The sequence below is a fragment of the Leptodactylus fuscus genome, chromosome 1 (genome assembly GCF_031893055.1).
Source record: "Leptodactylus fuscus isolate aLepFus1 chromosome 1, aLepFus1.hap2, whole genome shotgun sequence".
NCBI lineage: Eukaryota > Metazoa > Chordata > Amphibia > Anura > Leptodactylidae > Leptodactylus > Leptodactylus fuscus.
The window spans coordinates 200,645,903-200,717,991 of record NC_134265.1 but is presented as its reverse complement, the minus strand read 5'-3'; the positions used below and the strand labels follow the sequence as shown (position 1 = coordinate 200,717,991).

Here is a 72,089-nt window from a genome sequence, read left to right as displayed (position 1 = left end):
ACCCAACATGAAGTCAGCCATGTGTGCCAGAGTGTTACTTGGCATGACTTCGCTGCCCCAAACTGGAAGGGTCACTCTCCATTTCCTCCATTTTCCACTCCCGTTCACACCATCCGTGCTGAAGCAATGGGATGCACTGAACTTGCCGTCAAGCCTCCTGTGGGACATTGACATCAAATGCCACTTCATCCCCCTCGTCTTCCTCTGTTATCCAATGGTGCGAATATGACAGGAGTGTGCTCTGAATGTTTTCAGCCTAGCAGAGGCTACTTTTCACTTACGAAAGTGGCCGCACTTTCACCAGTATATCAGGCACAATGGTGTAGGTTTCAAAGAAACTTTGCACCAACAAGTTAAAAACATGGGCCATGTGTGGACCGTGTTTGAGTCTGGCAAGCTCCAGATCTGCTACCAGGTTCCAGCCATTATCACATACGCCAACATGCCTGGGCCCAGGTGCAGCGGGGAAAACCACATTGCCGTCGCATCGAGGATGATGAGCTTCAGCACGGCCTGCTGATGTCTCCCCACGCCAGTGCTGCAGCATTTCCAGCTCGCAGCTGGGGTCGATGTTACGGCGGAGGAGGATGGTTTGTGACAGGGTCCCAGCCTTGACTACATTCACCCAGCGTGCCGTGAGTGAAATGTAGCGTCCCTGTCCGCATGCGCTTGTCCATGCGTCGGTGGTCAAGTGTACCTTAGAGCAAAGCTCGGAACTCAGGGCCCGACTGATGTTATGGGACACGTGCTGTCGCAAGTCGGGGACGGCACACCAAGAGAAGTAGTGATGGCTAGGGCCAGCATAGTGAGGCGCCGCAGCTGCCATCAGGTCACAGAAGGCCTGAGTCTCCACTAGCATAAACGCCAACATCTCCAGGGCCAGCAGTTTTGAGATGAGGCCATTGAAGGCTTGAGCATGTGGGTGGGTTGCGCTGTACTTCTGCCTGCAATGAAACGCCTTGGAGATGAGAAGTTGCTGGGAAGAGGCGCATGATGGTGCAGGCAAAAGGAGCAGAGGCAGGAAAAGGGGCAGATGAGGATGAACTCCCCAAAGTGTCAGAGGCAGATGTGGAGGTGTCCAGGCTGATGGTCTGTACTGCAACATCAGCTCTGGAAACAGTGGAAGAGGCAGTGTCGGCAACGCCGACCGACGATCGTCCTGCGTTTGTTCTCTCCCACTGAGCCCAGTGCTTGCCTTACAAATGATGGCGCATGGTTGAGGTGCTCAGGTTGCTTTTCTCAGAGACCCTATTCAGTTTTGAGTTTCACAGTGTGCAAAACGCACTCCGTTTGTCCTCCACGCATACGCTGCAAAATCTACACAACATCGAGGGAGGTGGCCAACATGATTTGTATCTTGGCATACCTAACATTTAGATGGTCACACAGCTGGGTACAGATGTCAGATAAGTCTAACTGAACCACAGTGGCCCAAAATGCTTCGGAATGCTAATGCATAGATCCTAGCTACCAGGTCATTGAGACGTGACATGCACTTTCTCTTGACCCTCAATGCAAGAGCTATTAGCTCACCTTGAATGAAAGCATTATGTGCTCCTCATGTGAGGTGTCAGTGACAGAGTTTTCCACAAAAGAAACGTTGAAGTTTAGTAGTCAAAGCAGGTTATCTCGAAGAGTTTCATTAACTCTCCATGACCAATTTTTTGCCGGCAAGGCATGGAGGGTCAACTAAACGGACACTGGTCTGTGGTCTGAAATAGTAAAGGACCCAATGTGGACTGATTTCAGAGCACACACATGAGATTTAAATAGGAAAATATAATCCAACCTATGTAAGGAGTGATGTACAGCTGATATGTACGTGTAATCCTTAGAGGACAGGTTATCATATGTTGATGTCAATGGAAAAATAAAAAAGTTATGGCTCTTGAGTGACAGGGATTAAAAAGCAAAAAAAAAAAAAAAAGATATCTTGTCTAGAGATGAGCAAGTAGTATTCGATCAAATACCTCCCCGCCATAGGTTTCCGTGTAAGCGGCCGAACACCAAGGGGTTAAATGCATCAAATATTTGATGCGCTTAACCCCTTGGTGTTCGGCTGCTTACACGGAAACCTATGGCGGGGAGGTATTCGATCGAATACTACTTGCTCATCTCTAATCCTGTCCATAAGGGCAAAATAGGCTGTGTCATTAAGGGATTAAAAATTAGTTTGTCAAACCCCCCTCTCCCAGCATACAGTCCTATGAAAAAGTTTGGGCACCCCTATTAATCTTAATCATTTTTTGTTCTAAATATTTTGGTGTTTGCAACAGCCATTTCAGTTTGATATATCTAATAACTGATGGACACAGTAATATTTCAGGATTGAAATGAGGTTTATTGTACTAACAGAAAATGTGCAATATGCATTAAACCAAAATTTGACCGGTGCAAAAGTATGGGCACCCTTATCATTTTATTGATTTGAATTCCCCTAACTACTTTTTACTGACTTACTGAAGCACAAAATTGGTTTTGTAACCTCAGTGAGCTTTGAACTTCATAGCCAGATGTATCCAATCATAAGAAAAGGTATTTAAGGTGGCCAATTGCAAGTTGATCTCCTATTTGAATCTCCTCTGAAGAGTGGCATCATGGGCTACTCAAAACAACTCTCAAATGATCTGAAAACAAAGATTGTTCAACATAGTTGTTCAGGGGAAGGATACAAAAAGTTGTCTCAGAGATTTAACCTGTCAGTTTCCACTGTGAGGAACATAGTAAGGAAATGGAAGACCACAGGGACAGTTCTTGTTAAGCCCAGAAGTGGCAGGCCAAGAAAAATATCAGAAAGGCAGAGAAGAAGAATGGTGAGAACAGTCAAGGACAATCCACAGACCACCTCCAAAGAGCTTCAGCATCATCTTGCTGCAGATGGTGTCACTGTGCATCGGTCAACTATACAGCGCACTTTGCACAAATAGAAGCTGTATGGGAGAGTGATGAGAAAGAAGCCGTTTCTGCACGTACGCCACAAATAGAGTTGCCTGAGGTATGAAAAAGCACATTTGGACAAGGCAGCTTCATTTTGGAAACAAAAATTGAGTTGTTTGGTTATAAAAAAAGGCGTTATGCATGGCGTCCAAAAAGAAACAGCATTCCAAGAAAAACACATGCTACCCACTGAAAAATTTGGTGGAGGTTCCATCATGCTTTGGGGCTGTGTGGCCAATGCCGGCATCGGGAATCTTGTTAAAGTTGAGAGTCGCATGGATTCCACTCAGTATCAGCAGATTCTTGAGAATAATGTTCAAGAATCAGTGACGAAGTTGAAGTTACGCCGGGGATGGATATTTCAGCAAGACAATGATCCAAAACACCGCTCCAAATCCTCAGGCATTCATGCAGAGGAACAATTACAATGTTCTGGAATGGCCATCCCAGTCCCCAGACCTGAATATCATTGAACATCTGTGGGATGATTTGAAGCGGGCTGTCCATGCTCGGCGACCATCTAACTTAACTGAACTTGAATTGTTTGTCCAAAATACCTTTATCCAGGATCCAGGAACTGATTAAAAGCTACAGGAAGCGACTAGAGGCTGTTATCTTTGCAAAAGGAGGATCTACTAAATATTAATGTCACTTTTCTGTTGAGGTGCCCATACTTTTGCACCGGTCAAATTTTGGTTTAATGCATATTGCACATTTTCTGTTAGTACAATAAACCTCATTTCAATCCTGAAATATTACTGTGTCCATCAGTTATTAGATATATCAAACTGAAATGGCTGTTATAAACACCAAAATATTTAGAACTAAAAATGATTACGATTAATAGGGGTGCCCAAACTTTTTCATAGGACTGTATGTACGTGGATGTAGTTATACCTGCACTAAGTTCTGAGATCACAGGTGTTTCCCCTTATAAGTGACACACTGATTAATTCCAGGCTATTTCTCATTAATGAGGGAGTATATCAAAACATACAGAGGCCAATAATACATAATAAGGTATAAGATATATATAGAACAAACTCAAAGCAACAACCACACCCGCATTTCAATAAAACTTTAGAAGTTTATTTTGTATCCAAAGTTAAAAATATAAGGACACATGAAGACAAAATCATACACATAAATAACAGGGAAACCGTTATTTCCATGGACAGTTGGACAGTTCATAATGATACATTGGTAAGGTATTATACACATTGGTATTACTCCACATTGCGATTTGGATATTTTGCTTTGGATCTTATTGGCTGGTGTGCCATAGGGCATTCAGGGAGGTGGTTAGCACTTTATAGGCTTAATCTTATATCCTTCCCTTACCTTCTTGGTAACCTATGACATTATGTATGTTTATACCCTATTGTGGGCAATGTTTACATTGAAAAGTACTATAATACTGCACCTTTACCTGTATCATTTTGGTGTTGCTGGCACTAACCTCACGGTTTCCCTGTTATTTATGTGTATGGTTTTGTATTCATGTGTCCTTATATTTTTAACTTTGGATACAAAATAAACTTTTAAAGTTTTATTGAAATGCGGGTGTGGTTGTTGCTTTGAGTTTGTTCATTAAGGAGGGGTTGACACACCATTTACCTGGATCAGTGGCGTAACTATCGGAGTAGCTGCAGTAGCGGCTGCCACAGGGCCCAGGACATTAGGGCACCCGGCTTCAGAAACAGAGATTAATAAGTGAGGCCACCGACCCACAAACCCCAACAAACACTGCTATCATTATTCTTTGGGGGTCTTTTCAGACCCTGGAGTATAATGACCGGAGGCCCAGGGGAGATGAAATAACTAAAAAAAAAAAACTGTGCTACTTACCTCTCCTGCGCTCCGGCAGTGTTTCGGCCTATTTGATGACGTCCCAGACGTTACATGGGCCAGGCTGGTGTCATTACGCTGTGTGCAGGGGCCACTATGGGGCATAATATTGTGTGTAGAAGCCACTATGGGGCAAAATAATTTGGTTTACTTTGCTCAAGAGAATTTGTGCCATATTCATTCTTTATTGTTTCATGAAAGTGTTGTAAAGTTAGATTCTTTAAGACCCCATTCTGGAGGCACATTTTTCAATGTGACAAGCTAGTTGTATTTTGTTGTTCTTTCTGGCAACACTGTTCATAAATATGACATAAATACGATGCACCATAAATTTTGGCATAAATGTAGACAGCAAAATGTCAGACTTCTGCTGATTAATATTCCTCACTGATTCATTCAAGGCTTTTCTCATTACTGAAGGGATGAAACACTATGTACCTGGATGTAGTCAAAACTGCACCTAATTCTGGGGATGCAAGTGTTTGCCTTTATAAGTAAGTTATACATCATGTGTCACCCCCTCCCCTTTAATCATTGTAGATTAGACTTTCCAGTGCTGACTGCTCCTACATCCTTGTATTTCCTCTCACCTCTTGGTCCTACAGTATGTCCAGGCTCTGCAAAGATTTTTCACCTGAAATTATTGTGCTGCTACACAAGAGGACGTTTGTATGGTGAGTTGTGCTTGTTTCATGTTACTTACTTTTTCTCTCTCTGTAATCTTCATTATATACTGTATTTACTATACATAACTTCACATTTAATTTGTCAGGTTTCCACAACAACAAAGCCACAAATAGACTGTACCTATACTGGATGTCAGCATTCGTATAAATTGAAACGTATTTAAACTACACACAAACAACATACAAAATAGACCAGTGGCAATTCTTATGGGGCCACAACACAAACAAAAAATGAAAAAAAACCCAAGTGAAGCTGGGTCCTTCTGTTAGTGTACTATGTCTGTATATACATTTATGTAAATATAAGTGTGTGCATATATATTTACCTATATTTACTTATGTATGTGTATATATAGTATAGCACTGTTGAATATTATTACTGTATACAAGTAAGAGAAATAAAAACTAATAATATGTGCTTATATAAATCCTCCAAAAAACAGACTGTCCCTAATATCTCAACCAATACAAATTGCTACAGACACACACTGTTAGGATTCTCAGTATATGTTATCCTACTTGAAACCATCATACTTTTTAGTGCAGAATTGCTCACAGTGGTCACTTTTAGGTTGCTATGCCTACAAGTGAAGCTTTGGCTGGGTTTACAGCCAGTCAGAGTCAAAGTCTTGATTTCTTGTGACAAGGTATTTAAACTTTGCTTGAGGTTACTCAAGTACCTGCTATTGATTGTAGTTAGGTTTGTGAACTCCGAAATGACCTTTTTATCTATGGATTCCCTAGTTATTGACTTTGGCTTAAAGGGGTTTTATGGGCAAAATTTTTTTTATTAAAAAATGTCTGTTAGTGCTACTAATGGATTAACAAATGCACCCATATACCTATATCCATGTTTTGAGTGAATTCTGGGTGTCTCTGTGGGCTGCTGATATCTCTGCTTTTGTTTACTTGCTGCAGCTTCCTGTTATGTAGCTTCCTCACTAACCCTCTGTTATGGTCAGCAGGTTACCTTAAAAAAAAATAACTAAACAAACACTAACCTGCAGAGCCCAACTGGGCTCTGAGCCGCAGAGTCACCCTTGTGTGAACTAAGCCCATCAGTTAGCGTCACTGCTGGACTACACCACCATCTGGGTAAACTCCGTTAGCAGCACAGAGACAGCCTCTGCAGCTCAGAGCAGCTGTTAAAGAAATAGGAAGTCTAGTCAGAACTCCTGAGCTAGACTGTGGCCAACTTAAAGTGTGTGCTATCAATTCCAACCAGAAACACAAGGCAGCTTGCTGACAAACAACTAATAGTGCGATTCTATCTGAGGGGAAATTATCTGGCTATGGCCAACTAGAGAACCCCACAGGAACCCATACAAACATATTTTGCAAATGAGGCTAGAGTGTCCAAACCAGCCTCCTTAAATGGAGGGAAGGCAGGACTGAACAACTAGCCCAGGTGCCCAAGGCAGGTACTCATAGGCTAACACCCCTGTCAGTCAGCAGACTCACCTCGCCCAAAGGCTGCAAAGGAATTAATCTCTACTATACTGGACTGAGCAGTAACAGCGGAACAGGCTGTGACCCTGATCCCTTGGCTGCACAGTCCTAACACCTTCTCACCTTTCTCCCCCTCTTTCCTTATTCCCTCCTCCTTTCTCTCTCCCCTCCTATCTCTCTAACTATCCCACCCTTTCCTACCTACTCAGCGCAACTCTAAACCCATAATATATACTTACCCCTCATGACTTTTTTTTCTACTCACCTAAGGACAGGCCATCAATATTAGAAACATGGATAAATCCTTTTAAGATGTTGTCCAAGAATTGGATCAACCCATGTGGCGAGCAGGACGTGTAACATTAAAAAAAAATTAAAATTAAGAAAATTAAAAAGCATACTCACCTGTCCATGGTGCTCCTTTGTCCACCACCAATGTCCATTCAGTCTCGTACCAGCGCCTTCCTGCTGGGAGTTCTAAACCTCATGTGACCGCTATGACCAATTAGGTACAGGATTTCCAGAAATTAAGTCCTGCCATGAGACCGAACAGACACAGGTGGGGATAGGTGAATGTCATTTTTTATTTTATTTTAATCCATGGCTGCCACTGGGGTCGCTCTAATTTATAGACAACGTCTTTGAAGGAGTTATTTGGGCCTATTTTTTTATGGCCACTTCACTGGTCCCCTGTAATGGGAAACATTATATTGTGGAGGGGGGCAGTCATGGGGGCTAACATCCTATGGTGGGGCATAAATGCCTAATAAGTCGGGGGCTGACACACAGCCCCATGAGCTGTACATAATCACTTCTGGTGCCAGAAAGCTCCATCTGCTCAAACATGCTCAATTTTCTGTCGCATTCAAACAAAGACTCATGAATGACTAAAGTCACTCACAGTTTTACAAGAGATATTGCACCTTAAACATGGAAGTTCATTTCATTTTTATGTTCTTATTAAATGTAGATTGGCTTTCTTTCTCATCTTTACTTTGAGACTTAAGTGCCACGTTGTGAAAACGTTGCATTTTACATTACCTGCAAAGTGAATGAGATTCTGGATAATCTCTTCCACACATTGAAGAAAGAAACCTGTGTTTTCAAAAATGTTTGCGTTTTTTAAAATTACAGCATGTCAATTATACCTGTGGAAACACTGGTGGTATAATAAAGCTGAAGCCCCATATTGTATAAATGCCACCACGGCAACACTGTAGCAAAAAACTGCAGCGTTTTACATTAAAGGGGTTTTCCAGGGAAATTTTTTATTTATTTATTAATTTTTTCTTTAGAAAGTTCTGTCAGTGCTAGTAATGGAACATAAGTACACCCGTATACCTTTAGCAGTGTTTGGAGTGATTTCTTGGTGACTCTGGTTGCTGCTGCATCCTCTGCCTTTGTTTACTTGCTGTAGCTTCCTGCTGTGCAGCTTCCGGTGTAGCTGCTGCACTAGCTCCATTTCATCAGCCCCCCCCCCTCACTCCATTACACTCCTACATTTCCTCCATGGCCTAGCCTGCCCATTATTAGCTCCTCCCACCCACCCCGTCTATCTAGTGTAGCGATCCTGCCTATTACTAGCAACATCCCAAGGTCTCCCTAGCCTAGCGATCATGCCCATTAGTAGCCCCATCCATCCTTCCCCCGTCTCCCTAGCTTACCTATCCTGCCCACTACTAGCAGAGAGGAAAAGGGGAGGAGCCATTCCCAGACACAGAAAGTATTAATGGTGATGGAGAGGGCGGAAGAGTAATGGTGACGTTCTGTTTAGGAAACAGCGAAACGGAACGTCACCATTATCAAAAAGTGTCCCTGGGATATGGGCAATTATAGATTTTGTTTTAATTGAAGTAAATTAGAAGTTATGCGAGGGAGGGGGTTTAGTTTAGGGGTTAATTCTTAGTTTATCTAGGACAACCCCTTTAACTGCAAAGGTATGTACCTGCCTCCTGACAAAGCAACAAGTGAAACGGGCCTAGGAGTAGACTACATGGGTTAAAAACCTCCGTGGCTACACCTTTCAGTAAGTTCTCCTTTAGTAATAATTTATATACCATATATACTCGAGTATAAGCCAAGGTTTTCAGCACAGTTTTTGTGCTGAAATAGCCCCCCTTGGCTTATACTCGAGTCAAGCAAAAAAAAAAAAAAAAATTATTTATTTATTTATTTTAAAAAATAATTTGGGGGGGGGGGAGGGGGGGTCTATGACCAGCTGCAATAGTAATGTATAGAATCTCCCATAAAATAGTGAAAAAAAAGGAAGCTTTAAAAAATATAATAAAAAATAAAATAAAAGTTCTACATCATTCCTTTCCCTAGAATACATAAGTAGAAAATGACTGTGAAACACATACACATTAGGTATCCCTGTGTCTGAAAGTGCCCAGTCTACTGAATATAGGGGATCTGCAGTGCTCCTGGTCCGTCGGGAAGGGGTTAATAGGAGCACTACAGATACCCTATAATTCTAAGTGGGAGGAAAAAACCCAGTCCTCAAGCTCAGGGAAGGCAAACAGACAACCCACTCCCCTTTCCCAGTACCTACTGCACCCAAAAACTCCGACTATTTTCATTTTTGAAATTTTCCAGTAGCTGCTGCATTTTTATCCTGTGTTGATCTTTTTCATAAAAATTGTACTGGGATGCAGCTATGAATTGTTGTATAAATTTTAAATAAAAGTATTTGTGAATTTTAACTATTTGCCTGACTCCATTGTTGTTTCTGTTGCTGTTTTTCTACATGGGGCCCCAGCCTTAATCAGCGCATGACTAAGTCTTCATTCCTCATGCAGTGTTTCTTAGCAGAAGGAACTTGGATCATTCTGTTGTACAAAAGAAGGTGTATCAAATAATACAAGACGCACTAATGGCATAAACTTTACAACCATCCTTTAAAAACTGACTGACAGAAATTGCAATAAAGTAAACAAGTTTAAGGGGTTGTATGGTATAAATATAAATCCCTACACTAATCTGAACACCCTCCCTCCGCCTACTTTCTAAATTACATAATTAATCAAAAATGTATACTTACCCATATCATGTGACTGCTCCGGGGCCATTTTCTTATTATCCGGTGACGATCCATTTCCCCGTTTCAGGAAATGGATCGGCACTACTACTCCCCCCTTTGACTCCATCATACTTATCTATCTTCTTCCTGTCTAGGCTTCCTTCTGTGGAGAACGGCTCCTGCTTCTTCCTTGATGTCAGCGTGCGCAAACATAAACACTGCTAAAGGTTTATGGGGGCACTTATTAACCTATTAATAATAGCACTAACACACCTTTTATTAAAAAAAATAATAATTTTTGTCCAGAAAGCCCTTTTAAGGGACTACTTCTTGACTTTATTCTAGCCAAATATAATTTTTTTCTCTTATGGAATTAGTAGGGAAGTAATGTAACAAATGTAAATGTATTATCACGCTCCAAGTACGTATAAAATGGATAACACAAAGTCATGGTTTTGAATAGAAAATAGACATTTGGACAATGGCATCCAAGCTGAATAAGACAGTCTATGGAATTCTTCCTTGTGAGTCTATCCCACTACCCATAACGTTAGTCTCTCTTTTTACTGTATTCTTCTTGATCTATATGATTATGATTTAATTATTCTTTTTATTTTGCAGCATAGATTGGGGGTTCACATGGTATCAGAACAGGACCAGTGTCATTTATTTTTAAGTTTTCTACAGAGCAAAATTGAACACTCAGAAGGTATGTAGATGTCCATAAATATCAACCAAAACGCATAGAAATAGACAATAAGACTTTATTGAAGCACAGTTGCTACAGAATCAACAGAAATTAGAAAGCACCATGTGCCTATTTAGTATCTAGCCACTATGTTATGTCTATACACCATGGTATGCAACCACACATTAAATAAGTCTGATATCTGGTTCAAAGAACAATATATCATCATTATACTAAATTCAAGTACACATTGGAAGTAACAATAACTTGCCACATCAAAAGAAAATGCATACCATGAACAAGGGAGGGAAGGGGAACCAGTCCACATGTATCGCCAAAGACTGGCATCCTTAGGAGTCAAGTTTTCAATAGAGAAAAACTGGAAAAATGTATACAGAAAACTGAAGGTGGGTTGCTATTGTGGAAGTTATCTTGCAGTTAAAAATGCTACCAAATTTAGCTGCATGTAACAGCATTCTCGCAGTGTGTGATCCTAGACAAAGAATGAATTTCCTGTGCTGTTTCCACCCAAAAGGAACTTGGATTATTTCCTCACAAAAGCAAAAAAGTACTGTGGGAGAATCCACAGATTTTCCTGCAGCGACTTTTTGCTCACATTATACTTATAGGGCTGTGTTGGCAAACCTACGGTATGTAGCCAGAGGGGGCACTCAGAGCTCTCTCTGCTGGCAAGCGCACCGTCACCTGGATTGCTCTCTAATGAGGAATCTAGTAAAGGATGCCCATTAGTGAGTGATCACTTCTTTCAGCTGCATGTGCAAATACAGCTGAAAACTGTCATTGTAGGCCACGGGTCCACGGCTTACACTGACTGCAGAGCGTGACCTCTTCCCTGATGCAGGCGCAATGACGTAAGTCATCGGTGCCTGCAGTGAGAAGGACACTATTCGTGGAACTGCATACTGAGTATGTAGCATATACTACTGTGTGTGGACCTACTGTGGAGCATATAATACTGTGTGGGAGCCTACTGTGGAGCATATAAGACTGTGTGGGGTCCCAAAGTGGAGAATATAATTTTGTTTGTGTGTTGGGGGTATTCTGTGGCGCTTATAATACTGTTCGGGGGGCACACTGTGGAGCATATAGTACTCTGTGGGGGCCTATATTGGATCATATAATACTATGTGGAGGCCACTGTGGGCATATAATAATGTGTGTGGGGTCCTACTGTGGAGCATACAATACTGTGTGTGGGCCACTGAGCAGTATATAATACTGAGGAACATATAATACTGTGTGTGGTTGAACTGTGGAACATATATTACTGTGGGGGGGGGCCCACTGTGGACCATATAATACTGTGTGGTGAGCCCATTGTGGAGCATATAATACTCTTTGGGGGCCCATTGTGGAGCGTATAAAACTGTGTCGGAGCTACAGTGGAGCATATAATACTGTCTGGGGGCCACTATGGCGCATATAATACTGTTTGTGGGCCACAGTGGAGCATACAAAGCTGAGTGGGGGCCACTGTCGAGCACATTGTACAGCCTGGGGACCACCATGGAACAGATTGTTCTGTGTGGGGGCCCCTTCACTATTTATATCACAAAGTATCTGTTTTATAGCAGACGTGATATTAGTACAAGCTGTACGTTCACTGTAAAATAGATCCAGTGCAATGTAAGTTGAAAGCTTGGTAAAGCCCCAGTGTCTGTAAAACACAGCATTTTTTTTTCTATGGTGTTTATGCCACGTGTGGCCCCGGCTTTAACGTAACTCAGCTATTTGTTGGTCCACAGAAATTGCCAATCAAATGTAAATCAGTTTCAAGGACTAACTCTTGACCCTTTATTCTAGTGCCATATCAGTTATTGTATTAAAGAATTAGTAAGCATAAAGAATATACAACTAGTTTGTCACGCATTATATCAATATAATGGGTAACAAGTCATGGTTTTTGATTTATTTATTTTTTCTACGAAACTTGTGTTTTGCAGGTTTTATAAAATGACGTCCAAGATGAATGAGACTTCGTCCATGCAATTCCTCCTTGTAGGCTTGTCCCACTATCCATATCTCCAGCCTCTCTTCTTTACAATATTCTTCATGATCTATTTGATGGCATTTACTGGAAATATCCTGATAACTGTAGTTATTAGCGTCGATCCTCGACTTCATACTCCAATGTATTTCTTTCTTGTTAATCTTTCAGTCTTAGATATTTGTTGCACAACTGCCGCTATCCCTAAGATGCTCCAGATACTTATTGTAGATAAGAAGGAGATCTCTTACTCTGCCTGCATTTCCCAGTTATATCTTTTTGCTGCTGCTCTGAGTACTGAACTGATTCTTCTGACAGTCATGGCTTATGACAGATATGTGGCAATCTGTTTTCCTTTACGTTACAAGACAATAATGAACAGAACAGCCTGCGCATGCTTGGCTGGCACTGCCTGGATCCTGGGTTCGGTGAACTCAATGACACACACATGTCTTATATTGAAACTCTCTTTTAAGGAAACCAATATCATTGATCACTTTTTCTGTGAGATTCCACCAGTACTCAAATTGTCAATTTCTGACACATACGTGAATAACGTTGTCATCGTGGCTGCTGATGTACTCCTAGGAATGATGTGCTTCTTATTAATTATTATTTCATATATTTATATTATTTCCACAATTATGAAAATTAAATCTGCAGAGAAGAAAAAGAAGGCCTTCTCCACCTGTGCATCTCATCTCACAGTAGTGACTATTTTCTATGGTGGTGTGATCTATACATACGTACGACCTGCATTCAGCAAACACTTGGAGGCTGACAAAATTGTATCTGCTCTTTATGCCATAGCATCTCCAGTGTTAAACCCTGTTATATATAGCTTGAGAAACAAAGAGGTGATCAATGCTATCAATAAAACATTTGCCAGAAAATCATAATAATATAAGTGAAAGATTACTTGCTAATATCCACATCAGTGCAGGAGAATTTAAGGGAGTATTCCCATCTCAAGGATCCTATCTATACTGGTAGCTTATGTATATTGAAGACTTTTTCTAAATATATTGCTTTAGAAATACTGCTTTGTTTTCCTGCTATGTGAACTTATTCTACCCATTGTTTACACAGTGGTACCACAACCATGGACCTGCGAGCTAGGGCATGTGACCTCACTTACACAGCAGGACAATCAGTTCAGCTAATTGCAGTTTGCTGATAAAGCCTCTCCCTATGTAAACACACAGATAACATTGTTCTGTACAAGCATGTGCATATTATCTGATCTGCATAAGTATTGTGATCCTGCAGTGTCCAGTTCAGGGGGTGGGGGGAGAAATACAGGAAGTGAGAAGAAGAGATAGAATGCAAACTGCTGAAACAAGGAGATGGGAAAACCTCTTTAAGGTGTCATTACACAGTGTAGTTTGGCCTCAATAATTGCATTAGTATTGCTTCTAAGTACTTGCCCTTTTCATGTGTGCTGTGCATTCAGCACTGTAGTTAAATATTGCACAGTTATAAGAAGTGACGCTATTTACAGACTTGACTAGCGTATACTTCCATAGCTGTTTCTGTTTAAAAAAGGTGAAATAAATATAAAGCATATCTGGAAAAAAAAAAGCAATTCTACTTTTGATCATTTGGTTTTTTGTTTACAATATTAGATGTGAGCTATAAATGAAAGTCATTTTTCTGCAGGTCACAACTACAGTGATACCTTTTTTTAGGCTAAGGCCCAACATTTCAGAAATGCAGCTTTTTTTATGGCACATTTTCTTGTTTTTTTAAAGTAGTTTTTAAAAAGTAGTTTTCCCATCTCTTTGTTTCAGCAGTCTGTCTCTTCTTCTCACGTCCTGTATTTCTCTCCCCCCTACCTCACAGCTTGCTCAACAGGCCACTATGAAGTGTCACAATACTTATGCAGATCAGATAATATGCAAATGCTTGTAGAAAATGGACTCAATGTTATCTGTGTGTTCACAGAGTGAGATAACAGACTTGGCTTTATCAACAAAACTGCAATCAACTGAACTGATTGTCCTGCAGAGCAGTGAGTGAGGTCACTTGTCCTTTCTCACCGTTCCATGGTTCTAGTAACGCTATGTAAACAACGGGAGGAATAAGTTCACACAGCAGGCAAACAAAGCAGTATTTCTAAAGTAATATATTTAGGAAAAGTCTTCAATTTACATAAGCAACCAGTACAGATAGGAGCCTTAAGGCTCTTTTCACACGGGGCACAGAATGGCGGATTTTGGTCCTGATTCTGACGCGGGAAGCGTGTCAGAATAGGGCCAAAATGTGCCTGCCACGACTGTCGCGGCTTCCTGCTCCAGAGTAGACTCAAATGAATGGGCCTAGTCCGGAGGGTGCTGCCACGAGGTGGACGCCCGAGCTGAATCAGCCACGGAATCCGCCTGAAGAAAGGGCAGCTCGTTTTTTTTTTTCCTGCAACATGCCGCTCAAGGAAAAGAGTAAGCTAGCGGTCTACATAGACCGCTATTGTGAGGGGGCGGATTATGACGTGGATTCAGCGACAAAATCAGCCCACTCTTGCCCTGTGTGAACGATCCCTAAGATGGGAATACACCTTTCAGTTTTAATAATATTTCAAAATAGAAACACTTTAGTAGAGATGAGCGAACAGTGTTCTATCGAACACATGTTCGATCGGATATCAGGGTGTTCGCCATGTTCGAATCGAATCGAACACCGCGTGGTAAAGTGCGCCAAAATTCGATTCCCCTCCCACCTTCCCTGGCGCCTTTTTTGCACCAATAACAGCGCAGGGGAGGTGGGACAGGAACTACGACACCAGGGGCATTGAAAAAAATTGGAAAAAGTCATTGGCTGCCGAAATCAGGTGACCTCCATTTTAGACGAATAGTGGATTTCAAATCCGGGTCATATGAGAATGTGAACTTTGTGACTATGAGACAGGGATAGCTGTACAGGCAGGGATAGCTAGGGATAACCTTTATTTAGGGGGGAATGTTATTAAAAATAACTTTTTGGGGCTCTATCGGGTGTGTAATTGTGATTTTTGTGAGATAAACTTTTTCCCATAGGGATGCATTGGCCAGCGCTGATTGGCCGAATTCCGTACTCTGGCCAATCAGTGCTGGCCAATGCATTCTATTAGCTTGATGAAGCAGAGTGTGCACAAGGGTTCAAGCGCACCCTCGGCTCTGATGTAGCAGAGCCGAGGCTGCACAAGGGTTCAAGCGCACCCTCGGCTCTGATGTAGGAGAGCCGAGGGTGCACTTGAACCCTTGTGCACCCTCGGCTCTGCTACATCAGAGCCGAGGGTGCGCTTGAACCCTTGTGCACACTCTGCTTCATCAAGCTAATAGAATGCATTGGCCAGCGCTGATTGGCCAATGCATTCTATTAGCCCGATGAAGTAGAGCTGAATGTGTGTGCTAAGCGCACACACATTCAGCTCTACTTCATCGGGCTAATAGAATGCATTGGCCAGCGCTGATTGGCCAGAGTACGGAATTCGGCCAATCAGCGCTGGCTCTGCTGGAGGAGGCGGAGTCTAAGATCGCTCCACACCAGTCTCCATTCAGGTCCGACCTTAGACTCTGCCTCCTCCAGCAGAGCCAGCGCTGATTGGCCGAATTCCGTACTCTGGCCAATCAGCACTGGCTAATGCATTGTATTGGCGTGATGAAGCAGTGCTGAATGTGTGTGCTTAGCACACACATTCAGCTCTACTTCATCGGGCTAATAGAATGCATTGGCCAATCAGCGCTGGCCAATGCATTCTATTAGCGTGAACTGAGATTGCACAGGGGTTCTAGTGCACCCTCGGCTCTGCTACATCAGATTGCTACATCTGATGTAGCAGTGCCGAGTGTGCATCAGATGTGTAGTTGAGCAAAACTGACTCAGCACTGCTAAGTCTCTGCATTCGCATAGGAATGCATAGGCCAGCCTTCGGCCAATCAGCGCTGGCTCTGCGGGAGGAGGCGGAGTCTAAGGTCGGACCTGAATGGAGACTGGTGTGGAGCGATCTTAGACTCCGCCTCCTCCAGCAGAGCCAGCGCTGATTGGTCGAGTTCCGTACTCTGGCCAATCAGCACTGGCCAATGCATTTCTATGGGGAAAAGTTAGCTTGCGAAAATCGCAAACTGACAGGGATTTCCATGAAATAAAGTGACTTTTATGCCCCCAGACATGCTTCCCCTGCTGTCCCAGTGTCATTCCAGGGTGTTGGTATCATTTCCTGGGGTGTCATAGTGGACTTGGTGACCCTCCAGACACGAATTTGGGTTTCCCCCTTAACGAGTTTATGTTCCCCATAGACTATAATGGGGTTCGAAACCCATTCGAACACTCGAACAGTGAGCGGCTGTTCGAATCGAATTTCGAACCTCGAACATTTTAGTGTTCGCTCATCTCTACACTTTAGTTCACAGTTGTTCTTTGCAGCACATTCCAAGACCACTAACTTTAATATTTTACTCTCAATGAAGCTAAGTGAAGGGGTTTTCTTGCAGGATGACACGTAGTTTTCATTAGTACTATTTGGTGTACATATAGTACACTTTTTTATCACTTTTACTGTTGGTATAAAATGGTTATGTCTCTACACTGTAGAATGGTATACCCCAGGCAGTATATGTTTATGTGTGACATACACATTGACCCTCATGTGACCCTTGGCATGTATGAAGCAGCAGTATTACCTCTCATCCATTAACCCCTTTTAGATGCAGTCCAAAAGTACCTTAATAACCAGTCCCCATTTTTCAAAACTGACGTCACTTTATATGGCAATAATTTTGAGATGCTATAACTTTTGTAACACAAGTGATTTTGAGAATGTTTTTGTCATGATAAATTGTGCTTCAAGTTAATGGTAAACATTGATCAATATTTTTGTATTTATTTATTGTAAAAAATAGGAAATTTGGAAAAAAAATTGCAAATAATAAATATTGTCTACTATATCTCTTGTGAGAAAGTGAGAGGCAGAGTACTGAAGTTCCGATATATCATCGCCCCAGGTTTTGGGAGACCGTACTGTGCTATTTGTGCTTTGCTTTTGTTTGTTCGTGTGGTTGGTAGTAAGCCACATGTATAGTTAGCTTCATATTGTTTAGTTAGTGCTCAAAAGAGTAAGGTTTTGTTTGAAGTTTCGCCTGAAGTTGAGGCCTGGTTCACATCTGCGTCGGTAATCCGTACAGGGGAGTCCGCATGGGGACCCCCCAAACGGACTAACGATCGTATTGGCAACCCCATTATAGTCTATAGGGTCTGTGTGCTTTCACTGCACACCGCTTGCCAATGTGCTCAGTAGTCTGTTCGGGGGGTGTCCACATGCGAACTCTCCTGAACGGATTACTGACACAGATGTGAACCAGGCCTGAGACTTTATTTTATCTTTCTTATTCTGTGCCTGACGTGAAGGTTTATTTATTTTGCTGTCTTTTCCAAATAAACCTGCTTACACCAGATATTGTGTCCATATGTGTCCAAACCTTAGTGTTGATGACCTTGCCACTTATTTCCATGATAAAATTGATAAGATCCGTCAGGAAATTACTGCCCAAGCCCCAGGTTACATTGATCTCCTCACCAACCACACTTCAGACTGTCCATTCTCATCTTTTGAACCTGTTACAGAAGAGGAAGTCTCCCAACTACTTTCTTCATCTTGCCCTACAACCTGCAGTAGTGACCCCTTACCCTCACATCTTCTCCAATCTCTGTCACCTGCTGTCACTACTTACCTTACTAAAATATTTAACTTCTCTCTCTCTTCTGGAATCTTCCCATCCTCCTTAAAGCATGCTGTTATAACTCCGCTATTAAAAAAACCCTCCCTGGACCCATCCTGTGCTGCTAACTATCGACCCGTCTCTAACCTCCCCTTCATCTCTAAACTCTTAGAACGCCTGATCTATTCTCGTTTAATCTGCTATCTCTCTGCTAACTCTGCTTGACCCCTTACAATCTGGTTTCCGCACTCTGCACTGTACTGAAACGGCTCTCACAAAAGTCTCCAATGATCTCCTAATGGCTAAATCCAATGGTGACTTCTCTCTTCTTATTCTTCTGGACCTCTCTGCAGCTTTTGACACTGTTGACCATCATCTCCTCCTCACTATGCTCCGCTCAGTCGGCCTCATGGACACTGCGCTCTCCTGGTTCTCTTCTTATCTCTCAGACCGCACTTTCAGTGTATCATTTGCGGGCTCTGTTTCTTCGCCTCTTTCTCTTGCTGTTGGGGTTCCTCGGGGCTTGGTCCTAGGCCCCCTGCTCTTTTCTCTCTACACAGCCCCCATTGGACAAACCATAGCCAGATTTGGCTTCAGGTACCATCTTTATGCTGATGACACCCAATTATACACATCTTCCCGTGACATCACCCCCGCACTCATACAGAACACCAGTGACTGTCTCTCTGCTGTCTCAAATATCATGTCCTCACTCTATCTGAAACTAAATCTCTCTTAGGGGGCGTTCACACTACCGTTGGTGTCCGATTGCAGTGTCCGTTGCTACTGTCCGTTCAAGATTTTAGCAACGGACACTAGCTGTGTCCGTTACAATTTCCATTCATTTCAATGGGATTTCATCTGTTGTCAGTTTGTGTCCGTTTGTGTCCTTAAGGGTCCGTTAACAACCATGTCCGTTTTTTCAAGCGGACAGAGAAATCACACATGCAGGATTTTTTTGTCCGTTTGAAAAAACGGACAGAAAGTGTCCGGTTTTTTTTTAACATTGAGGTCTATGGACAACGGCCATATAACGGACAGTAACTGATGGCCATCAGTTACAGTCCGTTTTTTTCTGTCCGTTTATTTTCTGCACATGCTCAGAAAGCATAAACAGCAAAAAAGAAAAAACGGACAGTATAAAAAACGGACACCAACTGATGCTAACTGATACTAATGTGTCCGTTTTTTTTAACTGATCCATTAAATGGATCAGTTAAAAAAACGGACACATTAACATCAGTTAGCATCAGTTAGTGTCCGTTTTGATAGGTGTCCGTTTTTTTTCTTTTAAACGGACACCTTCATAACGGACACCAACGGTAGTGTGAACGCCCCCTAAGACTGAACTACTACTGTTTCCACCATCTAACAGATCTGTCCCTGATATATCCATTGCAGTCTCTGGCCGTACTATAACTCCTAGGCAGCAGGCTCGCTGTCTTGGGGTCATGTTTGACACAGACCTTTCCTTAACCCCTCATATTGAATCACTCGCACGTTCATGTCACCTCCACCTCAAAAACATCTCCAGAATACGCCCTTTCCTTACTAGAGATACATTAAAGACACTTATTGTCTCTCTGATTCATTCTCGCCTTGACTACTGTAACTCCTTATTAATCGGTCTTCCCCTCACTAAACTCTCCCCTCTACAATATATTCTGAATGCAGTGGCCAGGCTGGTCTGTGCCAGTCATTACATTGGCTGCCTATTCATTATAGAAGGCTCTCCATAATGGCGCACCTCCCTACATTTCCTCCCTCATCTCCGTCTATTGCCCAACCTGTGTACTCCGTTCACTTAATGACCTAACACTTACATCCTCTATTTTCAGAACCTCCCACGCTCGTATACAAGACTTCTCCCGAGCTGCACCATTCCTCTAGAATGCTCTACCCCGGACAATCAGATTAACTCCCAATTTCTACAGTTTCAAACGCAAACTAAAGACGCATCTTTTCAGACAAGCCTATCACAATTTCTAACGTAAACCCTTAACCCTCCTCTGTCCCCGCTCCCACATTACCCCACATGATATGATGTCATCTCATGCTAACTTTATAGGTCCAAGCTCCATCCACATGTTAAAGGACACGACTGTCGACGGCTCATAAAGTCTTATGTTTATGTAATGACAGTCACCTCTATAACAAAAGTGTCTGACCTCTGTATAAGCAATGCCGCCCTTGCTACCTCTTGTGTCACCCCCTCTACCTCATAGATTGCAAGCTCTTGCGAGCAGGGCCCTCAGTCCCATTGTGTGAAATGACTTTCTTTGTAATGTATCTTTCTGTCTGTATTTAAACCCTACAAATTGTACAGCACTGCGGAATATGTTGCCGCTATATAAATAAAATTTATTATTATTATACCATTACTGCTACCTTCCCCACACTCAGCTTTATCTTGGCATCATCTTTTAATCGCCTTTAATTTATTTCAGGCATTAGAAGGCTTTCAAGTGTAACAGCGATTTTGCAGATGTACAAGAAATTTTCCCAAACAAGCTTTTTAAGGACCATTTTAGTTCTGAAGGACATTATAAAGGCCTATTTATTAGAAATCCTATAAATCACCCAATTTTCAAAACGGAATCCCTGAAATAATTCAAAACAGCATTTGGGAAGTTTGTTAACCCTTTAAGCATTCCATAGAAATTAAAACTATATGGAAGTGAAATTTAGAGATTCCATGTTTTTCAATAATTCATTCATTTAAGTGCTAAAATTAACACATTCACAAAGGGTTAAAGGAGAAAATGCATCTAACAGTATAAGGAAAATGTTTGTTTCTGTACCGTGTTAGCCAGTGGTAATGAATTATAAAAAACAAAAAACTTGCAAGTCTTCAGTAGGTGATACCTTTTTTAATGGCTAACTCATAATGATGACAGAATATGACGTTTCGAAGCTTTCTCTGAAGATATATCTAAAAACACTTTCTGCAGGCTGCATATATATATATATATATATATATCTGGATACAGGGATAGGATTTCAGGAGGGAGGGGGGGAAGAGGCTTATTACTATATACATATAAAAACAAATAATCAATCCCCAGTTCCCAGAGTCTTTATCTTTATGGCTGTCTTAGTTCAAAGATTTGTATAAAAAGACATAAATCCACATAATGTATTAAAACCACTATCTACAGACTTGAATAGGGTCATGCACTTGTACTCATAAATCAGTCGCTGTTTTCTTGATTTAAAGTTCCCTCTTGAAATCAAAATTTTCATGTCACTGGTGATATTATGATCTTCCTGGCAGAAATGTTTTGGCACGGGAAGGTCTATTCTCTGTTGTTTAATTGTATGGCGATGGGAATTGATTCTCATTCTGAGTTTCTGTCCGGTCTCTCCAACATATAGATTTTCAGTGGAACATTTGGTGCACATTATCAAATACACTACATTAGGTGTGTTACAGGTGAATGTACCTTGGATTTTATATTCCCTGTTATAGTTTGGTATCTCTATCCTGTCAGTGGTCAGTATGTGGGGGCAGGTTTTGCACCTTTTCTGTCCACATGGGAATGTTCCTGTGTTAGTTGGAGGTGACAGTGAGCTGCTAACAACCATATTCCTGAGGTTTGGTGGCTGTCTATAGCACAGGAGAGGGGGGTCTGGAAATATGGATTTTAGATGGTGGTCTTTTTGCAGTAGTGGATGTCATTTGCGTGTGATTCTTCTTAGCGTCTCCAGGTGTGGGTTATAAGTGACAACCAGGGGCACTCGATTGTTTTCCTGTTTGGTATCGTATTTTAATAAATCCGATCTTGGTATTCTGGTGGCCCTGGTGATTTGGTTATCAATTGTTCTTGGATGGTAACCCTGCCTCAAGAATGTGTTTTTGAGGCCTCCAAGGTATTCGTCTCTATCCACAGGGTCTGAACATATACGATAATATCTAATGGCCTGGCTATATAAAATGGAGTTCTTTATGTGTTTCGGATGAAAGCTATCCCATCTTAGGTAGGTTGGTCGGTCAATTGGTTTCCAATACAGTGATGTCTCAATTTTGTTGTCCTGTATCTTGATGACTGCGTCCAGGAAGTTTATTTCAGAGAAGGAGTGATTGAGCGTCAGGTTGATGTTGGGATGGAACTGGTTGAATTGTTCATGGAAGGTTTTCAGCTGTTGCTCAGACCCAGTCCAAATGATTAGGATATTGTCAATGAAACAGTAGTAGGCCAGAGGCCTGGTGGTGCAGGTGGATAGGAAGTCACTCTGAAGCTTGGCCATGAAGAGATTAGCATACTGTAGCGCTATAGACAGCCACCAAACCTCAGGAATATGGTTGTGAGCAGCTCACTGTCACCTCCAACCAACACAGGAACATTTCCATGTGGACAGAAAAGGTGCAAAACCTGCCCCCACATACTGACCACTGACACGCTAGAGATACCAAACTCTAACAGAGAATACAAAATCCCAGGTATGTTCACCTGTAACACACCTAATATAGTGTATTTGATCATGTGCACCAAATGCTCCACTCAAAATCTATATGTTAGAGAGAGACCAGCCAGAAACTCAGAATGAGAATCAATTCCCATCGCCATACAATTAAACAACAGAGAATAGACCTTCCCGTGCCAAAACATTTCTGCCAGGAAGATCATAATATCACCAGTGACATGAAAATTTTGATTTTAAGAGGGAATTTTAAATCAAGAAAACAGCGACTGATTTATGAGTACAAGTGCATAACCTTATTCAAGTCTCCAGATAGTGGTTTGAATACATCACGTGGATTTATGTCTTTTTATACAAATCTTTGAGCTAAGACAGGCATAAAGATAAAGAATCTGGGAACTGGGGATTGATTATTTGTTTTTATATGTATATAGTAATAAGCCTCTTCCCCCCTCCCTCCTGAAATCCTATCCCTGTATCCAGTTATATATATGCAGAAAGTGTTTTTAGATATATCTGGAGAAGGAGCTCAGAGGAAGCTTCAAAACGTCATATTCTGTCATCATTATCAGCCATTAAAAAAGGTATCACCTACTGAAGACTTGCAAGTTTTTGTTTTTTTATTTTCTAACAGTTTATGCAATTTCTCCCAAGCCCAGAAATAGCCCACATGTGGGTGTAAAGTGATACCAATAGAACGGAAACCCACAAAAGTGACCCCATTTTGGAAACTACTCCCTTGACAGAATTCATCCAGGGGTATACTGAGCATTTTGACCCTACAGCTGTTATTAATACTGGGATGTGTAAATGAAAAATGACTAAAATGTCACTTTATCCCCAAAGTTTTCATTTTCACAAGGGGTGAAAGGAGAAAAAGCTCGCCATTGCTCATGAACATGGGTATAACCCATATATAATTTTAATCTGCTATATGGGTACATTTCCCTGAATGGAAAGAGCGCTATTTGGTTTTGAGGGCAGATTTTGCTGAAATAGATTTCAGGTGCCATGTTGCATTTACAGAGCCCCTAGAGTACTAATACAATGGAAACCCCCAAAAGTGACCCCCATTTTGGAAACTACACTCTTCACAGAACATATCTAGGGGTAGAGTGAGCATTTTGACCTCACAGCTGTTTCACAGATTTTATTAACATTGGGACATGAAAAATTACTTCTTTTTTTTCCCAATAAACCAACAACTTGACTTCCGTCCATCCCAGCAGGATCAACTATGTACTGAAGACTCCTAGCAGTCTGGGGTCACTGGCCAGATCTCGGGCTGTAGAAAATATTCAATGGCACCACCCCACCCCCAATTTCGCAGAGGGGGTGCCAATTGGGGTCATTAACATGGCAGAGCTCCTTGGATGCCGCTGTCTCATTTGACTGCGGAATCCAAGGGTTTAAAACCCACAGTTGCAGCTAAGCTTATGGAGAAAGGTGTTAGCTGTCAGTTACAGCTAACACCCGCTCAAATAGTGTGATGGAGAAAAGCCAAGGGCGTAATAGTAAGGCCACTTGTGTTAAAGGGATTGTCCGGAAGAAACTCATATTTCTAAAATTAAGCTAAACACCCTCCCCCTGCCTAAAATCTAACTTACTTTACCAAAAATGTATAAATTACCCATATCGCCAGAACCACAACGTGTTGATGCATGGTTTATCCCACAGCGCTTTTCTTTTGCTGAGAAACGCAATGTGGGGCCTTATCCTTAAAGAGATTGTCCAGGTTTTTTTTTGTTAACTATGCCAGGAGAGTTGAAAAAAATAATACCCATCACTGGTACTACAGTTTATTACTGTCCCTGCCTGCTGTATACACAGTGCTCAAGGAGCGCTGTATACACAGCTGAGTGCCGTCATGATGTGGCACGCCTCTGACCCCAGCAGTCATGTGATTTGTTGACATCAGAGTCTGTTAGAGCTGCTGAGTCCTACAGGACCAAGATCAGCTCTATGCTAACATGCAGGAGGCTTTATTCACCCTGCAATTAGGGCTAAATGTACCAGCCCGTTACAGTGGAAATTGGCCTCTCCTCTCCCCCCCAAAAAAAGTGATCAGATGTCCCTAAAGGTGTATTATGACCTTATGGGGACACAATGTAAAAAAAATTTAATCAAAATAAAAAATGAAAAACAAAATTTAAATAAATTTTTAAAAAATACATAAAGTTACATGCCAATAAAACGCCCTTTTTACAGGTTCTTGCCCCACCCCAGACGACCGCAAGCAAATTAAAAATTACCATAAACAGAGAGGAAAAACTATTTTATTAAGTTTTTTAGTAGCACTTTGGGCTATTAAATAAAGAAAAAAAAAACGAAAAGTGAAAAACAGAAACGTTTTCCCTCCTCTTTTATTTATATTTTCCCGGATATAAAAAATGAAATAAAAACACATGCATAAATAAAAACATAAAAATAAAGCCCTATGTGTCACTGAAAAAAAGACGCAGAAATTAGTTGAATAATCTAAATAATAAAAATGTTACAGCCCTCAAAACTGAACCCGAAAACGAGCCTGGTCCCGAACTACAAATTGGCCTGGTACTTAAAGGGGTATTCCCATAACTCTTGTTCTGCAGCCTCCAGGCTCTGTGCTCTCTTCACTTCCTGGATTTCTCGGCACATTAGTGGGTGGCGTTTCACTTGCTCTGCTATGTTTGAAGTCAGTAATGAGGGATTGGTTGTAAATGCATTACCACAGTATAAAGCTGATGTGGAAACTGATGTAGCAGAGCTGGATCTGAGTCAGTTTGCATTACATACAGAGGTAACGGACCCCTTATCTCAGCCCTTATCAGCCAAATTTAATTAAACCGGCTGATAAGTGGAAAAGCTGAAGATAGCACAGAAATCCCGGAGCGCTCACCTCCCCCCTCCACTATCTGAGGAGCTCCTTTGCTTGTCCGTCCCTCCCTCCCCCACTGAGAGCAGGCAGCTAAGTAACTTGGGAAATGAGCAGATAAACCCAGTGGCCATAGAAATGCAGTGTCAACAATGAAGTGAATAAATTAAGATAGCGGACAAACAAAGCAGTTTTCATAAAGCAATGTACAGGGTGGCCATAATATAACCTCAGGTGTTTGGAATCGTGTGCAGGCTGACCCAATGGATGGAATCGCCTGAAAATTTGTACATGTGCTAATCAAGGCATGGGGAAACGGACGGCATGAAAAAAAATAAAATATAACCCTAAAAATCATCACCAACTGCTTCCTCGTGACAATGACACCCGCATCACATTTGCATTAAGGTTTCTGGCCAGAGTGGAAGTGGATACCAATTGGCCATGGAATATCCTGTGGAGCGACGAAGCGCATTTTCACCTGAATGGAACGGTCAACACACAGAACTGTCACATATGGGCCACCGAAAACCCGCGTGAGCTCGAGGGGGTTCCGCTGCATTCACCCAAGGTGACCGTTTGGTGTGGGTTCACCTCATCGTTCATGATCGGACCGTTCTTTTTCGAAGATTTGGGCCCAACTGGGGTTGCCACCTGTTCCGTAACAGTAGCGAGGTACCGGACAATGCTGGAAACAGTGGTCGTTCTCCAACTCCAACAGCGGCAGTGTCTGCAGACAATCACCTTAATCCAGGATGGAGCCCCTCCTCACATCGCAAATCCTGTGAAGAACGTTCTTCATGCACATTTTCCCAATGACAGGATTTTGAGCCGCTCATTCCCTACAGCGTGGCCACTGCGCTCTCCGGATCTCACTCCTTGTGATTTCTGGTTGTGGAGACACTTGAAGGAGCGTGTTTATCGGGGGAATGTCGAAACCCTCCCTGACCTCAAAGACCGCATCACGTTGGCAGTGCGCAGCATCTCACCGGAGACGCAAGCGTCGAGCACATTCTGAATAGGATGACCATGCTCACCATGATGGCGGCCACATTGAACAGTCATGCTAGTCGGTAGTCCAAATGGGACATCCCCAAGTATCGACAGACGGGTTTTGCGCCGCGCACTCACTGTACAGCGCCACATTATCCCCTGGTGGGGAGTTTTCGTATTAAATTTTTTTCATGCCATCCGTTTCCACATGCCTTGATTAGCACACATACAAATTTTCAGGCAATTCCGTCCATGACTCCAAACACCTGAGGTTATATTATGGCCACCCTGTAGTTAGGAAAAGTCTTAAATCCACACAAACTAGCAGTATAGATAGGATGCTTTTCATGGGACAACCCCTTTAAGTGGTTAAAGTACTTTTAGGCTGTCTTGAAGGGGTTAATATGGGGGCACAAATCCAGGAACACCGTACCCTATGCAATTCACCGCCCACTCACCCTTATACCATAGGACAAGTACCCTGCCCCGATTACACATGTTCAGGAAACACTGATATACACCAAACGGTCCGATAACTCAGTACATGCAGCAGTCACTATGGCATTGAGGACGAGCTATGGACACGTCGTGGCGCCCACACACTTCAGACCGAGGCCGTGCTCCTCTCTGCTGCTCACTACTACACAACTCCACTGGAGGAGGCGGCGCTGTACGGTTCCGTGCGTCAGCCTCGTGACCACAGCTCCGCTACATCATTGCCTTAGGTTTTCAGAGTAAGCCGTTTGGCGCCGTCGTGTGTGTTACGTCATCTATGTAGCATGGTCCACGCACCGCTCATTGGTGACTTCCCATGTGCGGCCGCGCTCACGGTTCCTCGCTTCTCTCTAGTTTAACTATAATAAACCCCCATGAGTTTGTGTTGTATAGAGCGGCGCTTTCAGGACGATTTTAGGAAAGTTCTTGTAACCTACACAAACTGGGAGGGGACGTACGTTTGCGTGCGCGTTTACGTCACCTTTTCGCGCAGGCGCACACCTTTCCTGTGCGGCGGCGTGTGACGTCAATTGCGGCGGAGAGTGCTGGAGCTCAGGCAGTTGGTTGTAGTGCCCGCGTTCGGTGACGGTTAAACGTGAGCCGGTAGAGGTCGAATAGCGAAACCTTTCCCTTTACAGAGTTCCCGTAAAGATCCCGAGGTCGCTAACGCCGCTCTTCAGTCGGTACATCATGAGCGTGGAGGCGTACGGGCCCAGCTCGCAGACTCTCACCTTCCTGGACACGGAGGAGGCCGAGCTTCTCGGGGCCGATACTCAAGGATCGGAGTTCGAGTTCACCGACTTCACTTTGCCCAGCCAGACCCAGACTCAGGGGCAAACGCAAAGCCAGCTGGACGGGCAGGTATGTCCGGTCGCTTCCGGGATGCAGTGGAGAGAGCGCGGCCTTCTCTGCACCTGCGCGCTCGCGTGAAGTGCCCCGGTATCCTGGGCGCTCTGCCCTGCCTGCCACCGAGGCTGCTGCACGTGCTCAGAGATCTCTTCAACTTTCCTCACTGCACCATTTCATTCGTGTTAGTTTTCTACACTGTCCTGTAGGGAAGTGCCTGTAAGGAGCAGTTCACATTGAGGTTTTGGAGATAGTTTCCGCTCCTAAAACTTCATTCCCAAACTCCCCCACTTAGGGGTTCAGTGACAGATGTCTGTTCGTTTTCTCCGCATGTTGGAGAGAGATGGGGAAATTCATTGCTAGAATCTTGTTGGGTGATCAGTTACTTAAACACCATATGGATAACATCACACCATAATGGGGGAAATCCCCACAAGGTTTTTAACACGTTTCCTGCTTCCAAAAAACCCAAGTACAGGTTAGAAGATATAACATACGCTGCTGTTCACATTTAAGGAGAGATTGTGTTAGTATCCATTGGCACTGCTTAGCCCTGCTGCAGAGGCGTTCTCTCCTGACTTGTATACCTTATGTAATCTTATTTACTTTTCTTGTAGTTCGCTGCCCGTTTTATAAGGAGAATATGGTTGTTTTATTCTTAATCATCTTGGAGGAATTCTAATGCACTAAGAACCTGCCTCTGTGGTGACATGAGTACATTATCTCTAAAGAGCAGCCACATTAGATGTTCTCTAAGATAGGAAGTGTTTATATCATTGCAAAGCAGATCTCTGGAACCAGGGCATAGACGTGTCATTAATTTGTCTACTGATATCGCTGCAGAGGGGCCGACCTCATAGCTCAGTGTCATCGCTGGGTGATGAGGAACATCCCCATTTGCAAGACAAGTTTATAGAAGTTTACTGCCCATGTGGCTGACCCTGCTAGCAGTGCAGGGATGTTGGCAGCTGACACTAACTACAGATAATGGTAAAACTGAATTCAGCACTCTGCCAACTTTACATTGGTATATAACACTCCCTCTCGAAGACCCTGTTCACATCTGCGCATGGGTTTCTGTTTATGGAGCCTGCTTGGGGACCCCCTAAAGGGAAACCTAATCTACGGTCTTTAGGAAACCAGCGGCTTCTCATAGACTAAATGGGGTCTGTGTGATTTTCGCTCAGTTTTCACACAAAAAATGCGGAGAGAAAAGTCTTGCTTATAGCGCTTTTCTCACCACATTTTTCATGCGGGGGGTTGTGAATGGAACACAGGTGTGAACTGGCCCTTAGAGGACATGAAAGGTCCTCTTTAAGGGGAATCTGTCAAAGTACCTGCAATTAGGTTTATAATGAGGCAATTCTTCAGTTTTTACTGAGTTTGCTATCCAGACTTCTTAAGTTTCTCAAAATTCTGTCATCCCCCTTCTCAGCATAAACTTCCCATTCTGGTCTGATAAGGCTGGTCTTACACGACCGTAGTTAAAGACCGCAAATGGTCCGCTATTGAGGGTTTTCAATTGCGGACACATTATAGTCAATGCGGTCTCTTACACCACCAGATATTTTATCCGTGGTATGCCAGGCCGCAACCGAGGTCCGCACTTTATAGAACATGTCCGTAATTCACGGCACTGCACGGACTCGCCCATAGAACTCTATGGGTGAGTGCGGCAGTTTACGGGCATCTGCGGAGTCTATGTTGCTGATCAGCAACTTGCGGACCGTAAAAGCATTACGGTCGTGTAAGACCAGCCTAACTTTCAACCTTCTGCTACGCATAGTCCAGAGTTTGTTGTGTTGACTATTGCCTCTGAATGTCGTGTCCAATGAAAAGTCCTAAAGGTATTGCTATAGTAATTGCCCCCATAAAACAAAAAATATACATATTTGCCTCAACAATTTTAAGTGTTAAAGGGAGTCTTATCATTTCCTAGTTTTATATTTTTTAAATAAGCATATCTTTACATAGCCTTTAGAAAGGTAATTCTAGGCATTCCTGGATCCTCACAGCCGTTTTTGAATTAAACCAGTTTTCTTCATATGCATATTAATCTTCAAGGAGCATCAGAGCCGTTATCCCTGTGCCCTGAGCACCCCTGTGTCATCAGCTGCCTCTGTTTCTCACCGCCCTCTTCTTGAAAGATGATCCTTCCTTCTACACCTCTTCACTACTTCCAGAGCAGCTAGTCATGTACAGCACAATTATCTCACACATGCGGATGACATCCGGATAGCACCCCCGATGCTCCTTGAAGATTAATTTGCGTATGAGAAAACCGGTATAATCCAAAAATGGCTCAGAGGAAAGACAGGTATGCCTAGAATAGCCTTCCTAAAGGCTATGTAAAGATATGCTTAGTTCAAAAATGATCTAGGCAATGATGGACTCTCTTTAAATGTTCAGATAACCCCAGAATGGTGCTGTTGACTAAAACCTATCCCATAATAAAGCAACCCATTGTATGTATGTAATAAAGTTCCCATCACTATCATTGGCTGCATCCTTTAGAGGGTAAATGGGTTTTTCCTCATTGGGCTCTTGCTAAATAAGAACCTTGACCTGGCATAGTTACATTTTCACCGTCTCACCATATAAGTCCTTCACTAAAGTGAATTGCATTGAGACTCCGTGGGTGCTACAGCTGCATCTTGTAGACACAAAAATATTGAGATCAGCTAGATTTTTTTTGAAACTTGAAGTCACAGTAACCGTAGAGTTGTTGTGCAATTGTATTCGCTTACCTTAGGGAAAGAGTTGCAGGTCAACACAACTAGCTTTATTGGTGAGGTGAGAATGTACCCTTAGACTCTCACCCAAGAAAGATTCAATGATAGTAGTGTCCTAAAATATTAGTTATAACTTGCAAATCGCCTGTTGAAAAAATAAGCCCTCATACGACGCTGTTCATGGAAAGATAAAGAAGATGAGCCTCTTGCATGTGAAAATGGTGGAAAAATTGTTCGGACTTTTAGGTCTGCAGAAGACGGTCTGGTTCCTAAAGAGGTTAATTCCTTGTCCTAGGACACTTAACTGTCGTAAGGTTAAGTTCACACAGGACAGATTTGCTACTCAGCAAAATCTGCATTATAGAAGTTGAAATCCTGTGCCTTCTGCGGAAATATCAAGCATGCTAAGGGCTAGTTCACACGTGAACAAAGGGGCGGATTTTGACAGCGAATTTCGCTTCAAAATCCGCCCCTTTACAACAATGGTCTATGTAGATAGCATTTTTTTTTTTTTTTCTGCTAGCAGAAAAAAAGAAGCAAGATAACATTTTTTTCAGGCGGAAGCCGCGGCGCGCTGAGCTGCGGCTTCCGCCTTTCAGCAGCGCCCTCCGATGTCGTCTCATTCATTTGAGCCGGCTACGGAGGGGAAAACCGTGATGGTTGTGGCAGGCGGGTTTTGACCAGAGAGTGACGCAGCTTCCACGTCACTCTCTGTATCAAAATCCGCCCCCATGTGAACGAGCCCTAAGAATATGAAATCTGCAGTAAATCCTAAAATACTTGGTGGATTTATTTTTTTAATCATTGAAGTGTGTACAAAATACCTTTGTACAGAACAACCAATCACAAGGCAGTTTATTTTTCAAGACTTCTATAAAAAATGAAAGCTGCAATGTGAATGGTTGCTGTAGGAAACGGTTTTCATAACTTTTTTGACAGGGTTAGTACTAGATCATGAAGAGAAGAGAAGAATAGTATGGTAGGGTCTCTTTCCTTCAGGCTGGAGTCACGCTTAAAATTTTGGTGCAGGATTGGATTCAAGAGGGAAAGAAGAAATCCTTCCTTTTGGATTCACTTACTGTGACTGTAGCATACTATAACTGCGGTCTATTTTTTGTATTTCTATGAACTGGCTATGACGGGAGCTGTATGTTTGTACCTGCTACAAGCTGAGTTGGTTTTAGGGCGATTAATCGAAAAATAAATGAAACTGGACATCAACCAGGTTGACAGACGTGATTTTGTTCACCTAGGTTATTTCGGTTTAGCTATTACATTATTTGCAAGGTTCTACCTGCGTAATAGGATCTGCTATTATTCTCTGGGGTCTTCTCTACAGTATACACTTACAGATGTCAGTTCTGGGAGCAAGTATAAGTTTTTGGGGGGGGTTTGTTTTGTTTTTCCTCTCTCTCACCAAACCTGTATAATATACACTTACTGTGCACGTTATTTGATCTGAATTTACGTTAGATTTTTAGTAATGATGATCAATAATCTTTCATGGGAAAAGTAATGTCTATATCTACTGAGGTACTTCATAGTATCCTGTCCATCACTCAGAGCCTACCTACCAACTTGTTGAAGAATACTGGAAGCAGGAAGAGACAGTACACAAGGTTGCTGAGAGAGGGAGATGGTGAAACCTTTAATACTACTGCCTATGGGGCCATGACAATCTTTTATTTGTCTCTACCCAGGCCTACATTTCCACTAACTGCAGCTCTGGTGATCTTTGTACAGGTCCCAATGTGACGTCAGCAGTGACTTTCCATTTGTGCTGGGTGACCGCTGCTGCAATTGCTTGGCCTCAGCCGTGACCTCTTCACAAATGGAAAGTGAGAGGGATGAGTTAAAAAAAAAAAAATTATCGCAGCTTCAGCAGCCCTATTAAACATTTAAAGTGTCAGCAACTCATTTCAGAAAAAACAATGAAGTTAAATTTGAAATAAGTTTCAGCTTTTTCTCCTGATGTTTCGTGTGGAAAGCACACGGACCCCATTATAGTCTATGGGGTCAGCGGGTTTCCTGAAGGTAACTGCTATTTAATGCGTATAGGTTTCCATTCGGGAGGGTCCCTATGCGGGCTCCCCGAACACTGATGTGAACTGGGCCTTAGGCTGCTTTCACACTACCTTAGAAGTATGTGCCAGCACAGCTTATGCTACTTTATTCCAAGCCTTTGGATAGGTCATCATTGTCAGATCGGTGGGGTTCTTTTACACCGCACCTCTGTCAATCAGCTGTTTGGAACATGGTTATGGAATTGGATGCAGACAATGCCATAAATTGTGTAGTGACAAATCGGCTCTCATTCACATGAAGCTGCAACAGCCCAGCCAGAACGTAGTGTGAGTAGGACTCCGGATGACATCTAGAAGGGTCACCAATGAGACTAAGAATTTGCAATTTGTGCCAAGACTTTTAAGACTTTTTTTTTTTTCCGCAATGCAGAAGAGATAAGATGTCAACAAAGTGTTATTTGTTGTGTTTTGCCCCTTGTGACTTTTCTTCATCAAAATAGTCTTGATTGGCAGATCTGCATAGCCACCTAAGGAGGTAGCTATGATTCTGTTATGTGACCATTTGGCCTGGTGGTAGCTACGGGTTGGTTCACACTAGCGCTTGTATTCCGTCCGGAAAGAGTCTGCATGGACAACCCCGGATGGAATACAATCGCAATTGGAAGCGATGTACTGTCAAAGCACACGGACCCCATAGACTATAATGGGCTCTGTGTGCTTGCTGCACATTGACCACACAATACAAGTGCTAGTGTGAACCAACCCTTAGGCTGGCTGTTTTATCAGTAGGTCTGTTGTCTAACCCCTCACAGTTTGTCTTCTGATGAATTGCACAGCCACAGATCCCCAGTAGCCTAATATACAGCACAGTGGTTCCCTATTGTTTGCCAACCTCATGCGTCATAATGTGACTTTCCTGCATTTCTTCCGATATTGCTTGGTTCACCAAAAGTTTTAAAACAATTGTAATTTTTTATAGTAACTGTAGCCGTCAAGAAACCACATATATACCGTACCTAGCTCATTTTCTGTTAGGAAAAAAAAACAGGCTGTGCCAGTTCAGACAGATCCAATTGTCAATAATTTCATTAGTTGATCTATTAGCATGTTGTGCTTTTTTTTTTTTTTTTCTTTTTCTTCCCCCCCTTCCAAGGTGGAATAGAGCAATAAACATAAATGTGAACATGGATCTGAACTCTTGTCATGGTAGAAATGACTGGAGGTTCTGAGCTGTAATTCTAAGCTGCAAGTTAAGTAGCTTTATGGAGAGTCTTGTGTACATATTACTATAGTTGTTTAACTAGTTCTGTGACCAGGATGTGTTGGTATAAATTGGTACCTGTCATGTAATAATACATAAATCCTTTGTTCTTTCAGAGATGGGATTCTGGTATGTGGCAAGTGCAGCATATTCTTTATCACAAAATCATTTGCTCTCACAGTGGAAACCTATACTGTGTCTGCGATGGTGCATGCAGCTTTTTACACATTTGAGTTCCAGACTGTACATTTTGGCGGCTACGTATTTGCATCTAATATTATGACTACAAAACAAAATAGTTAGGTCATAAATGCCCAAAATAGGCTGATCCGTAGAGAGGAGCTTTCGTGTCCTCGTGCACATGCGGTTATATATACCACTAGAAAGTCGACAGTCCACTGAATTCAGCGCACTGTTGGCTTTCCCATTATGTGCCCCAGAGCTGGAGAAGTCAGTGCCGTTAGCTTCGGCATAGACTTGTACTGGGGGAGCGTTCCTCACAGCTCAGTGTAATTCCCGAGTGGTATGCCCCCTCTGACAGTACAGGGCTATGGACAAGTACTATTGGGGGGCGTTCCTCACAGCCCAGCTAGACTGTCAGGTGGTTTTAGTCCCCAGTTCTCCTGATCAGTCATGCCTCCAGTGATCAGACACTTATCCCCTTTCCACAGGATAAATTTACCAGTTTAAATTGTATTTATGGTATAAAATACTGCACTATTACGAGCCATTAAATAATTTCTGTGTGCGTATGCTGCCAGGGTTTAGCATCCCAAACCAGTCTCCGTCATCATGTTTGTTTCTTAAAGACTCCCAACTGAGATGTGAATAAAAGATTCCTTGCCTTGACTAAGTTGTTGCCAAATTTGTGGACTTGGTATTTGCTGTACTATTATGGCAGATGTCTGGTTGAGGGTAATAAAGACCAAGTGCCCCCATAATTAATACTGCCCAACTTTCCCCTTATATAAATACTTGTCCGCCTTATAAATGGTTCCTCATATAAAATGCCACTTTTGACCACTAAAGTGTGCATGAAAAACTAAGTTATACTCGCCTGCCTTGAATCCCTTGATGCATGGAGACTTGATGTCTTACTAACGGCTCAGTTTTATAAGCCACAAGAAGGGTCATTTTCACAGAAGAGGTACAGCAAAGAACAAGGGGCAGGATGTTGTCAGGTCATGTGGTAGATCCTAATAGTATCTGCAGCAGCAAAAAGACCTTCTGTTTAAACTGTTCACACTGACCATGTGACTTATTGCAGAAGATAAAGCACAGGATGGTAATAATAGTAGTGTGTACGTATCCTTACAAAAATCAAAGTAGCCAATTTACTGATTTGTTTTGTATTGGATGTTCATCCCATTCCCGTCTTCAAGAATTTTTTCAAGCTGCACCAGTGCAATCCGATTATTCCCCAACTACAGAAGCTTCAAAACTGCCCTAAAATCACGTGTTTGGTCAGGCTTATCACATGACCTGATCATAGTGTAGAGTGCGGAAGTATAGAATAACACTTTTTATCCTTCCTTCTCTATTCCTCAGATCCTGTCCTCTCCATCTAGAAGTTACCCTGCGCTCCTTGCACTTAGTATCTGTTTATTCACAGATACCGGCTGGTGACGGCTCATACAGCTTCAGCTACATAGCCTTTTCTATTAAAAGGTGGCCAGACCATTGTACCAAACAAGCCCTCCGACCTCTAGTGTCCCCCTATCTCCTCATGTAAGCTTTAGCGAGCAGGGTCCTTAACTCCTATTGTTTGATTTGTGTATTTCTTTCACATTGTAATGTCGTGTCACTTATTGTCTGTTCGTGTGTTCTCTGATTTGTAAAGTGCTACGGAATATATTGGCGCTATATAAATAGTTGTCTTCCCCAAAATGGTATAAAAACTACTACTTGGACCACATAATAGGTGTCCTCTAAAATCCAAAACGTCTAAAAATACAATTTTGGACATTTTTCAAAGATTCAAAAACTTGACAAACTTTATAAACTTGGTTTCGCTGGGATCGTGTCAATCCAAAGAATATAAGGAACCATTCATTTTAACTGCACCGTAACCACAGTAAAAACAAAAACCCTAAATTTGCCATTTATCTATATTATAGTAAAGTTATATAGTAACACGTTTCCTGCTTAAATAGTGACTTCTCAGGGTTAATATGCCTACGTTCTTTTATTATTGCCAACTTCGTATTCTGTCATGACTAAAAGTACTCCTTAAAAATGAGTATTTTTACTCTTAGGGGAAGGGGTGGCTTAGAGCGACCTCTGCCTTAAAGGGGTTGTCCTGCCCAAAATGGACTAAAAAAAAAAAAATCATTGTTTTAATGGAGGGGGGGGGGGGAAATCATACTCTCCTTTCGCTCATACTCCGGTGCCTCCCTGTGTGGTCTGGTCTTCTCTGTCCACTGATAACTTGTGGCCTCAGTGAAGTACATGCAGTGTCTCTAATGTGACATCTCGGGTCTCGTCCTGAGGCCGCTGATTTGGCTTCAGTGGATAGGTGACTGTTGAGGCCCATCGGAGAACCATGGGAAGACGCCAGAGCAATATGACAGGACCGCGCCTGGAGAACACCGGCGCACCAGACAATTGAGTGTGATTTTTTTTTTTTTTTTTTTTTTTTTTTTTTTTTTCCTTGCTCAGCATACTTAAAATGCCATGAGTAAGGGAGGGTTACTCCCGAAACATGTAGGCTGTTTTTCTTCTTTTTTTGTGGACACATGATGTGTTTTTAATTCTCTATTAAAAGTTATGTCTTAATTTATAAGAAGGGTCTCATCTTGATTTGGTGCTGCAACCATATTTAAAATTTGCCTGGACAACCTCTTTATAGTTTTTTTTTTTATATTTTTGTACGTATATTTACAGTGTATACTTGTTTGATATATTCATAGATTTATCTTTATCTCTTGTAGGTTAATGGCCCAGATGGTATCCTACAGAATGGCACAGTGGATGATAGTGTGGGTAAAACAAGTCAATTGCTGGGTGAGCTGAATTTTGAGGAGGATGAAGAAGATACATACTATACGAAGGATCTTCCAGTGCATGCCTGCAGGTTGGTGTCATGTTCTCTGTTGTAGTGAATATACTGAACAGAAGAGATTGATTTAGGCGTATAAGGGTTAAATCTAGTGCTGATTTATATAATAAAAAAAATGAGACCGGCTCTATCTTGCTGCAGTTTAACTACATCACAAACTGTAACAAATTTGTGACACTTGCCTATGAATTCATAGGCATTGATGTTGCCTCTGAATCCACCCTATTCACTTTAGGGTTTTCCCACACACAACTGTTAATGCAACAACCGTGTCCTACATATGTTTCTGCCATGCATTTTGGGCATTCAGTATCTAAATGCCAATACTTGCATCTTGATAACAGGTGTGAGTAGAGTCTCATTTACTATGGTAGGTCTCCAGCTTCTGTCATTCTCAACTCACACAGGTGATGGGGATGCAAGTCACCGTGTTGAGTATACTGTCAGACGGTCAGTGTCAGGCAGGAGCAGACAAGGGGTTTAATTCTGAGCTCTGACACTGGGTGCCCATGATTGTAGTTCTGAATCACACCTCCTTCCCTTCTGACATTACAGAGCTTAAATAACATTTCAGAATCAGTAGAGTGGCATCTATTAGCAGATACATGAATTGGTGGAGATGCTGAAAGCTCATCTTTTAATCTTGTAATACAATTAGAATCAAGTCAGATGTTTTACTTAACTTTTGTTTTTCCTTTTCTAACCTAGCTATTGTGGCATACATGATCCAGCTTGTGTGGTCTACTGCAACACCAGCAAAAAATGGTTCTGCAATGGACGTGGCAACACCTCTGGCAGGTACGAAAGAAATTTCATTTGACGGAGCAAGCATACTCGCTCATTATAAAACTATAATGCAGCAGTAAACAGTTGCGAATGTAATGAAAAAAGATAAGTTTATTGGGGGGGGGCACACATTGTACAGTTGAAAAGAGGTTCTAGTGCTCTTAGGCTTACTCTAGATTGGATATAAGATGTGTGTGCATGGATGCATACAGGTTACATGTGGTATCTTGTGGCGCATTTGCTCACAGATGTTGCACCAGGACCTGTAGAGCCTGCACTCTCGAAGCAGACATCCCTTCTGATCCCATAAATGTTCAATTGGTGATAAAGTGATACTAGGCAGGCTAAAAGTGTTGTGAAGACATTTCTGAAAAACCATGCTGTGGGTGAGCAATGCCAGTTGAGACAACACATGTGGCCACAGGATGCCCTGCACATATTGAGGAGCTTTTAGTCTCCCTCAAATCACTAGTAGGATGTGATTGCTTCCCAGAGCCACCAGCAGTTGAGGGAAGGGTGTTGCTCCCAGCAAAGGTGGGATTGAAGTGCTCACCACAAGGCCGTCATTCTCATAGTGACCATTGTCTGATCTCAAGCAAAACCTGGCACTAAAGACAATATGGATCCAGTCTGTAGCAGCACAGTCTTTCTGTTTTTCTACTCCACCTCAAAAGGCAGCGACAATTACTGGCTGTCAAAGCAGGCACATAATGGGTGTCATGATGACCTTTCTGATAACTACCTGGAAATAGTCCGAGGAGAGACAGACGGTGCCACCTGTTTCTAAGTGATGGATGAGGAAACTGTGGGGGACAATCTCCCCTCTCTATCCCATCTGCCTGAGACATAACTTCAGGCCTTGTTGTGTGAATAAGCCCTTAAAGAACTTTTCCAGGATAACTAGTGGCTGGGGTAGGTGTAGGGGAAAAAGTTTCTTTCCAGTCATTTAAAAAAGGGACTGCCCTAAAATTGTTCATTATTCGAAATCTAGGTAAAACGTTTAATTGCAATTTTGATTTAGGTCATAATCTCCCAGCGCTACTATGAGGTTATGCTGTAGACTAGGGCTATATAGCAGCTGTGCTCACATTACAGAATGCAAGTCAACACAGCACAAGTCTGCAAAAACACAGACTTTATTGTATTATCTAAGGCTACATTTGTGATCATTAGTTGCTACTCACAGAGCAACCCATGTAGTCCTAATGTTGCCAATGTACTGATGATCAGTTATGAAGGTTTTTTTTGTGTTGTTTTTCTGTTTTTCCATTAAAGCCATATTGTGAACCATTTGGTAAGAGCAAAGTGTAAAGAGGTTACTTTGCACAAGGATGGACCGCTTGGGGAGACAGTTTTGGAATGCTACAATTGTGGATGTCGAAATGTGTTTCTTCTTGGATTTATTCCTGCAAAGGCAGATTCTGTTGTTGTGCTCCTGTGCAGGTGAGGTAATTTTTTTTTTTTTTTTTTTTTTTTTATAATACACTCAATACTTTTTCTTTCTTGATGATGCTGAGCTATGAGGAACACCCCTCTGACAGTGGGGAGATATAGTGCCAAAACTAACTGCCCAGTTGGCTTTCTAGCCTTTTATAAAACCACATGAGGACATGAAAGGTTCGCTTTAAAGAACAAGGAAACCAGAGAAGGCACTATTGCTGCATTAAAAACCATAAATATTACAGCATATTATACAGGTGATACAAGTACTAAATGACAATATAAAATGTTTAAAGAGGCCCACCTGGGGCACATGCGGTTTAATACACCGCTAGAAAGCTAACAGTGCGCTTAATTCAGCGCACTATCGGCTTTCCCATTCTGTGCCCCCAGTGAAGAGCTATCGGTGCCGGTACCGTAGCTCTTCACTGTCAGAAGGGCGTTTCTGACAGTCAGTCAGGAACGCCCTTCCTCACAACAGCGCCTATAGTGCTGTACTGTGAGAGCGGTTGTTGCTTACCGCCCAGCCATGACGCTGAGCGGTGATCAACGCACCCCCACTACTCGTCTATGGATGAGTACTATCAGGAGTGGAGGGGCGTTCCTCACCGCTCTCACAGTACAGCACTATAGGCGCTACCTATGAGGAAGGGCGTTCCTGACGCCCTTCTGATGGTGAAGAGTTACGGAACCGGCACTGATAGCTTTCACCGGGGGAACAGAATGTGAAAGCCGACAGTGCGCTGAATTCAGTGCACTGGTGGCTTTCTAGTGGTATATAAAACCTCATGTGCCCCAGATGGTGAAAGGTCCTCTTTAAAAGTATTTAAAAAGAAAAAAAGCTGTCACCGCAAGAGTCCTGTCTTAGAGCAGGACTCTATGCAGCTGGCTAAAGCAGTAGCGGGGTAAAAAAAAAAAAAAAAAAAAGCTGTGGGGGGGGGCATTTTACAGGTTGATGCCCTCTGGATATGGTTTTGGTTTGTTTTTTGTTTTTTTTTGGAAAACCCCTTTTTTTTCTTTTTTTTTTTAAGCATCATTTTTCCTACACACTGATGCTATACCATGTATTTTGGTCGCTGCAAGCCCCAAAAATGAATTTTAAAAAAGTCATGTATACAATAAAATGTTACCATTAGAAACTATCTCATCTTGCAAAATATTTACTTTTTGGATGTGAACATGTGCAAGTTTGTTACTGCATACATTTGTTTTGCCTGTTAGTGACTGTTTTTTTTTTTGTTTTTTCCCTTAGGCAACCGTGTGCGAGTCAGAGCAGTCTGAAGGACATTAACTGGGACAGTTCCCAGTGGCAGCCCCTTATTCAGGATCGTTGTTTCCTCTCCTGGTTGGTCAAAATCCCATCTGAACAAGAGCAACTCAGAGCTCGGCAAATTACTGCTCAGCAAATAAACAAACTGGAAGAGTTATGGAAGGTAATGGTTTTTACTGTATATACTTTGTCATTTCGGTTCAAAATGTTGTTCTCTAGCATTCAATATGGTGGATGGTGTTTACCTCTCCAAAATATTTCCTTTATAATGGAATTTTTTGGTTAAAAACAAATTCTATAGTCATAGTTTAGCGATGGGGGTCCCAGCAGTCCGACCTCCACTGATTGCTTGATCTTTGAGCCTTTGGATAAAGGATAGCTTTAATTTTCTGGATTACCCTGTAGTACCAATGTGTGACTTAACATTGCAGCACAGCAAGTATTTTCTCTGTATGAGATTTTTCTTAATGTCGTTGAGAGACATAGTACTATAGGTATAGACCCAGCCACTAGGAATATAAGAAAATGATGGCTACACCCAAGTGGACTATACCATCTCCTCAGGCATGCTTTTTCACCTACATCTAGGTGTGTCAGGCAGACTTTTGCGAGGGTGGGAGGGAGATTCCTTTCCCACTCATGACAAGTTCCGAGATGGCTTTTTAGGAGATTTTCTGTTATCGCTCTAATCTGTGCCCATTGGACCTTTTGGATGGCCCTTCCCTTTCCTGCTAGGGTTGGCATCTTGCGGGAATTGATTTAACTGATGTTTTGCCAGTCGGTACTCACAGTATAGGCTTTTCTTTGCTACTGTGGCCCTTCCTCCCCGCCTCTTTGTTACAAGCTCAATTTAGCTAAAGTCTGACTCCAGACCCTTTGTGTATCGGGCCTATCTCTACCAAATACCATTTGGGCCTGCCTGTGTTATGCTGTGAACTATGGATTTGCCTAACATATCAGGCAAATGTAACCTTTTTTCGGCGAAATAATTCAATCACAGTAATAAAACTAGCTTAATCCCTGCTTTTTCAGTACAGTACATTAGTATTTACTTTTGATTTGCCCTTCTAGCAAAGTTTAAGTGAATATAAAGCCTTTTTTTTTCTTAAGGAAAACCCCTCAGCTACACTGGAGGATCTGGAGAAACCTGGGGTTGATGAGGAACCACAGCATGTTCTGCTTCGATATGAAGATGCTTATCAGTACCAAAACATATTTGGTCCTCTTGTTAAACTTGAAGCCGATTATGACAAGAAACTAAAAGAATCTCAGGTGAGAAGATTCTCTGCATTATTTTTAAAGGGTAATTTGGGACACTAAACCACCCACAGGTCCTTATGGACCAAGTTTTTAGGTTCCCAAATTGTTCTCTTGCAATGCTATCTGTGACCACGATTAAAAAGAGCCAAATGCAACTCATTGGTCTTGTTTCTAGGCAAGTATAAAAAATGCGGACATTGTTAGGCTTAGTTCACACGGAGTAATTTGTTCAGGAATCCGCCTCAACATCAGACTCCAAAAAAGCCTCCCAATAGAACTCTATAGGGAGGCTGATTTTGAGGCAGATTCCTGACCAAAAAACTCAGTGAGAACTTAGTATTGCTACAGGTGTGTATGGGACACTAATCCCCTGGTCCATAAAGACTTGTAGGTGGTGGTGCACCATATCAACCTTGACAGGTTCCTTTTTAAATTTTCTGTTGCAGTCTAGTTGTCCTGCTCTCCTATGTTGTTTTTTGCTGGTTAGTTCTTTGGAAAACTTGTTTACAGTTCTTACTAGTATGTAAATGCTTTAGTTAAAAAGGACCTTTCACCATCTCCTTGCCTGCCAACAGAAAAGGTACGGGGCTGGTGAGGACTGATTTTTTATTTATTTTGTTTATTTATTTATTGAAAAAAAAAAAAAAACTTTTTTTTTTTAACTTTGGGTGGGGGAAATCTGGACTACAATGTCCACGATCAAAGTGGACTCTGATCGCTGGCATTTGCTCTGACAGCCGATCTGCAGCATCTTTAAAGACCCAGCATCTGCCATACTATTTAAATCTGCTTAGGGCAGTGAAAAAAATGATACTCTCCTGTCCCCACTGCTCCGGTGTTATGCCAGTTCCTCATTCTCCTCCTCTCTCTCTCAGCCATTGTCAGAGGTCAGAATCGCTATCCTTGCCTGCTCCCTCCTGACAATACAGAAGACTAAATATCCTTTCAGCCACCAAAACGAGCAGTATAGATTACTTATGAAAGGTGGGGACTAGAGCAAATTCCAACTGTGCAGAATTAGTGGATCAGCTGCTATTAACTTCATGCAAAGAGCTAGACTTGTTAGAGGCGGTGAAAGGTCCTCTTTAAATGTATGGAAGGAGCATTTTATTTTTACTTATAAAATTTTCAGAGTTGGAAAATAATGTTCATTGTTACATTTGTATAGACACAAGATAACATAACAGTGCGATGGGACCTTGGCCTCAACAAGAAGAGAATAGCTTACTTCACTTTGCCAAAAACGGATTCTGGTAATGTAAATTTCTGTGCTCTAGTTAATGGTTTTGTCTTTAAAGGAACACTCCAAAATTTCCTGATGCTGTTATCCATGTTTAATAACTGTACCCATGTCTTTTCTGTGAAACACTGCAGAAACATACCCTCAAGCACTTTGCACTGTGTGGTTGAAGTCCATATTGGTCCTAAAGTTGCTGCTTATAACACTGGTGATACTAATGGGGTGCATGGTGACTTAACAGAGAGGGGAGTTATAGGGAGAAAGTTGTGAGTGAGAAGACATTTTTGTAGAACGGGGGTGGGATTCTGATGAATGAGGTTACATGGTAGTTCTCATTAGTATATTTGCAGTGAAGCGGCCTGTTTACTCAGGAAATCACACTGTGATTGTGACTTATACTATGGGTTTAATACCTGTATGTTAAGAAATGGGCACTTTGTTAATTATGCAGAATTATCTAAATATATTTTGTGTATATACTTCTGGGTGCAATTATGAAGCACATGTATGTGGTGATTATCTCACAGTCTCAAAAGCTGTGCCTGTCCCAGATTAATTCTTTTAAAGGGGTATTCCCATAATTCTTGTTCTGCCGCCTGCAGGCTGTATGCCCTCTTCACTTCCTGGATTTCTCGGCACATTGGTGGGTGGGGTTTGTGCACTCATGTTTCTTCTGTACATGATAGATTTCAGCCTTTGAGAAAATGAACCTGTATTGTATGAAATGCATTTAATCATATTTAATGCAATGTTTGCTTTTCATGTTCTTGTTTTAACTTGTTTTTATTAATCTTTCAGATATGCGTTTAATGCAAGGAGATGAAATATGTTTGAGATACAAGGGTGACCTTGCTCCTTTGTGGAAAGGAATTGGACATGTGATTAAAGTGCCTGACAGTATCCTTTCAGAAAACCTCTTAAAACCAAGTATTCTAAAGGAAACCTCCTAAAAATGTATTAAAAGAAAACCTAAGGAATGACCATACTGCTTTAAGATATAGAACTTAAGCTTGTGTTTCAAAACTGTGAGCCTTTTGATGAAAACGTTTCCTGTTTTGAGATTAGTCTCGAATGAGATTGCTTGAATTCACATCACCAAACACTATGGTGTACCATGTGTATATACTCACACAGCTATCAGGATATAGTTGCATTTGGTGTATTAAATCCACTCAGAAGAGAACAATGATTCTCTCCTGACTCTAAGCATTTGTGTCCTATCCTTTTTGGTGTTTTTGTTTCCTCTTTTCTTTTGAAGGATTAACCCACACTACTATTATCCCCTCTGTCCACTAGTAAAGGAGGTTCCTGGGTGCTCTGTTCTTTTTCAGTGATGGGGAGTAGGTTCTAGGGATCTTTGTTCCAATCATTGGTCAGACATTTATTAAAGAGGACCTTTCACCTCCTGGGGCACATGCGGTTTTATATACCGCTAGAATGCAGAAATTGTGCTGAATTCAGTGTACTATCGGCTTTTCCGTTCTGTGCTCCCGGTAAAGATCTATCGGTTTCAGTACCGTAGCTCTTCACCGCCAAAAAGGCGTTTGACAGTCAGTCAGGAACACCCTTCCTCAAAGGAGCGTCTATTGCGCTGTACTGTGAGAGGGGGTGTTGCTTAGACTCTACTGTGAGCGAGGGGTGTTCCTGACTGTCTGCCCCATCTGCCCTAGGAGGTGAAAAGCTCCTCTTTACCTAACCAAAATGGGGCAGCCCTTCTCTGTATTTTGTATTAATGCTGGCTTCTGAGATGTTGCATTGAAGACCTCTTGTTATAGCTGTTTTAAGACTTAACAGAACTTTTTTAGATTATGGTGATGAAATTGCCATAGAGTTGAGAAGCAGTGTTGGTGCTCCAGTAGAAGTTACTCACAATTTCCAAGTGGATTTTGTATGGAAGTCAACATCATTTGACCGGTATGTAATTTGATACTTTTTGGTACAATGAAGACCTATCAAAACATTTTGTAAATGCCAATTGCAAGCATTATTGGTAGGTATTTAACCTAGTATAGTATAGTTGCAGGGGTTTAAAGTGTACACTTCTATTTCCCTAAGTAATTCTACTTCTATAAATCATTTAGAAGACATCTTAAATACAAAATTTAGTTTTAGGTTTCAGACTTTAAAAAGGGTAAAGAAGGGCTGGAGAAGGTTCAGAGGCTGATGACTAAATGAGACGTCAGGTCTCTTATAATTCTTACTATATGCCTTTAGTATTTCCATGAACTTTAAAAAGGGTCTGGGGACATTGTTTGTGTTGAGGAAGGCGATGTAGACTTGTCATGTTTGTGATGGACCTAGCACATGACACAGGTGCATCTGCCAGGGGTCAATTCTCTCCACTTGCACTCTTCACTCGGGCTGAAATTGTAGGGTAAATTGCAACTGAACACAGTTCACACACCCAAATAGACCCTGCCACTACATATTGTATTCAGAATCAGATTCTATAGGAATCCCTGACACACTATTTCCCTTCCAGTGAGATGCAAACATACTTCAAAAGGTAAAGGGTTCATAGAGCAAACACACAGTACCATTAAATTTAATACCCAAGGGGTTCAGTGTTAAATTTGAAAAAGACGACTAGACAAGCGAAAACAGTTAGTGAGTGAGTCCTAGTAGTGACAGTTTTTAAAGAGGACCTTTCACCACTTTTGGGCACATGCAGTGTTATATACTGCCAGAAAGCCGACAGTGCGCTGAGTTCAGCGCACTGTCAGCTTTCCCGATCTGTGCCCGGTGTAAAGAGCTTACGGTGCCGGTACCGTAGTGCTCTATGGTCAGAAGGGCGTTTCTGACCATTAGCCAGAGACGTCCTTCTGCCTCGCGGCGCCAATCGCGCTGTACTTGTGAGCGGGGAGGAACTCCCCGCTCCTGATAATGCTCGTCTATGGACGAGCTGTGTGAGCAGAGGGAGGGGGCGTTCCTCCCCGCTCCACAGCACAGCGCGATTGGCGCCGCGAGGCAGAAGGACGTCTCTGGCTAATGGTCAGAAACGCCCTTCTGACCATAGAGCACTACGGTACCGGCACCGTAAGCTCTTTACACCGGGCACAGATCAGGAAAGCCGACAGTGCGCTGAACTCGGCGCACTGTCGGCTTTCTGGCAGTATATAACACTGCATGTGCCCAAAAGTGGTGAAAGGTCCTCTTTAAGCAAATATGCCTGGTCTAGCCTGTAATATTACTTCAGAGCATGCTAGGAGCTGATCCTGCAATCCAAGGAAGGAAATTTCTTGCTTTTGACCAGTCTCAAACCCATAATCCAGAAATACTATTTTGCTCATCATGGGGCACTAAAATGTTATAAATTGGTTGAAAAGTTAAATTTTCCAGAATAGTGTTAGTAAAATGTATAGTTGGTCTCCAAAAGAAATTCTTAAGTTCCTTTGTTGGACAAGTAGTTATTGCTCTCTGAACATGATACAAAACACATGATTATTGTGCCAATTGCTCATATTGTGCAAAATGAATAAAACACTAAAGTAAACAAAATAATATTGGTAACGCTGTGTAATCCTACTGATTCGTTGAATAAGAATGTCCTTAACCATTGTTTGCCTTTACTTTTTATGCATGTAGTTGTAGCAAATGTTACTTCTTGGTCCCGTTTCTCATGAGGCGTTTTGCTTTTGATTTACTTTATCTAGAATGCAGAGTGCATTAAAAACCTTTGCAGTCGATGAAACTTCAGTTTCTGGTTACATTTATCACAAACTTCTGGGCCATGAAGTGGAAGATGTGATTATAAAATGCCAGCTTCCCAAGAGGTTCACAGCGCAAGGATTGCCCGATCTCAACCATTCACAGGTAAAGAGAAACCCACCGTTCACAGGATCCTTTAGGTTGGTCGATTTTTGTACCGTTTCCTCTGTCTGTTCTACCAGTTGATTACTGTCAGTCTATTGAACTTTATTGTCTGAATATGCCAGAATTTTTTCCACAGAATCTCAGCACAAGAGACACTGCCGACAATGTAGTGAAAGTAGAATACAACTGGTTCCTCTTCAATGCCGTTGAAAACTACTGCAGTAATCTGCTATACAATCTGTAACCGATATTCCCATATCCAATTTACTAAAGGGTTATTAACCCTCATAAACAGCAGGTTGAAATATTAATTACAAACTGTCTCTTGGCAAGTGAACCCACTTTTCCCAGCCATGTAAACATAAAACTAGTATATTTCATGTATACATTAATGTAAGGTGTTATGTGAATTGTCTGTCGATTCATATCTACATCTACATGCAATAGGTACAACATTATTGATAGGGCTGTAATGGGAGGCCACAAATTTACCAGGCTTGTATGATTTACCATAGGAATAAAAAATGTATCTATGCTACTGGCTATTTAGTTAGCTAACATCATATGATTTAATTATGTCAGTATAACATTGCATGTAACACTGTACAAAATACAAAAAAGTTAGTCTCTTGTACTTTTGTATGTATGTAAACACTAATGTAAAGCACTATGGATTTTTCCACTTTTTCTGTCTGCTACAGATTGTACAGCAGATAACTGCAGTAGTATTCAATGGCATTGGAAATGAACCAGTTGCATTCCACTTAGACATTGTCAGCAGTGTCTCTTGTGCTGAGTTTCTGTGGAAACAATTGACAGTCTATCAACTGAATAACTTGGTGATCATCTAGTACAGGGGTAGGGAACGTACGGCTCTCCAGCTGTTGCAAAACTACAACTCCCAGCATGCACACTTGCTCTGCTGTTCTTGGAACTCCCATGGAAGTGAATGGAGCATGCTGGGAGTTGTAGTTTCACAGCAGCTGGAGAGCCGAAGGTTCCCTACCCCTGATCTAGTAGAATGGGACAGAGGAACCTGCCTGCAATGGGGTACAAACTCAACCAATTGAAATCATGCACAGATTCTGCACTCACAATGTAGATTCTCAGCTTGATCGTGTGAATATAGCCTTAAAGAGTCCCTTCACTACTTTTTCTATATTGGTGGTTCATTGGTAGGCTGTGTGCAGAAACTTGCAATTCACTTTCTGCTGCAGATATCTGGTCCAATTCTGCCCACCTTTTCTGCTGATTCATACTTTGTTTTTCAGCAACTCATAAATCAGACTTCATGCACTCCTATGGAACTCTTGTCTGAATGTATGGAGAGCTATAATAAGTTTTTTTTTTACTTTGAAACAATTAACATTTATGACCAATCTCTATGATTGTGGGCGAACATCACCACCACCACTTGTTCAAGAACCAGATACAGCTACTTGAATGAGAGCGACAATGCATCTGTTACTGCTGTAAACATGTCTTTACAATGTTCCTTATGATGATTGTACAGCCCACATTCATGTTAATGTCCTATCCCAAAGGCAGACCCTCATTGAAATCCCTTTATCTTTGCGGTATTCTCTTGTCTTTATATTCGGTGTATTTTGTGAACATTCATTGCCATGTTTCTTGGTTGCATTAAAATTTTGCCTCTTCATTGATCTGCTAGGTTTATGCAGTGAAGACAGTTCTGCAAAGACCTCTAAGTCTCATTCAGGGACCACCTGGTACTGGAAAAACTGTAACCTCTGCAACAATTGTGTATCATCTTGCAAGACAGGGAAACGGGTAAGTAGTTCACTTAATAGAAAACATTTGGCAACATAAATACACAACAGACTAAGAAATGTTGTCTTTACAAACTAGAATTTGGCATTTATTTCTTTACCTGTATGTGGTATACAAATAAAGGTGCCCTTTAATTGCTTGTTATGGGCAAATAAACCAGTTTTTATTATGCTGGTTTTGATGAATACAAAAAAAAATTACACTAGAAACTACATGCAAGCTTTGTTTTTCTGTTTGCCATTGCAACAGGTCAGTTCAGTTTATATTTTGCAATGAATCTACAGCTTTTGTATAAGGAAATATATCTTTGTACCATGTTAGCCAGTGGATATGAAAAATAATTTTTTTTGAGAAGTCTTCAGTAGTTGATACCTTTATTAATGGCTAACTTAAAAAATGATGACATTGCGAGCTTTCGGGATAACATGCCATCATTTTTTAAGTTAGCCATTAATAAAGGTATCAACTATTGAGGACGTCTCAAAAAATATTATTTCTACAGCTTTTGGCATTCAGGTGCAAATCTGATCCATTGTGGAACATTAAATTGAGCTTGTTTTTGAATAGTTCATGTATATTGCAGCAATACGAAATATTCTGTAAGTTGCTTTTATCCCTTACACTCAAGTCTATAGTTTAAATGTATTGAGTTATTAGGGCTAGTTCACATGTGCAGCGCCCGCGCGGGTTTTGATACAGACGCGGCGAGCCACGTCTCTCTCTGGTCAAAACCCGCCTGCCACGACCATCGTGGTCGCGGCTTTCCCTTGAATGAGCCGACATAGGAGGCTGCTGCCGCTAGGCGGGAGCAGCGGTCCAGCGCGCCGCGGCTTCCACCTGAAGAAAGGACATGTCGATTCTTTTCTCCGCTAGCACCAGCCCACCGCTAGTGGAAAAAAGCCCGGCGGTCTGCATAGACCACCATTGTAAGGGGCAGATTTTGACGCAAAATCCGCTGTCAAAATCTGCCTCTTTGTTCACGTGTGAACGAGCCCTTAAAGTAATTACCTCTCTATTAATCATGGGTCTAGAAAGAGTGATCATTATTGTCTAATATGTCATTCGTACAGAAGAATTTGATGTTGAATTTGTCAGGCGGAAAATGTTCAATTCAGGAATTTAAAGCAGATTTTGGATCGGATTCTGAAAATCTGCTCCAAAATCTGCCTCCCATTCATTTCAGTGGTAGTCTCAGGCAGAATCTGCCAGAAGATCGAACAGGACGCTGCTTTTGTTTTTTTGTTTTTTTTCTGGTAGCTGAAAAATTTTTCTGTCTTTCATTGAAATAAATGGGAGGCAGATTTCTGGCAGAATTTGGCAGAATCTGCCTACAAAATGAGCTCCAAATTCCTCTGTGTAAACATACCCTAATCTGTAAAATCTGAAACTGATCTGTTTCTTTCATATTTAGACCGGTCTTGGTGTGTGCTCCAAGCAATATTGCTGTAGATCAGCTGACTGAAAAAATACACCAAACAGGACTCAAAGTTGTACGCCTGTGTGCAAAGAGCCGTGAAGCTATTGATTCTCCAGTTTCTTTCTTGGCACTGCACAATCAGATCCGCAACATGGAAAGGTATGAAATCTGCACTGCACACCAGAACCCAGTAGGGTCAACTCAGCCCCACAGTTAGGTTACAGTCTCCTGAATCAAGCTGTCTCCTCTTCCCCTTCTGGATCTGCCTTAGTTGCTAAGATCGTGTTTAATTTTGTTGATATGTAAATAGACTCTTTGATGTAAGGATGTTTATACTCATCTCAACTCGTTCTGCATATTGAATAAAAAATTATCACAAGGGAAAATCACAGGTTATGGCCTGAATCAATCTGCCTGGGTTTTGGTGACACTCCCTTGAAAAGCATTCATGTGATCTAGGCATGCACGATGTTTGACCAATTACTCCTTTTCCTTTAAAGCTTAGAATTAGGAAATTGGTTCACAGACAAAATGCAGATAAAAGTTCATTCATTAGGTGATAAATAAAACTTTTTTTTTTCTTATTAGTATGCCTGAACTTCAGAAATTGCAGCAGTTGAAAGATGAGACTGGAGAACTGTCATCGGCTGATGAGAAGCGATACAGAGCTCTTAAAAGAACAGCAGAAAGAGAATTGCTCATGGTACTGGAAATTTGTGAACTTAAAGTGACATTCAGTAATCGCCCTGTGCAATATTTTTTAACAACGCAACACCAACAACTTTTTCTCCTCATCATTTTTGTTCTCCATTCATTTCATGACTGACATGTTTTCTTGCTTCCCCCTATTTGCAGAATGCTGATGTGATTTGCTGTACATGTGTTGGAGCAGGAGATCCTAGGCTTGCTAAGATGCAATTCCGTTCCATTTTGATTGATGAAAGCACTCAAGCCACTGAGCCAGAGTGTATGGTGCCAGTTGTACTAGGAGCAAAACAGGTGAGTGATTTTGACATATTTTTTTTCTTTTGATAGATTCCATTACTTGGACTTTTTGGGGCTTAAGTATATATTTTTATCTTTCTATTATCGATGGCCTGTCCTTATAATAGGTTACCACTAGAGAGGCATAGTCCATCAGTTGCAGAGAGTGGATAACCCCGTTTAATACAACTTTGTATAGTAACCATATATTATCTCTTTGTTTTTTAGCTAATTCTTGTAGGAGATCATTGTCAGCTTGGTCCAGTTGTGATGTGTAAAAAAGCTGCAAAGGCTGGCCTTTCTCAGTCCCTGTTTGAGAGGCTTGTGGTTCTTGGCATCAGACCAATTCGTCTTCAGGTTCAGTACAGAATGCATCCAGCCCTTAGTGCTTTTCCATCAAACATTTTCTATGAAGGTTCCCTTCAAAATGGAGTGACTGCCGGTAATTTCAAGTGAATAAAGGATTTATGCTTTGTACATTGGAAACCGTACTATTGTTTGTCATTTTCTGTATAATTCATCTAGCGGATCGTGTGAAGAAAGGTTTTGACTTCCAGTGGCCACAACCAGATAAACCAATGTTCTTTTACGTTACCCAAGGACAAGAAGAGATTGCCAGTTCTGGAACCTCTTATCTGAACAGGTAAATGGAGACCAGCTTATTATTCCATGTGTGCTTCTCATTTTTGCCTGCATCCCAATCATGGTGCCTGTGTACAACTTGTGTTCTCTTTTAGGACAGAAGCAGCTAATGTGGAGAAAATTACCACCAAGCTTCTGAAGGCCGGCGCCAAGCCAGACCAGATTGGTATAATCACTCCGTATGAAGGACAAAGGTCCTACTTGGTTCAGTACATGCAGTTCAGTGGCTCTCTGCACACTAAACTCTACCAGGTATGAATACCTATATAGCTAAAATAAAAAAGCCAATCAATATTAAATGCCAGTTCCATCAATGAATAATTTAAACTGCCACTCCAGAGTGGGTAAATTAATTTAAAGAGGACCTTTCACTGATTTGGGCACAGGCAGTTCTATATACTGCTGGAAAGCTGACAGTGCACTGAATTCAGCACACTGTCGGCTTTCCCGATCTGTGCCCTGGTTAAAGCGCTATCGGTACCGTAGCGCTTTATAGTCCTCCCTCTCCTGATAATACTCGTCTATGGACGAGCTGTGTGAGCAGAGGGAGGGGGTGTTCCTACCCGCTCCACAGTACAGCACGATAGGCGCTGCTGGGCAGAAGGGTGTCCCTGGCTGACTGTCAGAAACGCCCTACGGTACTGGGACCGATAGCGCTTTACCCGGGGCACAACCGAATTCAGCGCACTGTCAGCTTTCCAGCAGTATATAGAACTGCCTGTGCCCAATCTGATGAAAGGTCCTCTTTAAATCTTAATTCTTTGCAAGACAAGCTATAATGCATGTGATTGTTAGTTGTAGTTGGGTCCATTATTATTTATTGTAATATATGTCTGTTCTCGGTGTTCTATAAGGAAACCTGTGTTGTCCGCATGTTTTTTAAATTTGTTTTTTTGGGGTTTTTTTGGAGGGGAGGGGGGGATTTAGGTACTGAATTTTGGATTTAGGAACCAAAATTCTGTGCATGTCCTTCACATTATGTATATAATCTATTCTAAATGTTTACATTTTATTGTTCTTTAGGAGGTGGAAATCGCGAGTGTAGATGCTTTTCAAGGAAGAGAGAAAGATTTTATTATCCTTTCTTGTGTCCGTGCAAATGAGCACCAGGGAATAGGTTTCTTAAATGATCCCCGCCGCTTGAATGTGGCATTGACAAGAGCAAGGTAAATGTCCAGTGATCTATTACTTTTGAACCATAGTGAAACCTGAAAAATTGGTATATTGAGAGAGCAGAAATGGAAAATGGTTCCTGCACTGTTCTGTACATAGTTGAAGTAGAAGTCAGAGGGGTAACGAGGTTAATTTAATTTTTTCCAGTTACAAAGTGCCACCAAACTAGAGTGCAAAATACCCCAGTTCTTATGATCGGTGGAGGTGCCAGCAGTTGGTCCCCACAGATCAGCTGTGGGTTACTTGATGTGTCTGGAATATCCCTTTAACGTTTATTTTTATTTATTTCTAATGGATTAGAAAGTAGGGTTTGAAACATAAGCTATAATTTCTCCTACTGACCTGCAGTTTAACGTCTCCTGTTTCTAGATATGGTGTAATAATTGTGGGGAACCCAAAGGCACTTTCAAAGCAGCCCCTGTGGAACCACCTTCTAAATTACTACAAGGAACAAAAAGTCCTTGTTGAGGGCCCACTCAACAATCTTAGAGAGAGTCTCATGCAGTTCAGCAAACCTCGAAAACTTGTTAACACCATTAATCCTGTAAGTATTACTACACCCTTGAGGTACTCAGTATTGGCTTGTCTGTCTGATTTTTAGAGCTACATAAGGAGAATGCTTACATCTTACATTTTTCAGCTTTCTTTTTATGTAGAATCCAGTTTGATGCAATTGTGGAGTGTTGTCTTAAATGACCATTGTAATAAACTTAAGTGTTCTATTTCAGGGTGCACGTTTTATGACAACGGCAATGTATGACGCTCGTGAAGCAATAATCCCTGGATCTGTGTATGACCGCAGTAGTCAAGGTAAACTCATAGGCTTTCTGAGGTGTTTTTTGTTTGTTTGTTTGTTTTTTTCAGTTTTGTTTTTTGTTAGTTTTTAACTGAGGGTTTGATGTCATTTGAGTGAAGTCAAATAGCTTATAATTAAAACGAAAAAAAAAAAAACTTTCTCACTTCAGATCTGCATAAATACTGGCTACGAGCAGGGTTTTGTATTTTGTTTTTTTTTTGTTTTTTACAAAACGCCTTATTACCATCACTAATTCTCTCTTGAGTATTAAAGGATTTGTCCAGGATAAAATGAAAATTTACCACTAAACTAAACCCCTTCCCCTGCCTAATTTCTAACTTATTAAAAAAAAAAAAAAATTACCTAGATCGCCAGGTCAGTCATGTGACCGCCCTGGCACATTTTCTGATTTCCCTGTGACATTCATACATAGGAGAAGGATCGGGCCTCTCCCATGCATGTGTAGTCAGGTTATTTTCGATCTTATCTAGTAGTACCATTTTTATCTCAGTTTCATTTGTTTTTGTAAAATAATGTCAACTAGCTTCTGCCCGCGACTTCGTCTGCGGGTTGTTGGCGTCGTCGATCCGCCTATATTCAGCAAATTGCTGCAGTCAATGGTTTGCCTGCTGTGGCATTTCGGCAGCTCTCAAGCTGTCCTGCTGCTGAACTTGTTCCTCACACCGTGAATGTGATTGTTCCAGCATGGACGCCATATAATGAGCGTGTTGTTGGCGCTGCTGATCCGCATGCTCCGGTGTTTCAGCAGCTCTCAAGCTGGCCTGCTGCTGAACTTGTTTCTTGCACTGTGCCTGTGATTGTTCCAGCATCTCAGCACCTTGCTGGAACATCATATAATGAGTGTGTTGTTGGTGTTGATGATCTGCCTGCTCTGGAGTTTTGGCAGCTGTGAAGCTGGCCTGCCGCTGAACTGGTTCCTCACGCTGTGCCCGTGATTGTTCCGGCATGTCAGCAGCCCGCTGGAAAACCAAATAATGAACGTGTTGTTGGAGTCGATGATTCCCCCTCAGCTGCGCTTGAGGAGACCTCTGTGACTTCTGGCTCCTTCATAGCTGTCGTTGTTTGCAACAAATTAGATTTTCTTTTTACAGGCATGTTTAAATTGTCAAACTGACAATTTGGATTAAAGGTGATTGCCCATGTCAGTGTGTGAGCAGTGCCTGGAGCAGATCAGATAATATGTAAATGTGTGTACACAATCCACTGAGGGTTAGTGTGTGTTTACACCTAGAGATAACAGCCCTGGCTGAGATAAGGAGCTGCTAAGAACTGTTTAATATAGTATGAGGCCATGTCATTTACCTTAATAAAAAGTAGCCTATATTTTAATCGAGGTTACAATCTATCTATGTGCCGAATTTCATTCAAATCCGTTCAGCTGTTTTTGCGTGATTGAGGAACAAACATCCAAACACACAAACATCCAAACTTTAACATTTCTAATATTAGTAGGATAGGATGAACCGTTATTCCTAAGCAATGTTTGATTTTCATTAATTAGCTTTTTAGCAAATTGGTTTCGTTATTTCAGTGGCCATTATATGGATTTTTCTGTAACAGAAAGCAACCAACAATTTTGTCCACGTATGTGTATTTATGGTTAACATTTTGCATCAGAGTTGAGGGATTTTTACATGAAACACTGTAATGAGTGCAGTGACTTCTGTTTTAATAGAATTGTAATTTTTACTCACATTTTTTTCTCCAAGCTCGCCCCTCCAACATGTACTTTCAAACTCATGATCAGATCGGCATGATCAGCTCCGGACCCAGTCATGTAACTGCAATGAACATTCCAATACCGTTTAATTTGGTCATGCCTCCAATGCCACCTCCAAGTTATTTTGGACAGGCCAACGGACCAACTGCAGGTACTTTGCTGTTACTTGTAATTATCATTAGTGGACTGAATCCATATTGAATTGGAAAGATGAATCTGTTCTGTAGGCATTGCACTATTTGGTGTGTGTGATGGAATGGAGAGGCGAAGTTTAAATGACAATCTTTGTCGGTGTAGACTACAAGGAGGTATCCAGCTTTACTGTACAATCTTGATATGCTACTTGCTGATCTTCCTCCTGTCCGTTAGTAGGACCAAACTAATAGGTCTAAGGATAAGGACACACTCGTGGTGCACCTTGCAATTTCTTTACTACTTCTAAGTTGCACAGTTTTAAAGATTTACCTACAAAACCACATCATATGGCCATGCACATGTTATGGAAAATTGCTACATCCACTGAACTCGGCACCCACCATTTATGAGCATGACTTGCTGCCGCTGTGACATGGAAGGATTTTGTTTAGTATAGTTAAAATATAGTGCTGTAGAGCAAGCGCTTGTCTTCTGCATGTCTCCAAACCATCACTGGCCAGATTTTTGGCACACAATGCTTCTACTTTACAGTATTTCAGATTTCTGTGTGGCAAGACTGAATGTTACTTTCTCATTTTTGTTGTGTTTATGCTTATGATGCTCTTTGAAAGTGTTATTCATCATCTTTCAGCTCATTCATACATTGACCGTATTTCTCAAGGTCGTGGAATGCCTAAAGGGAAAGCAACACGTGGTGGACGCCAGAAACAGAGGGGCATTGGGCTTCAAGGCATGAGTCAGGGGAATATGCCAAATAGTCAAGCCAGTCAAGATGTTGTGTCTCAGCCATTTTCTCAAGGACCTCTAACCCAGGGTTACATATCCATGAGCCAGCCATCACAGATGAGCCAGCCAGGACTTTCTCAACCAGAATTATCACAGGTATATTGGCTGTAAACTTGAATATAGCTCCCATCAGCAGTGCAGGGTTTATTTGTGTGTGTTTTTTTTTTTTTTTTTCTTTTATTCTGCCTACCGTTATAGGTAACACCTAATGAATATACAGTAAATTCTTTAAAAGCTTTGTTGTTGTAATGATTGGGTGGGGGAACTTTGAAAACGTGTTTTGTTTTGGGTTGTGTTTTTTTTTTTGTTTTTTTTTTTTTTGGGGGGGGGGGGGGGGGGTTCAGGAGTGCTATAAGAAAGCAGGTTTTTTTTTTTTTTCTGTTATGATAGTTTCACATACATTTTGTTACATTAAAGGGATTTCCAGGGCTTATAATAGGTCATTAGTATCATGTGAAGTTCCCAGATCTGTCATAGGAATATAACTATTGAGGCTGGTCTATAACTGGCATCAGCTATGTAGCGAATCTACCATAGACTTCCATACAGTCATATTGCTGTCCGGGGCATGCAATCAAAAATTGCATGTTCAAGCTCCCAGGGGATATAGTAAAATCAAATATTTTTAGAAAAAGTTTTTGGGGGTTTTTTAAAACAAAAAAATTTGTAGATTAGAGATAAACAAACCTTAACAAATTATACATCTCCTCAGCTCAGAGGTGTTTTTGTTTTGTTTAAAATAATCCAGGAAAATATTTTAACAGAAAGTAAAGTCTATGCTAAACCCATTTCAGTATCACAAGTATGCCTTTTCCTTTTCAGGATAGCTACCTTGGTGATGAATTTAAGTCACAGATTGATGTTGCGTTGTCGCAGGACTCTACATACCAGGGAGAGCGTGCCTATCAACTCGGAGGTGTGACCGGGCTGTCACAGTACTAGTGTGTAAGTTGAGGGGGGGGGGTTGTTTTTGTTTTTTTGGGGGTTTTTTTGTTAAAGGTGGAAACAAAAAAAAAAAAAAAAACAGCTCAACGTTTTTTTTACTTTGTAGAGATTCTCATATTAAAGCATGTTAAACATGAGTTTTAATTTTTTTCTTTCCATAATACAGAGCTAATGTTAACTTTTCTGCATGGCCATATAAATATATCCATAGTATAACTGTCTCATGCACTACTTTTTTGTTTTGTGGATGGAAAAATCCCATCAAACTCTGTGGCGACTCGAATACAGATGCATCATTAGTTCATAGGGGTGTCACATCCAGAAGCATCCAGAGTTTGCGAAAACTCAGCATTTTGACCTCTGTGAAAACGCTGAGTCTTACATTACATGCAAAGTGGATGGGATTCTGGTTAATCCCATCCACACATTTCTGAAAAAATCTGCAGCATGCGAATTGTACATATGGAAACACTGGCGGTTTCTGTGTAGGTGTAATAGAAAGTCCACAGAGGAAAACTGCAGACTTTCTGAGAAATGCTACAGAATAAAACTCAATGAGCTTCTGCCTCAGTCTTTTTTTAATGGCTGCATTTTGCTACGTGGGGCCTTAGAATTCAGTAGAGGTAACTAATTTGCATGTCTTTTTATCCCTGCTCTGCACAGCAAGGTCACATGTTATGAGACGCACAGATCTCTGCACTGATTATACATTATTCTGTCCAGTGAAGAGACGTTATGGCAGCAAGTAAATTCAGAGAGCTGTGCACAGATGTGAGTGCCATAACCACTGGGTCTCCACTATATTGCACAGCAGCGACCCTGCAAAAATGCCCAAGATAAGAGTTCACATTTCATCTTGTTTATGGCATTTCATTCCCCCTCCGATGTCCCACTTGCTGTTCCCCACCCCCATATACCTTCTCAGGTGCAGGACGGTTTCCACATAGTGAGATTGTAGGAGCCGTCCTTTTACTTTAACAACTGGGAGCCCTTATGAAGCCTAGCAATATAGCTAAGGTAGTAAATCAACTGTGTAAAGAAACTATATAAATTTGGTAACACCATAATCATATCAACTCAGAATATAGTTAACATGTCATTTGGACTGTGCAGTGAGCTCACTGAACTCGTAAGAAGATGACTCAAATGTAATTCCCTCATTTTGTTTTTTCCTAGTTTCCCAGTATATTGTATGGAATATTAAATGGAACCATTACAAAGGACAATTTGTTCTGCAAAAATTAAGCCCTCATATGTCTCTTTGAACAGAGAAATAAAATTTATGACTTTTCAAAGGCAACGGGAAAAAAAAAAAACCTTTGGCAGGAAGGGGTTACAATAGTTTGCGTTAATTTTGTTTCTCTGTGGTTGTGTATTACTGGAATATACGTTGAATATAGGAGGATGAATTTTATTTATCAATTTTTTTTTTTTCCTTTTAGGTTGATGACGAGCTAAGCCTGCGTGGAACTTAGTTCATCCACATTTTATTCTGAGTAATAAAAAAATAAACGGATACCTGTTTTCCACTGCTAAAACTGAAGCACCACTGTGAGAGCAACAGGAGAGAGAGGAACGTGAGAGGGATAAAATATAAAAATATCGAGAGAGAGCGAAAGCGAGCGAGACCACTGCAAGCACACAGGCGAGGAGAACGATAGGAGGCGTGGCTATACATCAGAGAAGCCACACGCACCTTAACAGGATAGGTAGTAATTGGGAGTAACCATTGCCATCAAGTTGCCACTGTAAGAATTTCAACAACCTGCTAGACCTTTCTAGCCCACACTGTAACTTGGGCAAGGGCTGGAGGAACAGCTTGTGTTTTCCAGCTGGCTATGTACTCCTTTGGCACTATTTTATCAAAGCTGGAGGAAAACGGTTCCTTATCTCAGAGTTGTTTTTTTTTTTTTTTTTTGGTTTTTTTTTTCTTCTTCCTTTCTTTTAATAAATATACACAGATCTCTTGGAGTCTGTTTTAAACCATATAGACAGCATATTCTAGTTTCTACATGAACCACAGTATTAATGAGAAATGAAGAGGTCAACTTTGAGATGCAGGGTTGATTTCCAAACTGGCTTTGATTAAGAAACCGATGGTCTTCACCATGGCCGCTACCTAAAGGTTCTGTACTAGTTGGTTTTAAAACTTTCTAGAGAAACAAAGTGCTGGATGTATTTTCTTTTCTTTTTATTCTGCTGGTTGCGGTGGACCTGAGTACTGCAAGACGTTGTGGTTGACGATGTGGCAAGTTAGAAACGCCGCCACAAACAGGGACTTTGAGATGCAGCAAATGACTTGATGACTAGCCTCTCTTTCCTAAAGCAGTGTAGCAGAGCAATGGAGTATACAAACTCCCTTAAGGAGAGGGGTTTTTTCAGTGTTTTCTGTATGCTTTGATTGGCTACTGTCTGGACTCTATTCCACAAAACAAATAATCTTTGTTTAGGCAAATTGTATGCTTGAAAAAGGGACAGATTTTTTCTGCCCTTCGGCACCCAGCTGTCAGGAAGAGACAAGCTAGCCTGCTATTGTGAATTCCCCCTCCCAGATATGGATCTAGTAGTGGAAACTGGGGATTATATAGGTTTGAAAGTCAAGTTTTCTCAATAGATTTTGAAACTGGTTGAAAAGCAAACAGGAATGCAGGCAGTGTGGAAGGTGGCCTACAGTCTGTGTATGGCGAAGAGCAATCCGTGTCTATGACAGAGACTGAATAGACTGTTCAGCTCGAGTGGCCACGCACATCTGTTCAATAATACTGCAAAAACATTACGATCATCTAAAAAGCTAGTCAAATACACTTTATGAAATGGCTCTTGTAGTTCCCCTTAATAGGTTTAACATCATTGTGTCAGCTTTAGTTAGGCAGATAAGTAAACGGACAACCATAAGGTTTAGTTTCTACTGTTTAATGAACTAGCACTTGGTTCTGCACACATGCACTGTGCTATTGACGTCCTGGTAACTGCATAGGTGTAGCTTCTATGCACACACAAATTCCTACACTACGTTGGCCACCTTCCTTCCTGCAAGAAAAGGAGTTTTATTTATCAATGTTGCCGAAGGGCTCTTTTCCTTTTAATTTTTTTTTTCTCCCGTACCCTGCACTGCTTTCTTAGTAGATTGTGTATTTAGAGTTTCCTCTTCAATAACACCAATATATTGCGCAAATATGAATGAGTATTTTGATCTTCTCATTTCTACTTTGCAGACTAAAAAGCATCTGCTGGCTTTATTTCTGTTTTTCCTGTAGTAGTTATTGAGTTTTAAATACCCAGGAATGCTTGTGCTAGCACAGTGTATTTTTGTTTTTCCTCTCCCATTGATTTGTTTTAATCATATTTGTCATTAATAAAATGATTAATAAAAAGCCCTTGCAATTATTATTGTAGAATTTTTCTTTCACTTACATGCTGTTTTTATTCACATAGTCACATACTGTGAAATAACGCTGATCAAAAATGCAAAATACGTGTGGTTCAAAAAAAGAGCAATGAATGCAGACGGCACCCTTAGAGGGTCCGTCCATCATGTTATATTTGGGTGAAGTGTCTGGTAACTACACAGTCAACTTTTTTTTTCCTCTAACACTCCATGATGTGTATAACTCTTCAGCAAGGGTCCCATAGTGAATACATACATCATGGAGAATGCGTAGACTCTGCGATTGTTCCTATGCAACTAGCGGCAGGACCCAGGTGCTCTCATCCTTGGCAATTTTAACCCCTTAGATCCTGCAGTCACCTCTAGGAACACTATTGTTATAGGCTGTAATTACATTGCACAGTCACTATATAAGGCTAGGTTCAAACCTCCGCCTGGGGATTACTTTCCCCAATCCGCTTTAAAAATGTGGAGAGAAAAGTCCTGCAAGCAGTACTTTCCGCTCCTTGTTTTCTGCACTTTTTGGGTGGAAACTCCGTGGAACTCATAATGGTGTATGGGGTCTGTGGGTTTCCAGAGGTAACTGCTATTTAAAGTGCATTAGGTTTATGTTCGGGTGGGGGGGGGGGGGGTCACCAAGAGGAAACCCCCCCCCCGAACAGAAACTGGAACACAGGTGTGAACCTAGCATAAGCCAGATATTGTACAATGTAAATGGTGAAGGCATCAGAGTATTCGCAAACGCACCACGGTCCCTTCAAACAGCTGATCAGCAGGGACCGTGGGTATTGGACCTCACTGATGTCTTGGACCAGGGGTAGGGAACCTTTGGCTCTCCAGCTGCTGTGAAACTACAACTCCCAGCATGCTCCATTCACTTCCATGGGAGTTCCTAGAACAGCAGAGCCAGTATGCATGCTGGGAGTTGTAGTTTTGCAACAGCTGGAGAGCCGTACGTTCCCTACCCCTGTCTTAGACTGTTAAGAACAAACACAGACAAGCTGTTTACCAGAACATGCAGCTCTCAGTATGTTTACATGCTGGGCGCTGTGTGCTCACTCACCATATTCCTTAAGAACTGCAATTGTGGGTAATATGGTTGTAACCCTTTCAAGTATCGCAGATACTGCTGGAGCACCCGTAACAGTTACTATCAAGAACACAGTATGGGAGGGGGTAGGGGACCCCGGTCAAAAACCACAAGACTTTAGTTAGGCCACTGTATGATACAACACCTACTCTAAAAATACAAGCTCTCAGATTAACTTAAAACTGAAACTAATAGATATTAGTAATAAATAGTTGGCAAATAGATCAATTCATAAACATAAATTATCGCACCCAGAAAGGTATTTAAAAAGAGAGGAATAGAGTTGCCTATGTAAAAAGGAGACTCCACTAGATGGCAGCAGAGCTCCTTGAGGGGAAAGGTTGCTCTAGTGTGACCCAACATGCAGATTTATCTTCAGGTTAATGAACAAATGAAACAAGTAACAAGTTTGAGGAAATAAGATGATTGCTGAAAATTACAAGCACTGCCTATGTTTACAATTGCGAGAAGATAACACAAAATATAGGAATATAGTCTGCACTGACGTTGCTCAATGAGGCAATGGTCTGAGATTAATACTGTAGGTGTGGGGTACTGAGGAGCATATAATACTGGGGGAAGCGTACTGAGTAGCATATAATACTTTGGGTCCCACTGTGGAGCAAATTATCCTGTGGGGGGGCTACTATGGAACGTATAATACTATGTGGGGGGCCTACTGTGGCGCATATAACACAGTGGGGGGGCTACTATGATACTGTGGAGAATATAATACTGTCGTAGGCCTACTGTGGAGCATATACAGTCCTATGAAAAAGTTTGGGCACCCCTATTAATCATTTTTAGTTCTAAATATTTTGGTGTTTGCAGCAGCCATTTCAGTTTGATATATCTAATAACTGATGGACACAGTAATATTTCAGGATTGAAATGAGGTTTATTGTACTAACAGAAAATGCGCAATATGCATTAAACCAAAATTTGACCGGTGCAAAAGTATGGGCACCTCAACAGAAAAGTGACATTAATATTTAGTAGATCCTCCTTTTGCCTCTAGTCGCTTCCTGTAGCTTTTAATCAGTTCCTGGATCCTGGATGAAGGGATTTTGGACCATTCCTCTTTACAAAACAATTCAAGTTCAGTTACGTTTAATGGTCGCCGAGCATGGACAGCCCGCTCTCAAATCATCCCACAGATGTTCAATGATATTCAGCTCTGGGGACTGGGATGGCCATTCCAGAACATTGTAATTGTTCCTCTGCATGAATGCCTGAGGATTTGGAGCAGTGTTTTGGATCATTGTCTTGCTGAAATATCCATCCCTGGCGTAACTTCAACTTTGTCACTGATTTTTGAACATTATTCTCAAGAATCTGCTGAGACTGAGTGGAATCCATGCGACCCTCAACTTTAACAAGATTCCCGGTGCCGGCATTGGCCACACAGCCCCAAAGCATGATGGAACCTCCACCAAATTTTACAGTGGGTAGCAAGTGTTTTTCTTGGAATGCTGTTTCTTTTTGGACACCATGCATAACGCCTTTTTGTATAACCAAACAACTCAATCTTTGTTTCATCAGTCCACAGGACCTTCTTCCAAAATGAAACTGGCTTGTCCAAATGTGCTTTTGCATACATCAGGCGACACTGTTTGTGGCGTGCTTGTGGAAATGGCTTCTTTCTCATCACTCTCCCATACAGCTTCTCCTTTCGCAAAGTGCGCTGTATTGTTGACCGATGCACAGTGACACCATCTGCATGATGAAGATGATGCTGCAGCTCTTTGGAGGTGGTCTGTGGATTGTCCTTGACTGTTCTCACCATTCTTCTTCTCTGCCTTTCTGATATTTTTCTTGGCCTGCCACTTCTGGGCTTACAAGAACTGTCCCTGTGGTCTTCCATTTCCTTACTATGTTCCTCACAGTGTAAATTGACAGGTTAAATCTCTGAGACAACTTTTTGTATCCTTTCCCTGAACAACTATGTTGAACAATCTTTGTTTTCAGATCATTTGAGAGCGGGCTGTCCATGCTCGGCGACCATCAACCTTAACTGAACTTGAATTGTTTTGTAAAGAGGAATGGTCCAAAATCCCTTCATCCAGGAACTGATTAAAAGCTACAGGAAGTGACTAGAGGCTGTTATCTTTGCAAAAGGAGGATCTACTAAGTACTAATGTCACTTTTCTGTTGAGGTGCCCATACTTTTGCACCGGTCAAATTTTGGTTTAATGCATATTGCACATTTTCTGTTAGTACAATAAACATCATTTCAATCCTGAAATTTTACAGTGTCCATCAGTTATTAGATATATCAAACTGAAATGGCTGCTGCAAACACCAAAATATTTAGAACTACAAATGATTAAGATTAATAGGGGTGCCCAAACTTTTTCATAGGACTGTAATACTGTAGGGGGGGGGGGTGCCACTGCGGAGCATATAATACTGATGAGTATAATAATACTGCAATAAAAGCATATAATACTGATGAGTAATGAGGGATTGGTTGTAAATGCATTACCACAGTATAAAGCTGATGTGGAAACTGATGTAGCAGTCCCTACAGCCCCTCCCTCCCCCCTGAGAGCAGGCAGCCAGTCATTTGGGAAATGAGCAGATAAGCCCAGTGGCCATAGAAACACAGTGTCAACAATGAAGTGAATAAATTAAGATAGCGGCCAACCAAAGCAGTTTTGATAAAGCAATGTATTTAGGAAACATCTTAAATCCACATAAACTAGCAGTATAGATAGGATGCTTTTCATGGGACAACCCCTTTAAGTAGGAAAGCATACAGTAATTGCAGCCCGGTTTGGTGCCATTTTGTTTTTTAAATATGTGTTTGATGTTATGCTTTACATATATATTCTCTGTTGGTTTGAAAAAGAGGTCTGTGCACCTAGAAACACATTCCTATGGAGACTTTCTGATCAGATAGTTTCTTAATGATGAAAATCATCGGGGGGGGGGGGGGGGCCTGGCGTGGTCTGGCAGCCATGCTGCATGCACTAATGCTAAGGAAGCGTCTGATCACCTCAGCTACTACAGTATCCCCACCCTGAAATAAACGATTGCCTGGAACCAAACCTGTTCTCTGGCCGACTCCCGGGCTGCTCTGGCGTGCCTCGCCGGGTGTGTTTTCCAGCTTCAGTTTTCAAGCTCCAGCTGCCGTGCAATCGCCCACCACTGCCTCAACTTTAGCCTCAGTGTATACCATGGTACGCAGATGCTCCAGCTCTGTTCCTCCAACTTCCAGATTTCAAACGGAGTTACCTCTCACCCAGGCCATCTCCAGACGGTGGGTCCCCTCCAACTACTGCCACTGATGGACCCCAGAGTGACACTAGTATTTTGCCTTCTGTGAATTCAACGATTTTGTGCAAACAAAGTTTAAGTCAGAACCTGATGACGGAGTCCTTCTCTGTAAGTAATACAAATTCTGTTATTCCTGAGGTCACTTCTGAGACAGAAGAGGCTTTATCTAATCCGTTTTTTTTTTTTCGGATAATCTGGTGACATCAGATATTCCTGCTACTGAATCCTTTATGAAAATTATGTTTCAAAATTTGCATTGTTCGTTGCAACAAAGTTTTGCCTCTCTGGCAGGCAAGATCTGGGAGGCAGAGTTCACCATGTTGAAACTAAAATGGGGGAGTTTGTTGGGTCATATAATAACCTTATTGATGCTTACTGGGATCAGGATGATACTATTTCGCAGATTAAATTGAAACTCGCTGATTTGGAAGATCGCTCACGGCGAAATAATAAATAAAACTTAGAGGAGTTCCAGAATCGGTGTTTAATACTGAATTGGTGCACTTTTTGCATGAATTTATTAAAACTCTATTGCCTCGTACTACCCTGTTTCCCCGAAAACAAGACACCCCCTACCCCCTTCACCTTCTGGATCACATACAACCAGCAGTCATGCCGGCGCTCCGCTAAGGAAGCATCAGCATGACTGCCGATTGTTCCCCGCTCCAGCCGCTGCATAAGACATCCCCCGAAAATAAGAAAGGTCATATATTTCGTTAGATAATTAATTATAAAAGACTGTCTTATTTTCGGGGAAACAGGGTACTTCAAGAGATCTTAAGCCGAGTTCACACAGAGTTATTTGGTCAGATCGTGTTCATCACCTCCCTAGACCTAAACATCTTCCTGATCATTCTCCTAGAGATCTAATTGCAAAGATACATTTTTTCATATTGAAGATTTGTTTATACAAGCTACCAGACAGAAAGATTATGAATGATAATCTGTTTTCCCTTAGCCCAAACAGCAGCACAACTGGGTATTTCTGCCCCTAATGAGCTGTTAGGACAGGTGGAATTTTTAATTACCTAACAGCTTTTGACCCCTATAAGAGGCCGGAAGACCTGCTCCTCCCTTGTGTTAGTAACAAGTATGATAAAGGTGACACACAAATATACATCACATATTGTACAATAGCACCTCTTAGGGAGGGAGCCTTGTGCTGCTGTTTGGGCTAAGGGAAAACAGATTATCATTCATAATCTTTCTTTCCCCCTACGCCCAACAGCAGCACAACTGGGGATTTAGCAAGTATTATCTCCCCTAGGGCGGGACCTCCTGGCAGGCTGATGCCAAGACGGAGTGCCCAAATGCTGTAGCATCGGCCGTACGCCAGTCCAATCTGTAGTGTTTGGCAAAAGTCAGCTGTGAGCTCCAAGAGGCTGCAGCACATATCTGCTCCAGAGAGAGGAACCGTGTCTCTGCCCATGATGTCGCCACTGATCGGGTGGCATGGGCTCGTAGGAAATCTGGAACAGGAAGATTCTGAGCCCGTAGGGAACAGCTGATAGCTTCTCTGATCCATCTAGACAGGGTTACCTTTGATGCTTTAGCGCCTCTATTGTGGCCAAACACATTAACCAGAAGATTCTCTGATCTTCGGAACGGTGCTGTACGGTCTAGGTAAATACGTAGTGCTCTTACCAGATCCAGTGTGTGTAGCTTCTCCTCCTGCTCAGTGGCAGGGGAGGGAAAGAAACCCGGTAGGGTGATCACTTGATTGGTGTTCTGAAGTGTTGGTACCTTCGGCAAGAATCCTGGGACGAACCTTAGCTGTACTCTGTCAGGAAAGAAAGTTATGAAAGGTTCGGAGGCTGCTAGAGCCTGTAATTCGCCAACCCTCTTGGCGGAGGTTATTGCCAACAGAAAGGTCACTTTAAATGACAGGTACTTCCAGTCCACTTCAGATAATGGTTCGAAGGGGGGCGCACAGAGCCCTTGTAGAACCGCGGCCAGGTCCCACCTTGGGACAGGGGGCCGTACCTGGGGGCGGAGCCTGGCAGCCCCCCTAAGGAACTGTTTGACAAGAGGATCTTGTGATAACCGTGTCTCCAGAAGAGCAGATAGAGCTGACACTTGAACCTTGAGGGTGGCAGGTGCTAGTCCTCTTTCCAGACCGTTCTGTAGGAACTCCAGGACTGCATCTCTGTCAGGATCGTGGTGGCTGCCTGTACACCAATCTCGGAATATCCAGGCGATCCTTTGGTAGCTCTGATTAGTTGCCTCTGCTCTTGAGTGGGCTAAGGTACTTAGCACTCCCTGGGACAATCCTCTGTCTGCGCGTATGGCGCGGTTAACCTCCAGGCAGTGAGGTTGAATTTGTCTAGGCCCAGGCAAGGCCGACTGTTCAGTGACACCAGGTTCCTGACTGGTGGAAGCCTCCAGTAGTTCCCCCGACTCATAAGGATAAGGTCGGTGAACCATGCCCTTTTAGGCCAGAACGGCATGATCACTATTGCCGAAGTCTGGTCCTGCCTGAGTTTCGCCAATACCTTCGGTATCATCGGGATGGGAGGGAACACGTATGCCAGTTCGAACCTCCATGGTATTGACAGGGCATCCACAGCCAAAGGGTTGTCTTCCCGGTACAGGGAACAAAACCTTTCTACTTTGGCATTGTGTTGGGTGGCCATCAGATCCACCTCGGGGAGACCCCACCTCCTGGTCAGGTAGTGGAAGATGTCCTGATTCAGGGACCATTCGCCTGCGGTCGGCCGGCCTCTGCTGAGTTGATCCGCTAGGATGTTCAGGCGGCCCTGGATATGTACCGCGGCCAGCTGGGAGAGGTTTCGTTCTGCCCAGGAGAAGATCAGGTTGGTGACTTGCATGAGCGAGGGGGACCTGGTTCCTCCCTGCTTGTTGATATAATGGACTGTCGTCAGATTGTCTGATCTTACTTTGACCGCTTTCCCTCGTAGAAGTGGTGCAAATGACAGAAGGGCTCGATGAACTGTGGTAAGCTCGCGCCAGTTGGATGAGTGCGTCCTCTCCCGCTGATTCCATGTACCTTGAACCGGGGTCTCCCCCAGATGAGCTCCCCAGCCTGTGAGGGAGGCATCTGTAGTCAACAGGGTCCAGACGGGCTGGACCGAGGACTTCCCATCTCGCAGATGGGTCCACCAGGGCAAGGTTTGCCGGGTGCTGATGGTTAACTGGATTGGCTTCTGTAAACCTGAAGGACTGTGATTCCAGACTCTCAAGATCTCGTTCTGTAGAGGGCGCATATGCCATAGGGCCCAAGGAACTGCATCTAGGGCAGCGGACATCAATCCAAGGACCTTCATAGCCGTCCTGATGGTGACCTTTCGTGTGGAAGACAAATGATGTGCCGCCCGAGCAATTTTCCTTTTGCGAGGAGAGGGTAGAGAGACCGTCATGTTGAGAGAGTCTAGAATAAGTCCCAGGAACTGAACTCGTGTTGATGGCACCATCACTGACTTCTGCCAGTTTACCAGCCACCCCAGCTTGTCTAGTAGAGCTACGACGGTCTGCACCTGCGTGGTAAGAACCTCCTTTGAATGAGCCTTCAGAAGCCAGTCGTCCAGGTATGGGACTATGAATATGCCTTGAAGGCGCAGGGCGGCAGCGACCGGAGCTATAACCTTTGTGACGGTGGGGGGGGCGGAGGATATGCCGAACGGGAGGGCTGCGAACTGGAAGTGCGCCTCTTTCCCTTGTATGTGTACGGCAATCCTTAGGAACTTTCGGTGTGCCAGAAAGATGGGTACGTGGAGGTAGGCGTCCTTCAGGTCCAGAGTGACGAAGTGATCTCCAGGGTGCATGAAAGGTAGTACTGACCTTATGGTTTCCATGCGAAACCGCATCCTGCGGATGAAGTGATTCAAATACCTGAGATCGATAATCATACGCCACTCGCCTGATGGCTTGGGGACCAGGAAGACTGGAGAGTAGACGCCTGTGCCTTGCTCTGCGCGAGGAACCACCTCTAGCGCGGCCTTGTCCACGTACTGCTGAATCAATCTCTCCAGATGAAGTTGTTTGGGGCCCTGAAGAGGGCGGGTTCTTACCATCTTCTCTGGCGGCTGGGAAACAAAATTAATTTTATAGCCTTCCTGGATCGTCTGGATGACCCAGGGGTCCCGAATATTCTGCCGCCAGGCCTCCACATAGTGGAAAAGACGACCGCCCACCCCAGGGGAGGGGGGTAGGGAGGGGGGTGTACTGAGAGGGAATTAGAAGGGGGCATTCTTACGGCCACGAGATGAGCCCCGACCTCTTTCTCTCCCGGATCGCCGCTGGCCTCTGGTGCCTCTCCGGGTGCCTCTTCCTCGAAAGGAGGTACTCCGACCTTCAAGGGGCTGTGGCAGGTTCTTGCCCTTGGAGTCGGCCCAGCCTTCCATGATGTGGTCGAGCTCCCTTCCGAACAGCCGTCCGGGCTCAAAGGGGAGACCACAGAGGCTATTTTTGGAAGTAAGGTCAGCCTTCCAGGGCTTCAGCCATAGGGGTCGGCGAGCCACAGTAGCCAGTGCCATGGATCTAGCCGCCAGACGGGTCTGAAAATGGGTAGCCTCTGTCAGGTGATCCACCAACAGCGTGATGTCGGACACTGCCGCGAGGAGATCATCACGATCCACGCCGGAATCAATGTCCTTGGCCAGGGATGACAGTTCTGCGCGTAAGCCAGTTGCTACCTCATTCGCGACCATGCCCAAAGAGGCCTGGGCAGAGGCGGATGAATATACACGCCTCAAAGATCCTTCGACTCGGCGATCCATGGGGTCCCTGAGGCCCGAGCCGTCCTCTGATGGAAGGATGGAGCGCCTTGATAACTTGGCCACGGCGACGTCCACCTTTGGTGGAGGACCCCACGCCTTTAGTTGACTTTCAGAGACGGGAAAGAGTGCCTTGAAGTGTGTGGATGGCGCAAAGGCTCTCTCCGGGTGCCTCCATTCGCCCTCCATCAGGCGGAGCATCTCCGAAGAGGGCCTGAAGGTACGAGACCTACGGCTATAGCCTTCCCCGCCTTCCCGGTCTCTGATTCGCATGGTCTTGAATACTCTGGACATCTTGTCCAGGGGAAAAATCTCCTTCTCCGTACTAGAAGACGACTCCACATCCCTGAGGCGCAGCTTTTCCAGGGGCGGCAGGGACAATTCACAATCCAGCCGTGGCCTCTTGGCCAGGGAGACGGCTTCCATCCTTTTCATGAAGTCCTGGACGTACCCCTTCACCCAGGAAACCATCTCTCGCATGGGAGTTGTTTCAACAGAGGGGGCCCTGCACACCTGACAGAACCGATATTGGGAGTCATCAGGCAGAGGCACTCTACAGGAAGCGCACGCCAGATGCTTCCTTTTGGAAGCAGCCTTCCTTCTAGGAGGAACAGTGGAGGAAGAAGAAGACATTCTGAGGAGGAAGAAAAGGATACACTAACTACTTACTGCTCCCAGGGATGCAACTCCCCAACCTGCCTCCCCCCCCCCCCCTGGCCATGTCCACCAAACCTTAGTCAATGAAGCACAGCTCTCCAGCAATGAATGACCAGGGAGCTTCACCAACTGATGTGCTTGCAACCGGAGCGACAAGCACTAACTGAAGCTCTAGGGGGACTTAAATAGGCCAGGGGGTGGGGTTTTGCCCGGAGCCCCGCCCAGGGGGCAGGGGCTACAACGGAGCCAGAATCTCAATGAGAAAGGGGGAGGGGGGGAGAAAGGGAGGAGGGGGGGATCCGACTCAGATGGTCCCAAGGACCGGGGGACCCCCCCCCCGAACTACCACGGTACTGCTCGTGTCTAGGGGTTCTTTCTCCTTCCGTCCGCCGCGACCCTGCGCACTGCGCACGCGCGGCGGACCTTGCTAGACGGCGGACCCGAGGAACCTGAGAAAGGTTCCTAGGTCTGGCGTTCCTATACCCAGGGAAAGCCCCGACCCGGTGCGACAGCCAGACAGGAGCGCGCACGAGCCGGCAGGGTCCCCGCCGGGAGAAGAGGACCCCTGCTGAAAAAGGAAAAGGATGTCCAAGAAAAAAAAGATCTTCCGCTGTCAGGTACGGATGGGGGAGAGTAGTGGACCCCTATAGGAGGTCAGAACACCTGCTCCCCCCCTGACCACCTGTCCTGTCCCACAGGACAGAAAAAAACACAAGGGAGGAGCAGGTCTTCCGGCCTCTTATAGGGGTCAAAAGCTGTTAGGTAATTAAAAATTCCACCTGTCCTAACAGCTCATTAGGGGCAGGAATACCCCAGTTGTGCTGCTGTTGGGCGTAGGGGGAAAATCTCTTTACCTGATAAATATAAGAAAATTTCAGTTCATACAGACTTGTCTGCGGTTACTTTGCAACAAAGAAAAATTTTGACCCCCATTACTGTTGTCTTAAGAGAAAATCAAATTAAATATAAATGGGGTTTTCCAGTTCGCTTACTAATCTCTCGAGATGATGGAAACTACGTGGTCAAATCAGTAGAAGATGGCTGTAAACTATTTAAACATTGGAACCTGAGTGCTCCAAATATGGACAATCTTTCCAAACCTGCTCAAAATCATATTCAAGATTCCTGGCATATGGTGACAGTTCATAGAAAAGTTAAAGGATGAGGTGGTTCTGCTTTGGAAGGGAAGAGGAGAAAATTATTAATTTATTTATTCTCTGTTTTTCTTTTCTTCAAAATAGGTGACATTGGTTCCCTTATGGTCATCCTAAGCTGCCTGGCTCTGAGATTGACTGTTATTTCCCTTTATGCCGTTATAAGGTGAATACTCGCCAACTTATCAGATGTTATTGTTTTTCATTTATGCTTTCTACAGTCATGGCCAAAAGTTTTGAGAATGATACAAATATTATATTTTCACATGATCTGATGCCCTCTGGTTTTTATGTGTGTTTGTCAGATGTTTTTTATCACATACAGAAATATAATTGCAATCATATTATGAGTAACAAAAGCTTATATTGACAGTTAGAATGAGTTAATGCAGCAAGTCAATATTTGCAGTGTTGACCCTTCTTCTTCAGGACCTCTGCAATTCTCCCTGGCATGCTCTCAATCAACTTCTGGACCAAATCCTGACTGATAGCAGTCCATTCTTGCACAATCAATGCTTGGATTTTGTCAGAATTTGTA

The 72,089-nt window shown here is 42.6% G+C and overlaps 2 protein-coding genes across 3 annotated transcripts; both read left to right on the top strand.

The window, feature by feature from the left end:
- The first annotated feature begins 12,613 nt into the window (after positions 1 to 12,613).
- Positions 12,614 to 13,534, top strand: LOC142189616 (olfactory receptor 13G1-like). The gene has a single exon (XM_075262222.1). The coding sequence runs from the start codon at positions 12,614 to 12,616 to the stop codon at positions 13,532 to 13,534; it is 921 nt and encodes a 306-aa protein (XP_075118323.1).
- Positions 13,535 to 27,610: 14,076 nt separating this feature from the next.
- Positions 27,611 to 60,253, top strand: UPF1 (UPF1 RNA helicase and ATPase). 2 transcript variants are annotated; one of them, XM_075282026.1, is made up of 24 exons: positions 27,611 to 27,950; positions 36,883 to 37,025; positions 37,719 to 37,808; positions 39,072 to 39,239; positions 40,489 to 40,669; positions 41,617 to 41,778; positions 42,935 to 43,019; positions 43,805 to 43,903; positions 44,812 to 44,920; positions 46,660 to 46,819; positions 48,492 to 48,610; positions 50,022 to 50,186; positions 50,616 to 50,730; positions 50,883 to 51,026; positions 51,240 to 51,453; positions 51,537 to 51,654; positions 51,749 to 51,905; positions 52,677 to 52,819; positions 53,196 to 53,370; positions 53,555 to 53,636; positions 55,353 to 55,514; positions 56,181 to 56,401; positions 57,128 to 57,250; positions 58,693 to 60,253. In XM_075282026.1, exons 1-23 carry the CDS (start codon positions 27,780 to 27,782, stop codon positions 57,245 to 57,247), a joined length of 3,303 nt encoding a protein of 1,100 aa, XP_075138127.1. In that variant the 5' UTR covers positions 27,611 to 27,779; the 3' UTR covers positions 57,248 to 57,250; positions 58,693 to 60,253. The 2 variants fall into 2 exon arrangements, with proteins under 2 accessions (XP_075138127.1, XP_075138119.1); XM_075282018.1 differs by having other exon boundaries at positions 56,151 to 56,401.
- The last annotated feature ends 11,836 nt before the right edge of the window (positions 60,254 to 72,089 follow it).

Excerpts from the sequence above, each read along its gene's own strand:
- LOC142189616 (XM_075262222.1), top strand. The coding sequence starts at position 12,614 with ATGAATGAGACTTCGTCCATGCAATTCCTCCTTGTAGGCTTGTCCCAC.
- UPF1 (XM_075282018.1), top strand. The coding sequence starts at position 27,780 with ATGAGCGTGGAGGCGTACGGGCCCAGCTCGCAGACTCTCACCTTCCTG. Across the intron at positions 43,020-43,804 it reads TTTGCCAAAAACGGATTCTG|ATATGCGTTTAATGCAAGGA; the intron begins GTAATGTAAATT and ends TTAATCTTTCAG. Across the intron at positions 53,637-55,352 it reads GTATGACCGCAGTAGTCAAG|CTCGCCCCTCCAACATGTAC; the intron begins GTAAACTCATAG and ends TTTTTCTCCAAG.